Source organism: Megascapheus bottae, chromosome 21 (genome assembly GCF_031878675.1).
Source record: "Megascapheus bottae isolate mThoBot1 chromosome 21, mThoBot2.hap1, whole genome shotgun sequence".
NCBI lineage: Eukaryota > Metazoa > Chordata > Mammalia > Rodentia > Geomyidae > Megascapheus > Megascapheus bottae.
The window spans coordinates 8,867,158-8,939,246 of NC_143529.1; positions in this window are offsets into that span (position 1 = coordinate 8,867,158).

Genomic DNA, 72,089 nt, shown 5'->3' on the forward strand with positions numbered 1-72,089 from the left:
CACTTGGAAACAAGAGATTAATTATAAGTGACTGTTGTTCTTAATGTACTGTGTTTTTTTCTCTTCTTTTTTGTTGCATGCCCTTTAGTTAATCTCATATAGTTACAGTAGCTGACTGTGTTACCTGGTATAATATGTGTGTGTGTGTGTGTGTGTGTGTGTGTGTGTGTTTATTTGTTTATTTGAATAGGAGAGGAAAAAGATAGAGGAGGGGTTGGGGGAGAAAAGTGGGGACAAAAACTTGAGAAGGGATATCAATGTGTGAGAACTAATGCACCTTCTATCTCGTGAATATAAGTGGAAGAGCTCTATATATTAAAATGAAATTTAAAAATAATAGTTACAATAACAACAACAACAACTATGATAAAATGTCTGTGGCAAATACTAAAGGATTAAACAGATCTCCATTGGATACATCACCAGTTCCATCACATACTATCTAACTCATTATAAAAATTAATTAAGCAAGACTGTTTTCAGCCCACTGGTTTTGCTCTTCTAGATGAAAAACCAAAAAGTGGTACTTCATGACTGGCCAGAGACTAAAAAATACAGATCAATTCTTGATCCTGACAAATTTCTTCTCTCCTATTCTTTTTCCCTTCCACACTTCCTTTCTTACAGAGCTGGAGTCTCGGAACTTTGACAAGTCTCTGAACCATGGACAAGTCAGAGCCCTGACTAAATAATGTAGATATAAATGCTTGCCTGGAAGGGTTATACACTTCAGAACTTGGCACCCAAATTCATCCCTCTGTTTTTCATCCATGTCTGTGTGATCACTTAGTCTTCCTGCAAGGCAGACATCACATAATTATGTCTTTAGTAGTGTCTAGTGTGTGAGTACATGTCCTTACTCTGACTGTGATGTCTTCACTGTGATGTCACATCTGTGTCCCCATCACATCCATAAGATGAATAGATATTGTCACAGATGTCAGTCTCTTTATTTCTTGAGGTGAGCCACGTTGGATAGGGGGCATTTTGCTTTGATAGTGGGTACTGATGTTTGATTGTCTACATTCTATTTCTTGTGGTACCCTATCTGTTCAAAAGCTAAGTTACCCGTCATATACAGTTTTGGTGAGAGGTTAGTCCAGATTGTATAATCTCACTTTAAAAATGCCAAAATAGCTCTTTATTAAAAAGCCTTATGCTCTGGAAGAGCCAAATTCGAGGGCAGGAAGATAGTCCAAAATGTCCCTCCAAAGTCTCTCCAGAATTTTGAGATTTTTGGCAAGACATGCAAGAATTAGGAAGGAGCCTTCCTCTGGTTGAAGCGAGTCCTTTTTTCCAGAAGAGGTATCCTGACCGGATGATGTAAATTCTAGGATAATTGCTGTGTTTTCCTCTTAAGAGACATGCAGAATTCCCTTGGTATTGAATTTTCTAAGCAAGACCTTCCAAATTCCTGTCCGTGTTATGACTGTTCAGGATTTCTTCTACCAAACTTATGGTAAGTTTCTGCTGCTTATATCTGCAAGACTCATACAATGTGCTTGATTTATGATATGTTATTATTATAATATGTCACTGACCTTAAAAACAATACCCCAAACACTTTGATGATTAGAGGAAAAGATCATAATTTCAAAAACTCTTGTAGAAACAAGACCATTTCCAGCATGAGAACAATGCACCCAAACTGACAGGCAGACTGTGACCTCCCTTCTTGTTTTCTTAATTAATATTAAGATTTTTTTAAAATCCATATTTTAATTGCAAATAAATGTTGAATCATCAAATCTGTATGTATTACTAATTGATCAAGTCAAATTACATTTTAAGGATTAAGACAATCACAAACAGTATATAGGTCATTATCCTCCATGTCTGTTACTGGTAACCAACACAATTCATTTTGTGTGACTTGTGACATGTGTTTTAAAAATAAAACTTTCTCCATGTCTGTGTCTGTCTGTCTGTCTCTCTGTCCTGGGGCATGAACTCTGGGTGCTGTCCCATAGCTTTTTCATTCAAGGTTGGCACTCTATCACTTGAGCCACATCTCTATTTCCTTGTGATGTTTACTTATGTGTTCGAGAATATTACACACTCTGCAGTAAGAATGTGCATTACCACTTGGAGAGACAAAGGTCTTACAATTCTCTTAAACTGTGAGTGCCTTCATGCTCCTATTGTGTATTGAGCTCTGTTAGGTCACAAGAGTTACAAGGGCCTGAGTAAAAAAGCAGGGGGAAGATGGAGCTCTTTGTGAGGGTTTAGGTCTTCCTTGCTGCACACAACAGTGATGTAGATTATCTCTGAACTCGGGCCTCCTGTTTCCAATATTAGTCTGGTATCTAGTCTCAGGTGTGTCTCCCCTACCCCCATGTGTATAAACCGAAGCTGAGTACTGCTAACATTGTCCAGAAACTCAATGTGACACAGCCGGAGTACTGCAATCTGGAACTCCTAACTTGTGTAAACTAGCAGAGTGGAATGTGCAAGGTTTCCAGGTAATGACTTCTCCATCTTCTCTTAGAGATGCTTCTGCTTCGCCATTCAGGAATAGGATACATATTAGACAACCAACATCTGGTCTGAATATCTATTAGGGCCATATGCTTTCCTTTGCTATATTATCATCTGAGAATAGATTAAGGGAAATCCAAACCAAATGGGGATTTAGGGAAAGTTTTCAAGGGTCACTTACTAAGGTAATTTTGGTACAGCAGACTTTAGAGATGATGGGAAGACTTAACAATAGTCTCCCAGCAGAAAAACTCTAAGGAATAATCATCATAATCATCACCATCTTCCTTATCAGTTTCAAATGGGAAATAGCAACAGTTAATTGTTACAGTTGCAAGTACATGCATTCTGTTAGGCTTTAACATGAATGATGTGGCTGTGTGGAATTGCCTCCTCTCCTAAATGAAAACCAGTAGCTAGCTTTGCCCCTGTTCCAGCCAACCTCCTGGAAGATTACTTTCCTAGTGTTTTGGGACTGACAATGTTCTCCTGTGTGAGTTTGTTGATTTACAATTTTGGCCAGATAACAAAAATATGATTGCCTGATGGCAAGCATTTGCTAAGACCAGGTACTGGAGAAGTTGAATTTGTTTGGTATTGGTTTTATAGTTAGAACCTAAGATACTTGGATTTGAGAACTTATTTCACATCCAAGTTCTGTCAGTAACATCAGTAACATTTGCCTCTGTTTTTCTGAGTGATTTTCCCTACGTTTTCAATAAATGAGATTTACATAGAACTTACAGTTAAAACAATGAACATGAGCTATAAAACTAGAAGTACTGAATTCAACTGTTTCTTGATTGTCAGACTACGTGTTAGGTAAAGGCAGACATAGTTTCATTTATCTATTTTTTTCTTTAGTTCAGATACATATACTAAAATTTCTGTGATCATGTGCTTGACCTCAGGCTGCTATTCCTTCGTTTTTTTGCTATTGGCTGGCATCCATTCATGGCTTTTTGGTGGTTAATTGGAGGCAAGGGTCTCAAGACTTTTCTGCCCTGGTTGATTTTGAGTCACGATCCTTAAATCTTAGCTTACTGAGTAGCTAGATATGAGTCACCAGTGCCCAAAGTACTGAATTTTTCTTGACACAATACAAGCATCAGCACAGGAAGAAGTGAAAAAAATACTTGCTTGCATCCCTACCTTAAGTTTGCTGGTTGAAAACAGGGCTATTTACATTAATAACGATTTACTTTTTCAAGTACTTATATTTGACTTTGTTTTATGATGACAGAGCAACTTGAGAGTTTTAGAACAAAAGGATTTCCTGCTTTTCTTGGTTGGAGCTAGGACCTGCTGATGAATATCCAGTGATTAGTTACTTTAGCCATCTTGTCCAATTTTAAATAAGCATAAGCTGCTGGCAGCTTCTTCTTCTTCTTTCCTATTCCTTCTCCTGTCTTTTCCTTTTTTGTTAAATGACAAAATTCTCTGACACGTGTATGTATGTATGTATGTATGTATGTATGTATGTATGTGTGTGTGAGTGCATGTATGTGTGTGTGTATGTATGTATGTATGTATTGCCAGTCCTGGGGCCTGAACTCAGGGCCTGGGCACTGTCTTTGAGCTTTTCAAGACTAGTGCACTACCACTTGAGCCACAGTACCATTTCCAGTCTTTTCCGTGTATGTGGTGACCAAGGAATTGAACCAGGAACTTTATGCATGCTAGGCAAGCACTCTACTGTTAGGCCAAACTCCCAGTCCCAAATTTATTTTATAATAATTTTAACATTCACTTTACAAATAAAATATGGGCAAAGGGTATGGCTCACATGCTAAAGAACTTGACTAGCAAGTGAGTTCAAGCCCTACCCCCAATAAAACAAAAAATAAATAATTTATATTGGAAAAATTAAAGTATATTTAATCCAGATAGAAAAGAAAAAATGCAGATGTGTTTGATTAATATAGGTCATAATCTGCCAATAAGTTTTATGGCTAATAGGAACAATCTCTGACTATTTAATCAGTTTCCTGGTTAAATAGAGAATGCATTTTCCAAATTATGAAGGGTTTTAAAATCAATTACATTAGCTAGAACCAACTTGTAAAATTTTTAAATGGGATCTAATACAATAATACAGAACAGAATCAAGTTGAATTTCTTTGGATGGATTGTAGTTAAAGAAGATAAGTGCTGGTTTTTAAAACTTCTGTTTCAGAATAGGTTATCTTTAGAAATGTACAAATATATATTATATTTAATCATAAATGAACATCATCTTATCATAAAGATGTTTTGATACCATTTTTTGTTGTTGTTATGGGGTTTGAACTCAAAGCTCTTCAGCTCAAGGCAAGAGCTCTACCATTTTGAGCCACATCACCACTTCTGGTTTTCTGGTGGTTAATTGGACATGTGGGTCTCACAGTCTTTCATGCTTGGGATGGCTTTGAATCTTGATCCTCAGATCCCAGCCTCCTGAGAAGCTAGGATTGTGGTAGTGAGCCACTGGTGCCTGGCTTAGATACTACTTTATAAGGAAGTTAATAAGCTTCGCAACCCCTTTTTAAAGTAAATGAAAGGATCTCTAGGATATAGAAACATAAGCAATATAATGAATAATTGTTGTTCTTAAGGTACTATGTTATCTCTCATCTCTTTTGCAGTCCCTTGGTTATCTCATATTGTTACAGCATCTCACTTTGTTACCTGATATATTGGATATATTTGTATTTGGTTATTTGAAATTGGATAGGGAACGGGGGAAACAAGATGAGGGGTGGGGGTGGGGGGAGGGAAATGGGGACCAAGACATGTGAAAGGGTATCAATGTATGGGAATTAATGCATCACCTATCTGGCAAATATCATGTAACCCTTCTATTAATTACAATAAAAATATATGAAAAAAGTGATTGTAGGTTAAAAGCTGTCATTGAATGATCAAAACTTTTCAAAGCAGATTTGTGAAAAAATACACAGTACTCAAGGAGAATATATATTAGCAATAGCCTTAACAGTAAATTGAGTTTTATTTGTCTACATATGAAAATGGCAATAGATTTCCTTGTCTATGAATATATACATATATGTTATCTAAGCCAAATATAAATCTGTGTTCTATTGTTTTAGCTTAAATCAAAGAAGCTATAGTAGAGGATACATTCTATGTATGATAACTGATAAAGCTAAACTTTCCATGATACTAAGAATATGCTTCAGAAACCTTTACTTGTGGCATGCTCTGAATTCTATTTGTTTTTTTGTTGTTGTTTGTAAAGTATCAGTAAAAGTTCTATTATTTTCAGAAAAAATGAACTAAGGAAAATGTCTATGAAATGTTTTGGTTCCAAGTAAATATAAATGTCAAAATGATAAGAAAACATTATATTTTAAATTCCTATATACATATGTAGCATATATATGCATATGTAGCACATATATTTAAATATTTCTACTATATATACATATTACAAACATATATACATAATATACACATTTCCTCTGTGTATATGAATATGTCAGTTTTAGAACTGTATAAAACTACATTTCTGAGTCAGTATCAAATGTTCAAAAGATAAAAAATAATTTGTAGACAGGCTGAGGATTACAGATACAAAAAGTGCATCATATTATTTTACAATACATTACTTTCAGGTTGGTTCATATAGCTTATGATCCTCAACATTTTCCTTATGTGTTTATGATTTGAATTGAATTGATAATACACATTACTCTACTCCACTGAACATAGCCTTTCTTGTGACATAGTGGTTTAACTGTTTAAATAAAGATTGTCCTAGAAATCTACTACATGTATAAATGAATCAGATTTCACTTTGGGAAAACAGTGAGAGTGAAATATAAAACACTCAGGTTATTTTTATTCTATGAAAAATAGTGTACTTTTCCTTTAGATGTGATGTCTGAAAAAATATGTAGCTCTTAGCTTTATTATTAAAGTTAGTTACATGCTCGATTCTATTTTGGCAATTCATAAAAATGGCATTTATACTAGTAAGGGAGCAGTGTAAGAGTAGAAAGGGATTACAGCTGCCCAGTGGTCTACAACAGCATGCAGTGTCACAGGGAAAGTCACTTTTCCCTTGTATTTTAATTAATAAATTTCGAAATTTATATGCATATGTAGCACATATATTTAACTATTCCTACTATATCTACATATTACAAACATATATACATAATATACACATTTCCACAGATTCCCCAATGTCTACTCTGGTTTTGTTAAGGAGCCCATGCCTTCTATGGTTCACTGTACAAGCTCTCGAGTTATAGTGAGGGTTCAGCTTTCCAATATTAACTTCTATCAATTGTGGTCTATTTTCATTCTGAGATTAGGATCACGTGGAATTTCCACAATGGGCTGTTTTGAAATCTACGTTACAATGATAGGAACAGAATCTTCTCCATGTCAGATGTTCAGTATGTTGGCAAGTAGTATAAATGTAACATTGTATGTCCAATTTGTCAATACATTTTTGTCACCATTTTGTGAATATACATGTGATCCATGCTCTAGAGATAAATGGGTATGATCACAATGCGGACACATACCTATGCTCAACTGGGAATGATCCAGTTATACTGTCTCCATCAACACACGAAATTGAACAGTGACTCTCCACAACATTGGTAGTTAGCAATGTTTGGATGCATGTTGATTGTCCCACCTGGCAAAGGGTACTGCTGGGGTTTAATAAGTAGGGTCCCGAGTGTCCCACATGCACAGGACAGCCACACAACAAAGACTCACTGAATCCTGAGGTTAGAAGTGCAGAATTGAGGCATACTGGCTGGGAGTTTCTGAGAGAAGTAGAAAGTTTAAGTTTGCTTCTCTGCAGTATTGACTAGGCTTTTATATAGATTTGAGAAGAGAGCTCACTAAATATCTTTTAGGAGAGGACATGAGAATAAAATATGCTCCAGGAACTAGATAAATATCCTTCAAGAGGTTACAAAACACTCTCCTCAACCTGTTGTATGCTCCATAGGAGCGCTGTCACTCTAGCCATAAATATTCATCACTATGGAAACCTTCCCACATCCTGTACTCTTATAACCTTAAATGGTGAGCACATGTTTTATAAGCAGGGTGAGAAAAAAAGCAAATAAAATCTTCTATTGGCAATCTATTGAATATTAGTTTATAGATTCTAGACCAGTGCTTTTCATCCTAGGTTATTCATTAAGTTCAACCGAGGAATTGAACAATTCAGCTGTGAAAGTCTACTTACTTGATTATAATCCATCAGAAACTGTGACAATAAGGTAATACTATTTCAACACTTGCACATAATTCTAAGCTATGATAAAGGCTGAGAACTACTGAGGGGATCTGTGAGTCCTCAAACTTTTGTAGTTCTGTCCAAGGTAGACATGAGAACCACTTAATGAGCTCAGTGTTCTAAAGTCACTGGACTGGAAGGAGGTGTTACTTTGCTAGCATCAAGTGGAGCTAGGTGTGATCTCAAAGGTTGCACAAATAGTCTTTTGAAAGTTGGCAAATGGCAAAATGGGTATCTTGTCTGACTCCTGTGCATCCTGTGTCTTACCAGGAACAAAGGCAGGGGAGTTTCTTGTATGGCAAAGGCAATATTAAGTTTGGACAAGAATGGAATCATAAGACATATAATGCAATAAGGAGTAAAATTTGAATTCATCCCTAAAAGTTTCCAGGAGAGGGGGAACTGGTGTAAACAAGCCATCTGTGTTGTGATATGAAACACATTCCCCTGCATGGACCTTGCAGGGTGCCTGCATTATTTTCAAGAAAGGAGGGGAAGGAGCAGCATGACTAGCACTGGGGCATGAATTCTGATCGAATTGTGTTTTAAATATGCACAAAAGCATGCCTGCAAGGATTCGAGTTGTTCAAAAGTCAGGCACTGGATGAATTAATAGAAGTCTGAGCATTAAATAAAATACTGTATTGGCAAAGCAAAGCTTTGATGCTGTTCTACATAAACACAAAGATGAATGGTTAAATTTAGCAGTGAACAGATTCGAAGGCAGTTTGTCCTTTTTCTATCTATAGTCTCAGTCCTTCTGATTGCGTACTGTACATTTGATAGAAGCGTGTGGCTGTGGCAAATGTCCCCCAGGAACAGATCCAAATCAGAAGCTCAATTGGTTTCAAGCTCTTTCAAATGTTCTAGGGGTGCAAAGTGGATTGGGGTCCCCCTAAATTCTTACATTATCTTTTCAAACATGAGCACGCACTGAAAGCAATGATGGAAATATAAGACAGAAGAAATACAAGAAATGTAAACACATTCATTTTATTGTAAACATTTTATCTTGATTTTAATAAGAGCCAATTGTTTTTTTTGTTTGTTTGTTTTTTGTTTGTTTGTTTGTTTTTTGCCAGTCCTGGGCTTGAGCTCAGGGCCTGAGCACTGTCCTTGGACTTTCTCAAGGCTAGAGCTCTACCACTTGAGCCTCAGCACCACTTCCGGCTTTTTTCTATATGTGGTACCTGGGAATCGAACCTGGGTCTTCATGCATGCTAGGTAAGCACTTTAACCACTAGGCAAAACTCCTGGCCGAAGAGCCAATTGTTAATGAATTTTTAAAAAAAAAATCAAATTGCCCCATCTCCTGGAGCTTTAAGTCTTGCTTTTCATACCTCTTTAACAAAACATGTATTACTGTTCCTTGGCTCTGGGGTTTCACAAGCCTACAATTAATCCCAATTTCAGATACTGTTAACCAGTAGCTGAGCCAGGAAGCTGAATAACCTTATGGAGCCTTAGGTCTGTCTTCAGTAACATAGAAAAAAACAAAACATTCTTCCACAGCCCACAGTGATGATTTTAATAATGCCCAAATTGTGGTGCAGTTGTTAAATGGAATACTGTTTAGCACTGAAAAAGGATCCATTCAAAACATGGATAAAACTCCAAAGTGCTTTTGAATAACATTAAATATTTCTTCTAGTGATAGTTCATTCTGGAAATAGAAAGCTGTCATGAGGGAAACAGAGCAGTGACTATGAGTGCTTTAGGGTAGCCTGGAGGGAGATGTCAAGGGAGAATTTTTGGGGCCTGGAACTTTATCATGACTCTGGCAATAGTTAACATGACTTTATACCTTTGTCAGTTCACAGAACAATGAAATGAAATGAATGTACATATGGCAAATTTATTCCATCTCACCAAAACACCCTAAAAGCCTAAAAGTTTTAAAATAAAGACAAAGAAATTAATGCCGCATAGATGTGTCCAGCACAATTGCCACAGTTCCATGCTCTGTCCTCTCTTTTCTGTATCCAGTTTCGCAGCTACGAACTTGATACACAGTCCTTCTCTGTAATTCTGTATCACCAGTTTTCTCATGATTTACTTCTCTTTCACAAAACCCAAAGAGCCCATTTATTGCTAGTCCACATTCTCCAGCATTTAAAATCATCCCTCGCACCCGCGCACGTGTGTGTGTGTGTGTGTGTGTGTGTGTGTGTGTGTGTGTGTGTGTGTGTGTGTGCATGCTGGCTCCAGGCTTGAATTCTGGGCTTGGGTGATGTTCTTCAGCTTTTGGGCTTAAGGCCAGAGCTCTACCACTTGAGGTACAGCTCCATTTCTGATGTTTTAGTGGTTAATTAGAGATAAAAATTCTTTTAGACTTCCCTGTCTGGGCTGGCTTTGAACAGTGATCTTCAGATCTCTGCCTCCAAAGTATTAGGATTGCATGCATAGACCACGAGCGCCTAACCTGAAAACCATTTTTATTTTTTAACATTGTCACCTTCATATTACCTTTTGCTTTCTAGACTGTGGGGATCCCAAGTCTCTTCCTAGGCTTTTTCCCAGCTCCCCTTCCTTTTTTTGTCCATAACTATGGAAATCTCTCAGTTACACAGTCATCTCCTTCTTCCTTAGTCTTTCTGATCATACTTACCTTGCAACAATTTCAGCCAGAAAGAACTTTTAGAATATTTCTCAATGACCCCAGATCACATTACATTCTTCTTTCCATTTTCCTGCTGGGTAGCTCTGGTTCTAAATATAGCCAATTTTTTTTCTCTACTAATAAATGTCCTAGGCTGAGTAGCAGCTTGCCTGGCATGAATGAGTCCCTGCATTAGGTAATGCATTATTTTATTAGCGAATGTATGTATATGCTGTGGTTGTCTTTTATGTTACATTATGGTATGGGTTGGTAAATATCTTGCTTCTAGAATTTCTATTGTGTTCATTTCTATTCAGTCATAATTTGAGCAAATACCACAATGCTTCTCACTATGGTGATCTATACTAGTAGTATAGATTTCCTGCATTACTTGTTTTCATTTTTTTCCCTCAGGTTTAATTTTGCTTCTATGATTTTTTTGGTACACCTTTGATTTTGTGAAGTTACTTGTGAAGGTATCTGCTTATATTACTTTTACAGATTAATTTGGGTACAAATAGCATCTTGAAGCTATTGTCTTTGCAGTAACATTTTTGTCTTTACATTTATTTTTCTCTTCATCAGCAAAGTTTGTGATTCCTAAAAATTCTACTTGCTCTTGACTACATATCTTTATATTTAGGTGTTTATATTTAAGCTTTAGAACTTATAGCATATAAGAACTCATCCAAACATATCTAGAAATTAAATCATTTCTTGTCAACATAGCACATTATGATATTAAGTCATTTAATAATTTTAGACAGGAACTACCAGAAAATAAAAATGTAATGATAAAGAGAAATAGGAAATGTTGTGAAAATTTATGTAACTTCATAAAATTAAGAAAAATAATGAGATGTGATTGCTTGATCATACTCAAATCTGTTGACAAATGAAGGTCTCAGAAATGTTAACCTGTCAGTCTTAGAAGAAACTTTCAAAAGTTTGATGATATTATATACATTTAAGAAATAATACTTTTAAGCCAGTGTGGTGGCTCACGCCTGTAATCTTAGTTACTCAAGAAGCTGAGATGTGAGGATCAAGGTTCAAAGCCAGCCTGGGCACAAAAGCACCCAAGACTCTTATGTCCAATTAACCTCTAGAAAACAGGAAGTGGGGCTTGGCTCAAGGATAGAGTGGTAGCCTTGAGCTGAAGAGCTCAGGGACACTGCCCAGGCCCAGGGGTAGGACAGTAGCCTTGAGCTGAGTTCAAGCCCCATGACCCACAAAAAAGAAAAAAAAAAGTAATGCTTTGACAAGAAGGTCCTTTGAAAATGCATGGAACCATAGAGAAATTTTGGTAGGAGGACATTTTTTTTTTTTTTTTTTTTTGCCAGTCCTGGGCTTCAGCTCAGGGCCTGAGCACTGTCCTTGGACTTTCTCAAGGTTAGATAGAGCTCTACCACTTGAGCCTCAGCACCACTTCTGGCTTTTTTCTATATATGTGGTACCGAGGAATCGAACCCGGGTCTTCGTGCATGCTAGGCAAGCACTTTAACCACTAGGCCAAACTCCCGGCCCAGGAGGACATTTTTTAATTAGAGATTTTATTAACATTGATTTTTACATCATATTTCAAATGCCAGTTTTAGAAAACAAATATTCAAGAAGAGAATATCTATATATAATCACTGGCACATATATTTTAGAAAATAATTGAAATTAAGTTCCTCAACTTAATTTGTATATTATAGATACATATTAATATATGTATTAAAACATTATGTCTATAGAGTATATAGCCCATCATAAATTTTTAAGTCTCTGTAGTTATGTTTATATCTCCAAGACCATATCCATAAGCTTGGGTACCCAAAAATTGAGTCATCGCCATTGTACTATTTGGATCCAATATCCAGATATCAAGGAGACCATATGCCTTTTGTTCCTTTGGTCTTGACTTATCTCACTCAACATGATTCGCTCTAATTTCATCCACTTCCCAGTGAATGTCATTATTTTATCTTGTCTGTTGGCTAAGTAGAATTCCATTATGTGTGTGTGTGTGTGTACATGTGTGTGTACGTGTGTGTGTATGTATATATATATTACATTTTTGTATCCATTCATCTGCAGTAGGGCATCTGGATTGTTTCCATCACCTGTCTATTGTGAATAGTGCAGAGATGAACATGGCTGAGCTGGTGTCCTTACCATATCCTGAGTTATGATGTTCAGGATAAATGCCCAGAAGTGATATGGTGGGATCATAGGGAAGGTCTATTTTTAGTTCCTCAAGAAACCTCCACACTGCTTTTCAGAGTGGCTGAACTTGCTTACAATCCCACCAGAAGTACAGTAGGATTCCTCTTTCTTCACGGCTCCGCCAGCATCTATCATTGTCTGAGTTTAGAATCTTGGCCATTCTCATTGGGGTAAGGTGGTATCTTAGGGTTGTTTTTATTTGCATTTCCTTTATGACCATGGATGATGACCATTTTCTCATATGCTTTTCTGCCATTTTAACCTCTTCTTTTGATGTCTCCCTTTTGTTCCCTTGCCCATTTAGTGATTGGTTTGTTGGGTTTGGGGGGATTAGTTTCTTGAGTTCCCTGTAGATACTGGATATTAAGCATTGGTCTGATGTATTATTGATAAATGTCTTTTCCCAGTTGTTGGCTGTCTTTCTACTTTAGTAGCTATGCTTTTATATGTGTAGAAACTTTTCAATTTTAGGTAGTTCCATTTGACGAGTCTGTCTCCAATCTGTTGTGACCCTGGGACTCTGTTCAGGAAGTTTTTGCCTGTGCCTATCAGTTTCAGTATCTCTCCTACTCTATCATGCAACAGTTTCAAGTTTCAGGTCTGATATAGAGGTCTTTGATCCATTTTGAGTTAATGCTTGTGCATGGTGAAAGGCCAGGGTCAATTTTTAGTTTTCTGCAGGTGGCTGCCCAGTTTGGCCAGCACCAATAATTGAATAGGCTGTGTTTGTTCCACTGTATATCTCTGGTTGCTTTGTCAAATATAAGTTGACATAGGTATGTGGTTTTATTTCTGGATCTTCTCTTCTGTTCCATTGATTTTCTGGCCTATTTTTTGTGCCAATACCATGCTGTTTTTGTTATTGTGGCTCTATAGTAGAGTTTGAAGTCTGGTATTGTAACACCACCTGCATTGCTCTTTTTGCCTAGAATTGTTTTGGCTATTCTAGGTCTTTTCTTGTTCCATATGAACATTTGGATTTCACCTTCTATTTCAGTAAAGAATGTCTTTGGGATTTTGATGGGGATTACACTGAATTTGTATATCAATTTTGGCAGTATGGCCATTTTCACTATATTGGCTCTTCCTACCCATGAGCATGGGATGTTTTTCCTCTTTAATTTCTTTCGTTAGGCTTTTATAGTTTTCATTAAATAATTCCTTTACATCTTTGGTTAAGTTAATTCCTAAGTAATTTATTCTTTGGGGGGCTATTGCAAGTGGGATCGTTTTCTTGATTTTGCCTTCTGTTTGAGTATTGTTGGCATACAGAAAGGCCACTGACTTTTGCAGATTGATTTTGTATCCTGTCCCTTTGCTAAAGTGGTTTATTAATTCTAGGAGTTTGGGAGTGGAGCTTATTGGGTCGTTCAGGTATAGGATCGTGCTATCTGTGAATAGGGATAGTTTAATTTCTTCTTTCCTTATGTGGATCCCTTTGATGTCCTTCTCTTGCCTTATTGCCCTGGCTAAGGGTTCCAGCACTATACTGAAGAGAAGTGGAGAGAGTGGGCATCTCTGCCTTGTTCCTGATTTTAAGGTAAATGGTTTTAGTCTTTCTCCATTTCATATGATACTGGCTGTAGGTTTGTCATATATGGCTTTAATTATTTTAAGTAATGTACCTCCTATTTCTATTTTTTTCTAGTGCTTTCAACATGAATGGATGTTGTATTTTGTCAAATGCCAAATGTATTTTGTCAAGTAATGCTTTGACAAAAAGGTCCTTTGAAAATGCATTGAACTATAGAGAAATTTTGGTAGGAGGACCTTTTTTAAAATAATTATGATAATGTAGTCTTATAATTTTGTTGCAGAAATTCTTTTTCAAAAAGTTCTTGGCACTTGATTCATCTTTATTTATTCTGGAATTTAGCTCATAGTTTCAACTACCAGTCACATTTTGTTAGATAAAAAATAAGTACACTTCACAAATTTCTCTTTATTTTTAGGTTAATTCCCAGTACTTTTTATATTTTTAAAAAATTATTTACCGTGAAAAAATGGTTCTTTTTTTCTGAATGAATTCCTTATAAAAATCCTGATTTCTTGAGGCAAAGAAGACATCATGGACTCCAACTTTTCAATTCTGAGCAATACATTGGTTACAGGGATGAGTCCTGACTGCTCTTGGATTATTATTTTCTTAACGTTGCTCAAAATACTAATGATTAGAATTTTACTTTTAATTGTTATGATATATATTACTTTTAGTATTGGAAAAAGGCATTAAGGAATAAAAAAATAAAGTACTTGGCATTCTTGATAGAAATCTACATTCTATAGTTTTATAATTCAGTTTTTGTACAAATGATATAGGCCTGAGTCTTACTTAGTAACACAAATATTCTGTTGGTGAATGGGATTTCATTGGCTTTGCCAACTGAGAAGCTGCAACTTTTTGCAATATTTGAAAATCACAAAATTATCTTTTTTTCTATGAGACCATGAAATTATTCTGCCATTAAAATCCATAGGATTAAGTTTTGTAAAACAAAACTTTGAGAATGAAATTTTCATGATTGTTAGCTTACTTAAATTCTTGTTTCTCTTAAGTCATTTGAGAAGTTTTATTTTAGTAAAATTTTGAGCTCCACAGACATTGATCCTATTAAATTTAACAAAATATACTTATATACCTATAGTAAATTCCTTAGTGGAAAATTCTGTGTGATTATGCTTTGTCTATTTTACGATATACATAATACTGTGTTATAAGTATACATGTACCTATAATCTATTATTATAATATATACTATAATGTAGTATCTATTTATCTATCTATCTATCTAGTCCTGTGGCTTTAACTCAGGGCCTAGGGCCTGTCCCTGAGCTCTTTTTTTGCTCAACACTAGTGCTCTATAACTTGAGCCATGGCTTGACTTCCAGGTTTTTCTTGTGATTAATTGGAGATAAGAATCTCACAGCCAGGGCCGGGAGTTTGGCCTAGTGGTTAAAGTGTTTGCTTAGCATGCATGAAGACCTGGGTTTGATTCCTTGGTACCACATTCATAGAAAAAAGCCGGAAGTGGTGCTGAGGCTCAAGTGGCAGAGCTCTAGCCTTGAGAAAGTCCAAGGACAGTGCTCAGGCCCTGAGCTCAAGCCCAGGACTGGCAAAAAAAAAAAAAAGAATCTCACAGCCTTTTCTGTCTTAGCTGGCTTCAAACCTGAATCCTGAGATCCCAGCTGCCTGAGTAGGTATGATTACTGTCATAAGCCACCAGTGCCAGGCCAATATTGTGTCTTCTGAGGTTTATGTAAGCTATCGAATGTATGAGGTGCAAAGTTTATCTGTTTTCTACATCATTCAATAACATTAAAGTTATTTTAGAAATACTTAACATTTTTACAAAGATTCATAATAAACTTACAATGTAACTTTTTACTTTTTCCTCCATTTCCAGAGCTCATGGAAACTTTTAAAGAATGCTATATTATTAAACTAAATTTTCCTTACTTCTGAGTCTACTGAAATTGGTTTCTTAAATGAGAAATTATGAGAATTATACTGCCTAAGGATTTCTTTCCTTGAATTATGTTTATATATAGATTAAATGTAGGTTTACAGTACAGATTAAATATCAATTTATAAGGTACTTAACTTGGGTCATCTTTCCCTCTCTCAAAAATCTGTATTTTACCATATAGTTTTATGGAAGACTGAAAACAATTCAGTTATCTTAATAAGCAGCTATGTTTTCTTTTGTGTTGTCATTTTTCTGAATGCTTGTATTGGTTGACATAATCTATAGTTTATAAAACAACAAAATGGTAAGAGTGAGGTGGCTACTCAGTTTTACTGGTTTTGCTGGTTGCTTTTTTAATTTACGAAGAATATTAAAAGCAGGACACTTTTCCTATTGAATTATGGTCTTATTTTCATTTGCTCTTTCACAATAATTAGCCTCTGTGGGTCATCTTTTGTTTTTTCCCTCTTTGTCCCTCATGCTTTTCTTTGGGAATGCCCCAAGAGCTACTGAGAACTTCTGACAAGAAGGCAAGGATAGCTGCTTTGGCCCTGTAGCCTAGAATGCTTCTAAATTCTTGCATTTCACATGCAATTGTCCAGCCACTCTCCTGTTCTCTGGTCCATTTCTGTTCTCTGTTTCATTGTACTTGCCCAGTGGTGAACTTTCCCCACAACATAAGCCATCCATTCAAGTGTTGAGCTGTATATCTGCCTGATTTACAGCCTTGTTCATGCTACCCTCTTTTTTGTTATTACAAGGAAGGGGTCACTTCCTGCTCATGCTCTTGGGTGCAGTGAGTCTTTTGATCTTTCACACCTTGTTCTGTCTTCTTTCCTCATCTCAGACATCACCGGGGCTCATTTACAGTCCCTGTGTTGGAGGTTACAGAAAAAGTGCCACTCAGCTGTCTCTCCAGAGCGCCAGAATTTCATCTTTAGCTACCTATTAGTCATTTTCACTCAAACATCTCAGGGGAAATTTAAATTCAATATATCACAAATTTAACTCATCATCCCCCCCACTTCCCTTCACCACTCATCTGATCTATATTTGTTCCCTCCAGAATGGATGATATCACCACTACTGTGAGGGAAAATATATCTTACTTGTCCTTGATTCATCCACCTTCCTCATCATGTTTGTTATACAGTTACCAAATACTTCTGCTCATCTGCTCTGTCAACAAATCCCGTCCATTTCTCTCCATTTCCTTATTTCTTTAGACACTAATTCAGGGCATTATTATTCCAGTCCTGGCATGGTCATTTCGTTGCCATCTTAACTGCCTCTAAGTAATTCTCCACCCTGTGAAAGAATGATGGTTTGTGGTTCTCCTTAACAAGCATCCATAGCAGCGTATTGCCTTTGGCACAGTCTTCCTTTCTGAGTACTGCATGCTTTCCATATTACTGATCCCATCCTGGTCACTTCCTGACCACAAATCCACAAATGCATAAATGCACAAGGGTATTTCACACCCTTGTCTCCAACCATTATCTTACATATTTATTGTCTTCTGCTAGGTACCAAATGAATTTCAACTTAGTCATTAATTGTTTTTTTCTGTCAGTCTTGGGGTTTGAACACAGGGCCTAAGCACTGACCCTGGGCTCCACCATTTGAACCACAGCACTACTTTCAGCTTTTTCTGTGTATGTGGTTCTGGGGAATCAATCTTGGATCTTCATGCATGGTAGGCAAGTGCTCTGTCACTAGGCCAAACTCCCGGCCAGTCATTAACTTTTACAGGAACTCACCTGAAATCTCTCCAGTTACAGTTATATGCTCCCCCTATATGTTGCTATCACATTCTGTATCTTTCCTATTGTAAAGTTTGCTACAAGACATTTTAAATGCTTATTTGACTTTTATGAAGGCAGGAAATATGTGTAAAATAGTTTTTTTGTGTTTTTTTTTAAATTATATGTCAGACTGGGTGCATTGGCTCATGCCTGGAGTCCTAGCTACTCAGGAGGCTGAGATCTGAGGATCAAGGTTCAAAGCCAACCCAGGCACAAAAGAACATGAGACTCTTATCTCCAATTAACCTGTAGGAAACAGGAAGTGGGATTGGCTCCAGAGTAGCCTTGAGCTGAAGAGCTCAGGGACAATGACCAGGCCAAGTTCAAGCCCCATGACCCACTCACACACACACACAAATTATGTTCACGAGACTACTAGTGCTTGGATCTACCTGGTAAATGATATTTGTTAACTTGACTATACGTTACCTCACTATTTTTCAAATATTCATGCCTTCTTCAAAACTTCAGAAAGCGATTTTGAATACACTCTTCCCCCCTCCCCATTCTACAGGATGATCTCCGACAACCCATTATTTCCTCTATTTATAACTCTGTGTGTGAAGTGAAACATAGCCAGTGGCATCTTAATTCAGAGCATTTAGCTGACCCTTGTTCAATCTACAGCTTACTTGGAGAACCATGTAGAATCTTTTTTGGAAAGAAATCTGCTATATGCTGATCCTAATTCAACTCCAGAATCTTCAGAGCCTTTCTTGATTCTGATTTACTGAGACATTGAGCCAATAGAATACATGAAAAACAACAACAACACAATTTCCCACAAGTGTGATGGTCAGGCCCTTCCTCCTAATTATAGAACTAGGAGGCTACAGATCTCACAGGTGATCTGAAGGAGAATACTAAAGAGAAAATAAATGGTAGACGAATATAAATACTTTCCTTAAGAAGAACATAGTTGTTAAATCAAAAAGCCGGATCATTGGTGAGGATGTTTGTCAGGGATGGACAGTTCAGATAAACTCTTTGTGAAGCAAAGTTAATATATTCTAAAATGAAATGATTCAGGAAATTTCTGCCTCCTTCAATCCAGATGCTTTAATATAATATTTTGTTTTAAAAATCCAGTTCTAATTCTGGTAGGAGCAGAGTTACCTGCTAGCCTGTTTTTTTTTTTTTTTCCTACTCATGCTATTATTTAATTTTGAAGTTGTTAGTTTATACACCGAAAACCTTAAGAGTTCTTTCTTTCCATTGTGTTAGGACAGTATATTTCCTTCAAACACTGAATGTGTTTAATAAACTAGACTTGCTATTAAGGATATGAATAATTTTTATGCCCAAATCACTGCAGGTCCCATGAATTACCTACCACTTCTAGAGCTCTTCTTTCAAAGTTGTTCTACTGTCATAATCCATCCCTCCACATCATAACTGTCCTGATTTAACAGCAAACATAATGATAGCAACTGATGCTGAACTTTTTCAGAATGTGAGTGCTCTGCATAGCGGAGATATCACTGACCTATAACACTTACAAATATAAGTGGCTTTGATTCTCTTTACTGTTATGTCCATCTCAGCTCAGACTTACTGAATGTTTTAAAAATATTCAGATTTACTGAATGTTTTAAAAATATTCAACATGAGACTTTACTAAGCCCCAACATTCTTTTCAGTCTCACCCCATTTGTGAGACAGGTGGATCTTGTTCTATTTAAGTATCCTAGAAGCATTTTGACATAGTGGAAAACTATTCTGGACAATTCTACGTAGTTTCTGGACAAAATTCATCATCGGAATGAATGGAAGTTGCTGTCTGTTCCCAAGTTATAAAAGGGATGGAATCAGAGTGTTATCTCGCAAAACTAAAACTTGCTGTCAATTTCTTTGTATTTCTGGGCTCTGATGTTAAGGAAATTTTTAAAAATATATTTTATTGTAATTAATAAAAGGGTTAAATTATATTCGCCAGGTGGAAGGTGCTTTACTTAACAAACTTTGCTACACCTTCTCATGTTTTTAATCCCCATTTTTCTTCCCTCACCCCCTCCACTCATCTTGTTTCTTCCCTTCCTATCCTATTTCAAATAAACAAATAAACATATATACAATATATCATAGAGAATTTTTTAATTCTCTAAACTAATAATGCTTACTAGGACACATAGAAATAACTGGTCTAATTGACAGTAAATTCTTCGACTTAGCCTTTTTTGGGATCATCATATCAGGAAAAATATAGAAGAGATATGTTAATAACACATAAATATTAATAAAAACAAATGATGCTTCTTTGTACAATCAGATGCTTCGTGATATTTAATAGAATTGTAGATGAACAGGTGCAGCAAGAAGGCTTTTGACAAATAAACATTTGTGAGATCATGACATCAAAAAGAGATTTCCAGGGAAATCAGCGGAAGATGGCGGCGGTTCAGTGTGAGTCTTTCTGAACTCTCGCCAAAATACCAGTTCTAGCCTTGAAGGGGAAAGTTCATACCCAAAGATCGATCTTAAGAAAGCTTTAGCACCACAGAGATCTCAGTCAGAAAGGAAAAAGGCAGAAAACCGGTGCAAGCAGACAGCATGTAGCAGCGCCAACTGATCGGAGCCACCATGGAGACAAAGCCTCCCTCCTGAGCAGACAGTGCTTCTCGGCAGTGCAGACCTGCCGGGGCCAGACAGAGCCAGAAAGAACCTATGCGAGCCCAGAGCTGTCACCAGGCTGTGGCACGGACCTGCCAGCTTCATGGAACCAGAAAATCCAGTAATTTGTGAGTACCTCTATGGATGTTTCCACTTCTGCTTGCAGAATGGCATTGGGAAGGAATCCCCTCCCCCACCAGCTGACAACAGCGCCATCTTGACTGCTGGCAAAGACCTGGCCAAACCAACTGGAGCCTGAGAAGTGGTGCTGGCAGTGCCATCATTCAAAAAGGAAAGGTTTTCCCAGAGGCAGCTTAGCCAGATGTCCACCCATGGTGCTAGCGGAAGTTCCTCCCCCTGGGTGGGTCCACACTCCTGGTAAACAAAGCTGCTGGCAGCTCCACTGGCTTGTATTTTTCTGCCCAATCAAGCAAACTGATCAGAAAAACCGCAAAGCCAAATCGCAGGAGAAAAAGATCCCGAATTTAGTGGAGACACAAGTTTCATACCCCACCCCGTCCGCCCCCCCAAAACACAAACCGAAGAACTGAAGAATACCCCTTTTTCTCTACCTTTTTTCACTTGCATTTTTATGTGTCCTTTTTTATTTTTTATTTTTTTGCCATTTTATCTCCACCTTTTTTTTTAATGTTATGATCCTTTCCAATTTTTTTCTCCACTTTTCTTCTGTCATTGTGGTCGTTCCTAGAAACATAGTGACAGCACTGGGTACAGACTGGGTACAAATGATATTTATATTGATATAGTCACCTGCTTTTTAATCTGTTGGTTCTTAACCCTAGTATTTCTTGTCTAAGAACTCACAATTGTGTGTGATCTCCCCAAATCTTTTTTCTTGTTTTTCTCCTTTTTGTTTATTTTTATTCTTTTTAAATTTTTATCATTGAACTCTCCTATATATACCGTCCTCTTTTCTTTATATATTCTTCTTATTACTCTTCTTATTTTCATAAGTTTTATCCTATTTTTTCTAAATTTTGTACTCAACTATTTTACCTTCTATCACCTTAGGTCAGTTATCCTTTTTCTTCAGTACTATATTAATCTTACACTCCTACATTACACTTTTATTACCTCTGCTCTTGTCTTTAATACTATTTTTCTATCTCTGGGACCTCTGTTCATTCTTCAACCTTTATAATGCACGGATCTACATTTGATGGTGATTGAGCAATACTGTATATGTAGGTGTTCAATTATAATGCAGGTCCAGAGGGACTTAAATACAATAGAAATTGGATTGTGGAGGGTGACTGGTGGTGGTATTAGATTTGTCTGTAAGTGCACAAAAAGCGAGAGAGTGATAATACCAATCTAAAATTGTGAACATCTATTGTCTGGCCAGCTAAAAAGATCTAGGTTGGTTGTATCTTAAAAATTGTAATCTTGCCCCCCAAACAAACATTTTTTGAAAGTGAGAGGTTGGAATGAATTTTATCTAGCTAACAGCCCCTATAAACAGGCTGGAGTTGCCACCCTCATATCAGATAAAATAGACTTCAAACTAAAATTAGTGAGAAAAGACAAAGAAGGTTATTACATACTAATAAAGGGATCTCTCCTCCAGGAGGACATAATCATCCTAAATATCTACAGACCTAATCCTGGACTAGCAAACTTCATCAAGCAAACTTTACTTTCACTAAAACCACACATAGATCGAAACACAGTGATTGTTGGTGACTTTAACTCACCACTCTCACCTTTGGACAGATCAACCAGGCAAAAACTCAACAGAGAAACCTCAGAATTTAACAACTGTATAGACCAACAAGATCTAACACACCTCTGCAGATTATTTCACCCAGCAACATCACAATATACGTTTTTTTTCAGCAGCACATGGAACATTTTCCAAAATAGACCATATTTAGGGCATAAAGCACACCTTTGCAGATTGAGAAACACTGAAACTATTCTCTGCATTCTCTCAGATCACAAGGGCATCAAACTGGAACTGAGCACCATTCTCCAGCAACGAAAACCCTGGAACTCATGGAGATTGAACAACATATTGTTGAATCACCAATGGGTCATCAAGGAGATCAAAACAGAAATTCAACAGTTTATAAAATTTAACAAAAAGGAGCACACAAAATACCAGCTCCTTTGGGACACAGCAAAGGCAGTACTCAGAGGAAATTTACAGCTCTGAGTGCCTACATTAAAAAATTGGAAAAATTGTGAACCAACAATTTAATATGTCACCTTAAGCTCCTGGAAGAAGAGCAACAAACCAACCCTAATCCCAGTGTAAGGAAGCAAATTATTAAAATTAAAGAAGGATTAAATGAATTAGAGTCCAAAAAAATCTATAGAAAGAATCAACAAAACTAGGCATTGGTTCTTTGAAAAAATTAACAAAATTGACAGACCCTTAGCAAATCTTACCAAGAAAAGAAGGGAGCACACCCAAACAAAATCACAGATGACAGTGATAATATTTCGACAGAAATTACCAAGATCCAGAGTATCATGAGGGACTACTTTTCAAACCTTTATGCCAACAAATTTTTGAATCTACAAGAAAGGGATGAATTTCTAGCCAATATTAACATGCCCACACTGAACCAAGAAGACCTAATCCAACTAAACAGACCTATTTCAAGCACTGAAATAGAAATGGCAATAAGAGACCTTCCATCCAAGAAAAGCCCAGGGCCAGAGGGATTCACAGCTGAATTCTATAAGGTCTTCAAAGCAGAGCTCATACCAATACTCCTCAAGCTCTTCCGAGAAATTAAAAAAGAAGTCTCTTTGCCAAACTATTCTACGAAGCCACTATACCCTTATCCCAAAACCAAACAGAGATTCATCAAAGAAAGTGAGCTATAGACCCATTTCTTTGATGAATATTGATGCAAAACTTCTCAACAAAATACTGGCCAACCGTCTTCAGGAACTCATTAAAAAAAATTATACACTTCGATCAAACAGGATTATCACAGGGATGCAAAGCTGTTTCAACATATGCAAGCCAATTAATATAATTCAACACATCAACAGGAGCAAGGACAAAAATCACATGATTGTCTCAATAGATGTAGAAAAGGCATTTGATAAGATCCAACACCCCTGTATGCTAAAAGCTCTGGAGAAACTAGGAATCCATGGAACATTCCTCAGTATAATAAAGGCTGTGTATGACAAACCTACATCTAGCATTTTAGTTAATGGTGAAAAGCTAAAGCCATTTTCTCTAAAATCAGGAATGAGACAAGGATGCCCACTTTCTCCACTAGTCTTTAACATATTATTAGAAGTCCTAGCCAGAGCAATAATTCAAGAAACAAACATAAAGGGGATCCAAATAGGGAAAGAGGAAGTGAAAGTTTTCCTCTTTACAGATGACATGATTCTATATTTAAAGAACTATATAGACACAACTCTGAAGCTGCTTGAGCTGATTCAAAACTTTGGCAAAGTAGCAGGGTATAAAATTAACCCTGAAAAATTGACTGTCTTCCTATATGCCATCAATGAGTGGAACGAGGCAGCAATCAGGAAAGTAACTCCTTTTGCAATAGCCTCAAAGAAAATAAAGTACCTAGGAATTAACTTAAAAGAATGTAAAGGACCTTTTTGATGAAAACTTTAAAACCCTGAAAAAGGAAATTAAAGCAGAAGTGAGGAGATAAAAAACCTTCCATGCTCCTGGATTGGAAGCATTAACATTGTGAAAATGACAATCTTGCTAAGGGTTATCTACAAATTCAATGCAATATCCATCAATATCCCAATATCATTCTTTAAAGAAATAGAAGAGGCAATCCAAAATTTCATATGGAATAATAAAAGACCCCGTATAGCAAAAACACTTCTTAGCAGAAAGAACAGCGCAGGAAGAATTTCATTACCAAACTTTGGACTCCATTAAAGAGCTACAGTGATGAAAACAGTTGGTACTGGCACAAGAACAGGCCTGAAGATCTGATAGAACTGAGGACCCAGATATTAACCCACAGACCTAGGGCCACCTAATCTTTGATAAGGGAGCCAAAAAATATAATGGAAGAAAGACAGCCTCTTCAACAAGTGGTGCTGGCAGAACTGGTTAAGCACCTGCAGAAAACTAAAGTTGGATCTTTGTCACTTTGCAACAGGATTAACTCTAAATGGGTCAAAGACCTGGAGGTAAAACCTGACACACTGAAACCTTTACAAGAAGGAATAGGAGATATATTAGGACTCCTTGGCACAGGTGGAAACTTTCTTCATAAGGACCAAGAGTCACAACAAATCAGAGAATGTCTGGGTAAGTGAGACTGCATTAAACTGCAGAGCTTCTGTATGGCAAAAGACATAGCTAGCAAATTAACTAGAAAGCTTACAGAGTGGGAGAAAATCTTCACTAATCATACAATGGACAAAGGCCTCATGTAAAATATATCACCAGCTTAAAAAATTGAATTACTCTAAAACTAATCTCCAAAGAAATAATCATCCCATTAAATTATGGTCCAAAGATTTAGAGTCTTCTCTGAAGAAGAAATAAGAATGGCCTATAGACACATGAAGAAATGCTCGACATCTGTGGCCATAAAAGAAATGCAAATCAAAACAATTCTAAGATTCCACCTCACTCCAGTTAGAATGGCCAGGATCAAGAAATCTAATAACAACAGATGCTGGAGGGGATGTGGCCAGGAGGGATCACTACTACACTGTTGGTGGGAGTGTAAACTTGTTCAACCACTATGGAAAGCAGTATGGCAGTTTCTCAAAAGACTAAACATAGAACTCCCCTATGACCCAGCAATTCCACTCCTTGACATTTACCCAATGGTCCAGAAACAAGGACATACTAAATCCACTAACACAACAATGTTCATTGCAGCACTATTTACCATAGCAAAGATATGGAACCAACCCAGAAGTCCCTCAGTTGATGAGTGGATCAACAAGATGTGATATTTATATACAATGGAATTCTATGCTGCTGTCAGAAAGAACCATATTGCCCCATTTGTAAGGAAATGGAAAGACTTAGAAAAAAATCATATTAAGTGAAGTAAGACAGACCCAAAGAATAGGCTCAATGGTTTCCCTCATTGGTCATCATCAGTAGAAACCTTGGGCTCTCCTAGCAGAGATTTACAATTGAACAAAACATTGATACATAAGGCCATATAGTATGACACTTAATGTAAGGACCTCCAGGAAATAGAAACAAAAGCCATATAATGAGTGATTTTTGTCCTTAATACACTATGTTATTTCTCATCTCTTTTGCTGTCCCTTGGTTATCTCATATTGTTACAGTATTTCACCTTGTTATGTGATATATTGTATATATGCTTATTTGGTTATTTGAAATAGGAAAGGGAAGGGGGGGAATCAAGATAATGGGCAGTAGTGGGGCAAGGAAAATGATACCAAGACATGAGAGAGGGGATCAATGTTTGTGAAGTAATGCACCTGCTATCTGGTGAATATAATTTAACCCTTCTATTAACTACAATAACAATATATGGAAAACATTTAAAAAAAAGAGATTTTCAGACTGGTGCCTTTGGCTCACACCTGTAATCCTAACTACTCAGGAGGCAAAGATCCGAGGACTGACATTCAAAGCCAGCTCAGACAGAAAAGTCCCCATGAGATTCTTATCTCTAACCTCTAAAAGACCAGAAGTGTTGCTGTGGATACAATGGTGTCCGTGAGCACAAAGAGGCTCGTAGACAGTGCCCATATCCTGAGTTCAAGCTCCACAGTGTGAGTGACAGAGAGAGAGAGAGAGACAGAGAGAGAGAGAGACAGAGAGAGAGAGAGACAGAGAGAGAGAGAGAGAGACAGAGACAGCGCGAGAGAAAGAGAGAGAGAGAGAGAGAGAGAGAGAGAGAGAGAGAGAGAGAGAGAGAGAGAGAGAGAGATATTCCCACCTGCCAACAAACAGGTTGAAGAGGGAAAATGTAGTAATAAAGAATGAAAGCCATAAAAGCTATAGCTACGTCCATAACCAGCTACTGAGACAGTGCTATTACTATGACCAGTTTTTCCCTCCTTGCTATATTTTGTATACATTTCAACTATTTTTCCTTCAGATTTCTATTTTGATCTCCAACTAGTGAATTTCAAGTGAATTAGTATTAGTGAGTTCTATAAATTAATGCAATCAGTACCAGGATATGCACAATATAATGCAATGATCATTGTCCTTTCTACAGTCCCATGCTTAAGCTAAAGACATTATCAGATAAAAATTTTGCCTTGTACATTTAAAAGAGAGGTTGAATTTTAAAAATTATAGTAGTTGCATTGTATTTTTGGAATTGTAAATATTTAAATAAAATATGTAAATACTATACAGCCAAAGAAGTAAAGCTTAGTGGAATTTGTCCATTTGCCAACAATTCCCTTTGTATGGAGAGTTCTAGTGAAAGAGCTACATGCCAATGTGGCAGAGTTGTTTTACTCTTTGTTTTCTGTGAGCATCTGGGGTATGAACATTTGGCTTCAACTTACTCAGATAGAATTTGAATCTTCATGTGATGATAAAAATGACAGTGAATTCCTGGTGCGAGGTCCCACCTTTGCTTTCCTATCTTGGGTTTGCTGTAGGTATGTTCCTGTTATTACTACTTCTTGGCCTCTCTTGATCCTTCACTTTTCTGGTTGATTCTGAAAGCCACCCAGCTTACTTTCATTTAATTATATTTACTCCTCTTTGTTATTATAGTCTTCAATTAGAGGGACAAATAAACCTCAATGTGCATGTGTTCAATGCACCTTGATTATAGTCAAATCTTCCCTCATCCTCCTCTTCCTATCTATATACAAATGCCCGCTACCTGAGGGGAAAACATCAGGACTCTCTTCCTCTTTTCCTCTCTCTCTCCCTCTCTCTCCCTCTCTCTCCCTCTCTCTCTCTCTCTCCTCTCTCTCTCTCGCCCCCTTCTCTCTCCCCGCCTCTCTTTCTCTGTGATTATTGCAAAAGGCATTTTTCAATATCGGAACTTATCCGGAACTCTTTCCAAAGGAGTCACTCTTTGAAGGTCATTGTGAAAGTCATCACAAGCTTCACCTTGACATAGAAATTGTGATTATCATCACAAAGTAAAACTCATTCTTATGGCAAAAATGGTAAACGGTTACAAATTTTGACATTCAAAAAGAAAAAAAAAACGTATTTATTGTTAGTGTAAAATTAAAGCCCGTAGCTAATTACACAATTAGACAATTCATTGCTCATAAATATACTAAAGCAACAGGCATTGTATTTCATAAACAACTTGATTTTTTTCTAAAGTAACTCATAACCTGTCTACTGTGCAACTAGACAGCATAAATCTTTGTGGAAGAATAGCAAGGGAAATTTTCTGTTTATAGTTTTATTTGCTCTGAGAAAGAAATCTATGAAAATCTGTAAGCTGAATTTTATGGATAATACAAAATGCTCTCTTTATGAAATTTTAATAGCAATAATTAGCCATTTAGAAAACTTTCTTTAATCTCCCAACTCATTAGGAGAAATTTCAAAATGACAAGTAAATTTTTTTATCTCTTTGCCTTAAAATGCTCAGTTCAACCAGTTTCCTAATTGCTTATGGAATTTCATTTTATTCCTTTTATATCATCATGCACTGTACAGTCACATTCTTAGTTCCAGAGAAAGGTTAAAAATTGATATCTTATAAACAAAAGTCATCCTGAATATTTCACACTTTTTATCTTCTTCTTAATTATTTATAATGCACTATGCAGAATAAGATGTATATAAATGAAGTTTTACTAAATATTCACAGGTTGGGAATATTTGGGCTCATTTGCCCATGCTTTTCAAAAATTTAAACGCAAAAATACTCTTCATTACAATGAAAGGGCCTCAGAGCCCACAGGCTGTTTCTTAAGGTTACTCTGTGATGAGTTGGTGAGTAAAGCCTATGGGTCTTCTCCGAACATAATATTCATGCCATGGAAGAGGCCATACAGACACAATGAAAGGAGAAGATTGAAGACTAAGCAATCTGGTTAAGGGGATGTTTCTCTGTACAAATTTCACTTTGAACAATCATGAATCAGACAAATTGCATACCCAGATTTTTCAGAAATGATGAGCACAGAACCCTTTTGTTATCCCATGAGAAACAGTGGGGGAGGAGAGAGAATCCAAAAGACTGAAAACAGATGAGTACAGTTCCCAAGCAGAGAACCATGGCAAAGCTCTAGAACCAACCAGTGTGTGAGATATCAATCCATATCAGAAAATGTAAACAACTTAGCCCTCGAATGTGTTTGGGAACATTCAGAAGTGGCTTAACAATGAATATGAATGGAAATGTCAGGATGATCGCCTGAAGTCTCATTTTGTCAGGCCACACTGCCTGCATGCACTGCTTTGTATCTCCAAGCCAGGTCAGGAAGGGAAGGATGAACTTCCCAACGAAGCTTTGCAGCACCTACTCACAGAGGCATTTCTCAGTGTTCTGGGTCATCACGCAACCCCATATTTCTCTATCCACTACCAAAGCTTTATTGACCTTCATAGCAGTTCTCACTGTGTTTCTGTAGTGAGGCCACAGGGATGAACTCATGTCTGTCACCCTTCTATAGGCTATGAATCTATTGGATCCTTCTAATCATACCCAGGGAAAGACTAGCACTGTCTTGATTTTTGCCTTGACTTTGTCATAGAGGAGAGCAAGCTGTTGAGTTGAACACAAGAAGCCATCTTAATTTATAATTATATCTTTCTGCTATGTTATCACCTTCACCAATCTCATGTTTCTTACATATCCTGTATTGTCTCCTTTTAATGCCATTCCACAAAAGTACAAGCTCTGTAGTGGCGAGGTTGTGTTCTTTCTCTATTTACCCCATTTCTTAAATCTGGTATGGCAAATAACAAATAATGAATATATTGAGAAATGAATACAATATAAATATTGAAGGAGCTGGAAAGATAAGACTTCACTTTGAGGGTAAAACTCTTGTTTAGAAAAGGATCACCAATGATGAATCTTTGGATTGCCTGGTTTGTATAGTGAGGAAATCGTGGTGGGGGGGAAGAGCTGGGGAACAAGCTGGAGGTATGAAGGGCCTGGCAAAAACCTCAGCTAAAATAGCTCAGCATCCAAAAACCCTGAGTGCTAGGGTTTGAATAAAAAAGTGTTCCACTGTTCTAAGTAAATATAAAAAATGTTACTGACTTTTGAAGCCAAATGCTTAGTTTCTCCATCACTAATAAAACAGTGTGTCATCAAACAAGATAGACATATCATGGCAAAATAATTTACCAAGCATCACCCATCATTGTCATACTATGACAAGTAATAGGAGGCCTATTGAGAGAAGTAAGAAAAATCTCCATTCTGGAAAGGCTGGCAATTCCATAAGGGAGGATTCCATAGTAGAAAAATTACCAAGAAAAATAAAAACAAGTAACAATAAAATAGACGGAAATATAAGCAGTAATATCCAAGTCTTATGTGACTAATGTCAAAAGGGTCATTGCAATCATATTAGGATGGCAAAATTCACTTCTTGAGCGCTGTGTCTTTTGGTTGCATGAATGTGTGTCTGCCATGATGACAATTAACTTTAGCCAATCAACAAAGGACAGAATTATCACTAAATTAAATGAGGGTAAGAAAACTATTAATAACTACATAGGCGGTAGATGCCAACACAATCTTACCTAATGCTGATAGCATTCAAAAAATCATTCAGATTCCTAATCTATTGGGGAATATTAACATAATGTGCTTTGAAAATTTTAAAAAGACCTCATAATTAATTTAATCACCATTTTGCACAGCATTCCCACTTGTAATCTGCATTTTTGCTTTAAAACTCTTACTATATAGCTGTCATTCTGATCTAATGACATGCTTTTACTTAGGAAGAGAAGAAATTTCCAAATGTGGAGGCTACACCGAAATGAAGAATGAAACATGTGTCTGTTAGTGCAATTTCACCATGGTAGACTAATTGCTGAGGCCTGTGGGTATGGATTGATGTTGCTGAGTAGTCAGCCTTTACTGCCGTCGCTTTCAGGGCAATTTGCATAGCATGGCTCATAGTGTTTTATGATTTTTCTTTTAAAAATAATTCTACTTGTTAGTCACTAAATCTGTTTAACTCTTCCAGTGCTGACTAGCATATAGGACATATCTATAGAACAAGTGTGCATATCTCATTTGGCAAGCAAGTGCTGAAAAATGGGGGAAAGGAGTTTACCAAGGATATCCAGGCTGGTATATATGGTATCCATGTTTGTTTCTTCTGGGAAGATTATTAAATTTTTTGACTGAAGATGGTTAATGTTATGTGTCAACATGACTGAACTACAGGATACCTGGTTAGCTGATAAAAATAGCATTTCTAGGTGTATTTAGAAGGGCACTTCTAGAAGAAATTGGTTTTAGAAACATAGACTGAGTAAAGAAGGTGACTCCAATAAATTTGTGGGGATAGCTCAATCTGTTGAGGGCCTGCATGTAATGCCAAGGTGGAGAAAGGTTCACTTTCCTTCTCTATTGGAGCTGTAACTTCTGTCATTCCCATTTTCCAGTATGAAGGCTGTAAGTCCTCATGTCTTCAGTTTGAATCTGAATCCTTCATGTTGGGAGTGGAACATACATTAGTAACTTTCCTTGGTTTTCCAGTGGTAAATTGTGGAACTTCTTAGCCCCCACAATCGGATGAGGCAATTCCATAGAGTATCTCTGTATATTCCTATAAATCCTGTGGATTCTATTTATCTGCGGAACTCTAACTAATACAAAGATCCCAAGGCAGAAATGAATCCAGGTGATGTATTGAGAAAGGTTCACAAGATCACTACCTATAGAAGAGAAGACAGGGCAAAACAGAGGGAGAAACCGGACTATACAACAATCAAGATGGAAGCCAGAAAGTGGGATGGTATATCAGCATCAATCCAAGCTGAAGAGAGAGTAATTGGGTGCAGCACGAACTATCAAAGAGGCATGACCTTGTGTAATGTACTTAGAGGAAGTATGGTGGCTGGTGACCACTGTCTACCAGAGACATTCCCCATAGCTGAGAGTTTCCTATATTTTGTTTCTGAAGGAAGATGTGGGTATGGCATCATGGTCAGCATATTTTTCCTCATGCCAGCACCACAGACAATAATTGCCATGAATGGAATAAGCAACTGCATTTGGTGAATTTTCTATAGAATATGATCCTTAAGAGTCTGTTTTCCCTTGTGTATTAATGTAACATTAATCTTCCTAACAAATTCTAGAATTACACGCATTTTAAGAGAGGGGCTTTGGAAAGTTCAGTCATTTGTTTAAAAGCTAGGAGAGAGAGAAAAAGTTCAGTTGATTAGACTATCGTAAGCTCATGTGTGTATACATTTATTTATATATAATATATTGATTTTTCTTTTTATCAAATTTACATCTTGAAGCATAGTTTATAAATTTTTTTGTATTGGAGATGTATGATTTTTCTCAAAATAGTTCAAGTTTTCCTAGTTCAAATGCTCATAAACATTTCCTCTTTACAATTTCATAACTTATTTGAAAGTCAATAAAATTACAGTATAGGAAATTTCTGAAGAAAATAAAAGTTTATAAATGTCACATAAGTCATAGAGACATTGAACCTGTGGCCTGGCACGATGTGCAAATTGACTTTGCTCATCTCATAGAATATTTGCCTTTAAGTCAAGGGGAAACATCTAAAGCTTCACTGTCAATGGCTCTTAGAACATGGCTCAGATTTAAACACAAACAAAGGGTAATCTGGCCTGGCACAGTCTGGCCACTGCAGCAGTGTATCTGAAGGTTATGTTTTATGTTTATTAGCTCCATCCAGATGGCGTTTTATGTCCTTAATAACTTTGTCCCTGACTAAGCCATGAACCTACCATTCAAAAAACACAGTAGGAAATGTCTATCAGCATAAAAAGTTATTTTATAATCAGAAACATTGCTAAAAACATCCTCCTACAACATTTTGAATGAGTTTGATTTCTTTATTTCAAAGGGTGTAGTTATTGCTTAGCAAAGATAGCTTATGCAAACTGAACCTAAATTCGTGAGCCCCTATAAATGCCTTTTAAAAACAGAGCTCATTTTTTGTTAATATTTCATATGACTAATAGCTTTTATTGTAGAAGATCAAATGGTGTCAATGCATATTTATTTTTAAATTTCCATAAAAATTAGTATTTAATGCGTTATTAATATTCCACTGTTACAAACTGAAAGAATGAAATGTCTGAGGTCCAGTGACTTTCCTGTGATCCTCATTTCTCTTCGTTCTTTCAGTTCAGATGTCTAGAGCAGCCTACATACTGAATATAATGCTTCTCTTTGGGAACTTTATAAGTAGAGTTTTATTTTTCTTGTGGTCAGTTATGACGAAACTCTGCTTTCAAATTTTAATCTCCTCAAGGAAAGCCTTTCTATTTTGTAAATCTGAGCTTTCTTCAGAGATCTAGTTATACTCAGAATACAGTTGCTAAAATAGTTATTTGATTTACTAAAATAAAAAACTCTTGTCTATAACTTTCTAGTAGAAAGTGAAGACATTATTTCTAACCTAGCAGACTAACAGTTCTGCATAACAGGTTTCTCAGTGTTAGCAAAGTCTCTCTTATCTGGAATTGACATGTAGACAAAATGTTAGTAAAAACAGTGTTATTAATATCATTTTAATATTATTTAAAATATTTAAGATAATCCATAATAAACACCATTAACTTTTAAATTTCAAGTCCCATTCTTTCTACCCTCCCTTCCTCTTTTTTCCTTACTTCCTTTTAGCTTTCTGCATAACCTTCCATCTCTCCTTTCATCCTTTAGTCTCCTTTCCCTTCTTCCAGAGCTTTTTATTCTTTCTTCCTTTTCCCTTCCCTTCTTCAATCCTTCTATCCTTCCTGATTTCAGTTTTTGATTAAACAGTTAGTACTAGGTCTTTGAGGTGCCAAGATCTTATCCAGGCATGTTATTGTTTAAAATTGTTGTGTTTGCATTTTTTTAAAAAACACTTGTAAACACACACACACATTTATTACAAAGTACAAATATCTCTATGCCATGCTGGGCACTATCTCTGTTTCTCTGTTTTCTTGCACTGTGCTTCAACACCATGTGAGTCTTAGCAAGGTCTTTTCTTGTATTATCAGATTTCATCAAGCTAATGCAAAACCTGATCAAATACTATTATCACAATAGAAGCTAGTCTCCAAATTATACAAACATATATATTTTATAATTGTAATCATTATTGTCTTTAAATTGCTTAATATTTATAAGAACATTTGAAGACTTTGCCTAGACTGAAGGACACAGAATCAAAAAAAAATGAATAAGTCACTCTCCTTAGAGAATTACTTTCAAGTGTAATTGTCAATACTCATCACATGTGCTTTATGTCTGAGTTTCCTTTTGTACATTTTATTACCTTTATGTAGTTGTACAAAGGATTTACCTTTTGTGATTTTCAAAACTCAGAAGGATGTGATTTGTGTGTATGTTTTAAAAATGTTGATTAATTTTGAATAGTTGTACAAAGGGGTTGCCATTTAACAAAACACTTTATGAAAACACTGCATCTTGATTAATGTTCTCCTTTCCAACATTCTCACTCATCCCTTCCAACTCACCCCTTCCATTACTTTTCTTAATTTTGTAGGATATATATTGAATTATTGACTGTATCCTTCCCCTTTCTCTCCACTTATCTGTCCCTTCTCCCAGACCCAACCCCATCCCGTTTATTTAACCATTTTCTGGTGTCTATTTTATTAAACTTCAACTTTGCCTTTCTAGGAAATTATACTGATTTTTTAAAGATGTTCAATTCTAGGTGAGAAACTATTAAAAGTTAAATATGAGAACATAGTTAAAATTTAAATTTAAAATTTCTTTTATTAGCAATTGTCAAGAAAAAATAACTATGTTTTCCTTACAATGTTTGTACAGTTACAATGTAAAAGAGCATGTCCTTCCATACTGCTCTGTAACCTTATTTATGATATAAGCATTGATTGATGTTTAAGAACTTGTTGGTAGCTGCTGTTTACCAATGTTTAGGAAACTAAACAACTTGAAAATGTTTAGTGAGGGTGATATAAAATAAATACCAACCCCTTTTCCTTCAGTGAATGGTGTAGGAAGCAGAAGGACAGAGTGGGAGAAGAGCACGTATGATTTCACACAAAGCACTGGGATTTAGCAAAGCCACGTAGCCCCATTGATCATAAGGCCTGGCAAATATTAAAAGAGATTCAGTCTGTTAGATATCTTCTCGACACTCAGCACTGAATGAAAGTACAACAAATGTCAGTGCTTTCTTTTACCTTTGAATAGCTCTAGTCCTCCTCCATGTCACATGCCCCTGTTCAGATGGCAGAGATGGCAATGGTAAGTCATATCAACTCTAAAAGCACATTTAGAGAATGAAGTTCATGATGTAATGTAAAAAAGTACATGGGATGTAAGAAAGCATCACCGTTGAGCTACATTTGTAACAATAAAACAATAAAAGTAAAAAAAGTCACATTAACAATAACAAAATAACATCAAAGAAAATTATAAAGGTCTTAAATGGACAGTGTGTGTAAGTATGGAAGGGGGTGGAGGTATCAAAATGGTAATTGTTTATCATATGCCACTTTCCAAGCGACCTTTTCTTGCACTTGTGATTAAGATGAACATTCACACACACACACACACACACACACACACACACACACACACACACACACACAGAGGCAAACACAGATGGGTTGTGAGCTAAGCATCAAGTAGCTGTAGAAGTGTTTGTTAGCTTGGATGATAGAAATGTCTAATAGAAAGAAACAAATTGAGGGTAGGCAAAGCTGCCTGAAATTTCTTCTGCCTGAAGAAATTGTAAAGACGGCCCTCATCACCATCTACATTGCAGGTGACAATGAAATGGCAGCATACATAAACCAATATTCAACTCCTTACACAGAAGAATGAAAAATCTACTGGGCTTAGTTTGGAATGTTGATTATTTTCTGAAGGATATTTTGAGAGAGATAGAGAAATAGTGGTAGAGGGAACGAGAGAGAGAGGTGGTTCTTAGAAAGAGGGCTCTTTTCTTTATAAACGAAAGAGGTGGTAGCAGAAGTCCCTGTGTGGGAGGCAGTGGAACAGAAACTCCCTCTCCTCTTGCTACTGGACCAATGGGGATTAGAGGTGGTGTGAGTTTCTGAGTGTTGTGGGTAACCCCTGCCATCCATATGATACTTCAACACCTGGGAAATGTAAAACAACCATTTTCAGTAAGAATGGGGAAATGGCCTGGGACTTTTGCCTTTTAAGTCTCTTTAGCTGAAGGGTTGGGGGTAAAAAAAAGACGACAAAGTTTAATTTCTTGATGAAATGAAGTCTACTGTGATTTTCAATGTGGAATAACCTAGTGTGCCATTGTGCTGTGTTTAGAAATGCTCTGTTGGCCATTTTGTTTTCATTTCATGTCAATATAGTATGAAAGTGAGTTTCCCCAAGGAATCTCTTCCTTTTAGACTTCCCTTCTCAGTTGTTGTCAGGTAGACTGTGATCCTCACAGCTGTGTCCATGTAGTAGGTTGTATGTTGCATTCTTTTTAAATCAGGTTGTTGTAATTGTCTACTTTTCTGTTAAAACAAGATACATATTATCATTACTCAGCATGTCCATTGAATTATAGTTTATTTTTGATATGAAAATCATCAAGAAAAAAGAGGCTCAAGCCATTGCCAAATAAGGTAACTATATGGCTTTTCCTAATAAGAGGGAACTAATTATGAACCTGCAATCCTCTTGCACAATAAATGCCATTCTCTTGAAGGCTGCTGTATGATAAAACTGATAACATTGCTTGCAGACTTTCTACTTATAACCGGCACAAATATCTAAGGAATGTCTTGCATTTCCTAGAAAACATTCATTTATTCATGCTAACACAATGTATACTTCTGCATAGGCCATTTAGTATTGCTAGAAAAATAAATCCACACTGGGAATAAGATGTATGTACTTCAATATGTTCATGTTAAATATTAAAAGTGAAATATTACTTATAAATGTATTGAGATTGCCAGCCATGCTTAAGTGTTTTTGTTTTTAAGAAAGACAATCTGATCGTGAAATTCTAATTTTAAGAGGTGGACAAACTGTTATATTATATAATTACATCAGTATATTACTTATATGATGATATAGAGTATATGGACACAGCATTATATAAAATATAATAATTTCGTGCATTTGGCATAGTGTGTAGCATATGATAAAATATGGTATGGTATATGTTAATTAGGGATAATTTATCATCTAATTAGTGTCATATAATAACATTACAATTGAAATATTCAGGAAAATGTGTTATAGAACTAATCTATTTCAATAGCTTATCACTTCAACGATAATAGAAAAAAGTGTAAAATGCTCTTTAAATGGTATCACTCACCAAAAGAATAAGAAATGTATACAAACTAATTGAAATATTGGTATTTTGTATTAGTTCTTAGCTTTTATATATAATTTTGTATTTAATATTTTAGAATATCAGGATCTCTTCATTTTGTGATAAACATTTATAATGACAGAATGGAAAATAACTCTTAAACTATCCTTTTATTTCTCATGTAAAATACCAAAAAAGGTAAACAAGCTAAACTTATTAATCTTGCCAGAATCTACCTTTTGTTGTGGCTTGGGAAGGAATGAGGTCTAAAACCAAGTTCCTGCCCTACCAGTGTTTCTCCTTTACCTTTAAAAAAATGAAGTAATGATGACCAAAATGTTGATGCTTGAACTGTTTGCTGCCTAAAAGTAATAAGCTTTATGCTTGTTGTTTCCTAGGAATGTGAAATACATCTGATATTAAATGCATCATACCACATCCAGAAAGTGAACAAGGTAGGAATTAGCTGAACAATTCCACAGATTCCAAGTCATGTTGCTTTGAGTCATATTATCCCCAATCATGGGTTACAAAAAAATGGGCACCTTAATTAATTGCTCCAGAACAGCACCCCACTCCCCCAAAGATGCTTTGTGACATAAAGACACCAGAAAGTTCATCTGCATCTCAGCTCTGCAGAGCTTGCGATGTGGCATGTCACAGAGTTTCTTTTAGCTTATGTGATTGCTCGCTCCACATGCTGCCATTTACAGTACATGGTATACAGCAAATCTATTTTTTGTCAAGATGGGCTGGGTTTTCACAGCTCTGCACATGACATCCAGTCACTCTTCTTGGCTCTTAATGCTTAACATGGTGGAGTCTTGATTTTTGGCTGATTGCCTCCAATATGTTCAATTTTGGATGATTTTTAAAGTAGGTTTGTGAAATGAGGCCCTAGACATGTGAAAAATGTATAGGTTTCCTTAAAGGGCTTTGTTAGGAACCAGTCTGCTTCATAAGCATCATTTTGAAATTATAATATTTCTCAAGCATTTGTGACATGACTTCAGTGGGCACTGGAGAAAATTCAGATGGCAAATCAAAGGAGGAGACTGAAGGGTAGAAAGAGATTAAATTGGATGGAGACATACCTTGCATTTTGCAGTTTATTTCTTGGCATTAGTTTTGTTTATTTATTTGTTTATTTGGAACACATCCCATTTTTTCAATTTAAAAGTTCAAGTATAAGACATAACATTTGAAATGTGATTGTAATTTTAAAAACTGCCTTCTGCCAATCATATTTTCATAACATAGACATCTCCTAAATGCAAACTTGAGCCACTTACAATGAATCTTTCCATCAACTTTACTTTAGCAAATTCATTTCTAAATGTTTTGTCTATTTCTGTATAGATACTGTTTTTAATTCTTACCGTCCATCCATATTGCCTCTTTAAGGCTCGGGACTACTTTTTCATGTAAATTTTTCTATTTATTATTGACACCGTTTTGAGGTCTTTTAACTGTCCAGGATAACATTTCAGGAGACTCTTCAACTGTAAACTTCTAGAAGTTACTTGACAGAGCTGGGGAGGGTTGGATATGAATCATCCATATCCAGACTACCACGACATTAAAGTAAAGTAACCAATAATTTAGTCAAAAGTGAAATACAAGAGGAAACCCATCTAAATATAGTAAGTTTGACATTTTCATTGTTTAAAATTTTTGAAACTATCACACAAAAATAGTCTGAAAACAACAGACTAGACATATGAAAAATACAGAATTTCATACTCAAATATTTTTCACTTTGTTTTTTTATTTTCATATAATTCATATTTGAATATATGTAGTTTATACAAATGTACTTTGTATTTTTGTTTTTTCTTAAGTAGTTGTACAAAGAGATTACAATTCCTTAAGTCATTTTATGAGAACAGGGCATCTTGACCACTGTCATCTCTTCTGTTATTCTCCCCATCCCCCCCTCCAAGCTGTACTCACAAGCTGTGTAGTTCTGTTTTTACATAAGGTATAAGTTAGCTTGTACTTCTGCCTAGAGCACTCTCTATAGATTTTATAGAGGGCAACATACTTGATAAGTCATCACAAAGTGTGTGTGTGTGTGTGTGTGTGTGTGTGTGTGTGTGTGTGTGTGTATGGGTGTCTGTGGAAATTAGTATTTTCATTTTGACAGTTTCAAATAATAAGAAAAAATATGACAGCACCCAGCTGAATAGAGAACTGGAGGGACTCTATAGGTTCCATTTCTGCGTTAATTTCCTGGAGTAATTCATTAAACTCTCACCTGAGCATTTAAAGAGTTAGACAAAATGGTCTTTAATGGTTTTGCTAACACTAAATACTATAATAAAATCAGAATCTCACCAGGGACTCTCTGGACAGTGTCATGACACAGTCTCTGGCAGAGTAGCGGTTAATAGATATGCTTAGGATTTTAAAAAAGGAATAAGATAACAGATAAGATGATGAGCCTTGCCTATGAGCTTTCAATTTTAAATAATGAGTCCACAGGGCTATGAAATCTTCATTCAAGGTTAAACAAAAATCCAAAATATCAAGCTCAGGTACAATTACATGAGACACACACACACACACACACACACACACACACACACACACACACCATGATGACTCTTCAAGCATTTTGCCCTCTATAAAATTTGTGGAAAGTGCTATAGGCAAAAGTACAAGCTGACTTGGAGATTTCATTAAAAATCTGTGAAACTCACAAAACTCTTCAGACCAATACATTTGTCAATCACTCAGTAATTGAGAAGGAGGAACTGTGGTTGTGGGATATTATATATGCAGCCATTCAATTAGCCAAGTTCCCTGAGTCCAAGAAGAATTGAGAATGAGACAAGTGAAAATGCTCCTTCTTGGATCATCTGGATAATTAATTTAGACTTCTAATTTGAAAAGCTATTCTAGTAATCATAGCAATAAACATTTTTGTGTATTTACCAATATGTGCCAGGCACCATGCTTAGTGTTTCACATATATTTTCACCTAAGAAGTATGCACTAAGATTTAGATCCATTTTATAGAGGCTTCATTGTATTTTATTGAGTAAGTACTATGTCCACAAATTCTACTGGGCATGGAATTAATCAAACAGGTTCAGATGTCCTTTGGTCCCCTCACATGCCAAATCATGAAATAGGTAAGTCAGCACCCAGGTTCCTAAACTGGCCAGTATTAGGTCACTACACTGTTGTTCAGCATGCATGAAGGCTAATGGTTGTTAAATGAGTTCTGAATAACATACTACACAGGGAAATCCTATCTGAAATATGAAGCACAAGAGATTAAATGTAAGTACATGGAAGTTATCTTTTCAGGTGATGTGGGAGGAAAGTACAGAAATGCTGGTATGTTTAGCAGAACCACAAAAAATATGTCTCCTGAAGGAAATGAGAATGATTTGAGAATCACTCCCAAAGAATATTACTTCCTGTCCTTGTTTCTTTGAAGCTTGGTACTTTAAAGTATAATTTCCATGGAATCTCTGTGTGTGAGTTGCCTCTTCTCACTTCTCAAATCGAGTCTTTTATTGATGAAACCAAGGAGCTTTGGATCCTTTTGTGGACACAGAATAGAGTTCAAAAATGTGAAGAAAATAAAGAGTTCTGGAAAAGGAAAAACTATAATAGGAAACAAAGGGAGGGAATCGACTGCAGATGTGTACAAGAAAATTCAAGTGATGGAAATGGCACAAACTCTAATGGTTGGATTGGTCATGAGACTCTCCAAGGTGTGTTAAAAATTGTCAGCCTGCACACATAAATTGTTAAATTTCATGCTGTCTACATATTATTCCAGTAAAAGCTGGCAGAAACAACTTGCTCTACACTTGTAGCTTAAAAAATACTTAAGATAACTTTAATTCATTACAAATGACAAATACATAAGAGTGTATTTACATAAACATAATTATATACAAATTAAATCATAAGTAAAATACATATGTGTCTTATTGCACTACATGATGATACTAACAATAATGTATATTTGAAAGTAGCTAGAAGGAAAGATTCTGAATGCCCTCATTACACATACATAAGAGGTGATATGTTAATGACACATATACTATGTTATATACATAATACACAAAATACATAAATATTATATACATAATTCATATAGTATATCTGTATAAAAGGTTGCACATTGAAACATGTAGATGTCACAATATATAGCTTCACCTTCAAATGTTTATAATTTAAAAAATTTATTTATGTACATGGATGTCATATTTTATAACAGTGAAATATAAGGTGAGCATTAAAAAGGGCTTGAACTAAATCATGCAAATGATACATCCACAATAAATCATCCTGGAATATAACTGAAACTTATTTAAACTTTTCTGCTCTGAGAACTAAAACTACCTAAAACAGATTTATTAGACTGATTTCCCAGACTGAAGAGTCAGGTGTCCTAATCCCAAGGACTTTAAAAACTATTTACACATAATGAAGAAAAAGCAAAATGGACAAACTTCAGCATAATTAGTAAGAGCTTTGAAAGGGAATTACCTTAATGCTGTGAGGGAATTATGCATGCTTATACCTAATAATAAGCATGCTTATCATTAATGTTGGTGTAACTAGTTTTCAATAAGTTCTATTAACAAAATTGCACAGTTATATAGTAAAGATTTAGAAGCAATCAGTTTAGTTTTCCTGTGGAAACTTCAGAGCATTTTGAAATCTGCTTAGAGTTGATTTTTCCATAAAGATGCTACTTAGATGTTTCCTTTTCCTTTTAGATCCCTTCTTTTTCTCTAACTAGATCTTTTTAATTCTGTGCCTCTAGACCACCTGCACATATGTAGTGATGCTACTATGGATATATCAATCAGAAACATTTCTCATCAGTACCTTTGTTTCTTTTTAGAAAAAAACATCCTATACAGCATTACATTTACCTGGGAAGTGCTTTCGTGTTTCCCATAATGTGCTAATAATGATCACACACTTGCCTGGAAAATGGTTATAACATGGATGCTGGCTCATTAGACAGTGGCTATTACCATGAAAGGACACAAGTGCCAATGTCTCATAAAAGGGTGACATACTGTGAAACAGAACAAGGTACTACTGTGTCATTTTACAAAGAAAAACATGATAGGGCAAAACCCTGACATGTTCAGTTAAAAATAATCCTTCAAAAGGCCAAAGTTAACACTTAAAACCATTTTTTTATCTAGAAATTGGCAAAAGATTTATCTAAAATGTTTATATTTTTGCCACCCCATAAATCAAAATTAGTTTTCCATTAAAAAAATTGGATCAGAGATGATAATCTTCTTGCCAATTTTAGCTAAATGCAAATGGAAACATCTGAGATTTTAAACTGAAAACTGAAGTTTATAGATACAGTAAAACTACTGCCTGTGAGTGTTACATTGTGAGATTGGAATAGCATATGAGGTTATGAATTAATAGTGATTTCAAATACATAAAGAATTTAATTTACTTTTACCAAACCCATAAACCCAAAACTAAAGCTTACCGTCATTATGGATGTGTGCACCTTATTATAGTATTATACTTTTTGCTGTGGAAGGAATGAGTTTGTAAGTTGTACTTACTTTTCCAGTCTCATACTAAACTATTTCATGATTCCTAGAAGAGGTCAAATTCTTATTATTGCCTATGGCACCTTGTCACACTTCCTTTATAGCAGAAAAATATATTTTTAAATTTTACAACAATTAATTAACATACTATTGACTATGATCAAAGGCTTACAATGTAACTATTCACTCTACATATACACTGTGTAATAATTAGCACAAATTAACATTTCTAACAGCAGCCAAGTAATAATCTGATAACCTAGAATGTTCACATTTTATAATGGGAAGTTTGTACACTGTAGTTGAATTACTATTTGATTAACACCTGTCTCATTTATAAATCCATACCATGTGAAAATACTGTGCCTTCGTTTATTATTTAATTAATAGAGACTGTAGGACACTGAATATCACTAGTGACATGAATAAGATATGATTACCATAAACTAGTTTCTGTAAGATTTATATTGTGACTACTGAATTATTAAATCCTCTACTAACACTTGAGTTTCTCTACTTTAAAATCATTTTTATTTCCCCAAACCAACAAAACATGTCCTAGTCTTCAGAGTGGGTGAGTTCTATTCCTCTTTCTTCTATCATCTTTCCTCAGCCCATGAATGGAAGTAGTAGTAGCACCATTGTATCGGAAGAGTTGAGGTCTTTCTTAACTCTTCTAGGGAAAATCTAAAATTTTCTACAAGAGGGAACACAGCTCCATATTCCCCAACAGACTTTCAAGATATGAAAACCCTAATGGAACTTAAGGAATATAGTAAATTTAAAAAATTCCTCTAAAATCTCTATACATTTTAAGTGGAATAGCATCAGATCACACCAATAAGATTCACTAAGATGTATGGAAGGTATGTGTTTTCAGATCATAGACGGTGTTGCAGCTTTAAAGAGTTGGTGTCAGGATTCTAGTAGTATCCTTTCCCTGAAAACCATTAACTCAGCAGATGCAGTGGTATATTTACATGACAGGGTGTGCCAGGCTGAGGATGGATAAAATGAATCACCAGATACTAGTGTCTTAATGGCCAAACCACATTTTATGAGGTGGAAAGTCAATGAACAGAGATTATTGGCATCAGTGTAACAATAAGATTCTCCTCTCTCTCTACCCCAGGGACAGAATCATTACACTAACCTGGAAACAAAAATACAACTTTACCGTAGGCTACACTGACAAAACCTCTCCCCCCCCTCCACACACACACACACATGCACACATATACACACACCTCTCTATATAGATATATGTGGATATGTATAAAAATGTGTATATATGCACACATATACATATATTCTTTAAATTTTAAGGGAGAAGCCAGGTGGTTAGAGACTAATACATTTTAAAAGGACTGGTGGTATCTGGCCAGCTCCCCTTGTCACACAGCTCTGAGTGACTAGGGGAAGTGGCTGCCAAATATGTTTAAAAACTCATTTGAAATGAAGAAAAGACTCAGAAACAAAAAAGTGAAAGGAAAGGAAAAGGAAGGCATTTTTATGTTTTATTCTTGCTTTATTTTAAAAAATAAGAAGTAAAACAATTATTTTTACCAGTGACAAAAGTTATGCACAGGTAGACTGATAATACATGGTTCAACATTGAAGGATTATTTTCCCCTTTATGTCCTTTCTCTTTGTGTGTGTGTGTGTGTGTGTGTGTGTGTGTGTGTGTGTTCACGCATGCACACGCACATGGGCACACAGACACCAGTAATAAAGCTTGGATTCAAGGCCTTGGAGATAAGCCTTAGATTTTCCTGCTGAAGGCTAACATTAGAGACACAGTTCCATTTCTGAGTTTTTGGTGGTTAATTGGGGTCTCTTGGACTTTGGGGATTTTATCTCTTTAGATACACAGTCTTAAAATCAGCAAGAGAATGATGTGATTTTTAACAAGAGTGCTGAAAAACTGATGTCTGCATTTTAAGATATTCACCCAGAGGTCTGTAAAAGCAATAGTTGTTATTATTTTGTGTATGGTACACTAACTTACCAAGAAATCAATGCATTTATATGTATAAATATAACATTTGCATGTTTCACATAAGCATCTACTACAAAACAAATGTGCCATGGTGAAAGGATAGTCACCCAATTATACAAAATCTAAAAAAATCACTCTAGGTATATATAAGTATATACTTTAAAAACCCCTATTTTCAATAATTTAACCCTACATAGCAAAAGAACTGACTCTCAAGCCCACTAAAATAAGTTATTTTTGAAGACAAATTAGAAATATTTAATGGACAGAATTCTGAGTTTTTCAATAAGGAAGAAGAAATGCTATTTCTGTAACATCTACTTGAGTATCCACAATAGTGTAAGCAAAGGGAGAGAAATGGCATGGACTGAGGGCAAGAATGTTACTAGATCTTTCAATGCATAGGGCAAAAATCTGTCATGACTGATTTGGACTGTGGCACTTCTTTAAAAAAATAACATACTCTGCAATTACCAATCTGCTTGGGCATGTACATAAAGAGAGCTGACAAATGATAAAGGAAATTGGAAAGGTTGAGAGGATGAAGTCAATAATAGATTTATCTCCAGACATTTAGCACTTGAAGTGCATCTGTTATGCAATATGTAGACATATTTTACAGCAAATTTGGAGATACTGTGAGCCCACTGGGCAGGGACAATATCTAATTTTATATTCTATATAATTCAGAGCATAACTTTGGTGCTTAATCAGAAGGAGGAGGAGAGACCCCTTGTAGATGCATACTTGCAATGGGAAAATGTATTATGAGACCCTGGGAACGTGGTGAGTCTACGCTGAGGGGCCATGAGCCAGAGCGTTGTAGGACAGCAGTGCACGACATTGCCCAGAATGATTTCACATTCTAGTCAGAAAGTTCTTCTCATTTGTAATAGTCAAGGTTTCTATTTTCCCCTGAATACAAGAAAAGTTAGTGTCAATTTTATTCTAAAAGCACAAAGATTCTGAAATAAATTTGAAAAAGTAAGTTAATCACTTCATTTGAAAAATACGTTTGTTTTTTTTTGCCAGTTTGTGCAGTATTTCCTCCCCTGAAAAAAGAATTTTATTTTATGAATACATTAAATGCTACTAAGTCATAAAATCGTAAATTTTAACAATTATATTATATAAGAAATACAGCTTTATAATAAGCATATAAAAAGCAAATTATGCCTATATTTTTATGTGTAATACAAAAGTTGGTTTCATTGAGAAATTGCATTTTGCAGTTGTTATTTCTTCTCTTCGCCTCTTTGCTTTTCATCTTCACTTCTCAGGACAGGAAGGCACACACATCTTAATGATTAATTTTGTGTAAATTTGTTTGGGATACTTAAAAATATAAAAACAGAAACAACAATTATTTTAAATATTCTTGCATTATAGCTTATTACCTTTGGAAATAGGAAATTATTCACTTCAGTCCTGTTGTTACTTGCTCTATGGTACAGCAGCTAAAACAGCCAATTCAGCTAATTTTTTTTAACTCAGAGCTGTTATTTAAGTTTCTTTACTGAAACAATTGTTTGACTTTTACCTATTTCCACATGCACTTGACTTTGTGTGAATTTCTACAAATCTGTATTTTAGCTTTCAATTAAAAGCAGTTTGTTCCGTCAGTGTTGGAGCAAATTATTTGACCAGCGTGAATAGAGCTGGTAGGAAAAACAAAATTCTTGCTGTAGGAAAATGTAATACTTTCACTGTAGTATCAGTTGCTTTTATTAGGTATGGGATACCATTCTTGTCCTCAAATCACAGGATTCTGCCCTGTCTTCCAGTTTATGAGTACACAGTTTTCAAGTCACTTCATATGATAATGATCTTAGGTGGGGGACTCTCGAGACTGCACATGAATAGACATAGCTTACTGCCTTTTCACTTCTCCTTTTGCTTCATGTAATTGGTCTTTCTTACCAAAATCTAGAGCATATATTTAAAAAGATATCAGCTTGTTCTACTTGATATCTTTGTTAGATGTGCTTTAAAACAGTTTCTATCATTTCATTTACTTCTTCATACTCTCTTCTTCTGAAAAAAATAAAATGAGCACTAATTGCACTTACAGCAATAAAAAGCTTAATTTTACTATCTACAGATTATATTCTGAATAAAATTAGATTTTGTTCTGATTTTAAGGTGGGTCTCATAGTCCAACCAAGTCCAGATGTTTGTTAAAATAACACATTATCTTAAGGTAAAGCTTTGTTTTAATCATTTAAATGAATGTGGGAGTGGGGGTTAAATTCTGGTATTGTCTCAGCAACGCTTAATCTAACATCCAGAAGAATATAGAAAACAGGAAGCATAGTTTTTCCTTATTGTCTTCACATTTGGGCATTCCATTAGGGAATTTCACATTATTCAAACCAGCTATATTTCTGTTGTCTGAAAGAGGAGATGGACAAAGTGTATGAATGTAGTATTCTCTGTTGGAGTCTTTTCTGAATTGTAAAATTCAGGACAACAATTCTCCTATGGCTTAACTATGTTTTATTCCCACTTTCCTTCGTTGTGTGGATCAAAGAATCTTTAGGACTCAACTGTAAACTCTGACGACTCTGATTGGGTCCTTCTAATCAAGAAAAATACTAGTTCCTAAATTCCCCAGCAAATCAAGCTTTGAAAGCAAATACAAAAATAAATAAATAAATAAATAAGGCAAGAAGAAAAGAATAACATAGTCAAATGATCAAGTGTACTGTACAAAAAGCAAAAAAAGTATAATAGTCAACAAAACTATTCTTTATATCTTTTAAGACATAGCCTCTAATCTTTCTTTTAGCAAAGTATATATGATTTCATGTGATTTAAGAGACTAGACACCAAGAAATGTGCAGTTAACTCAGAAAGATAAAGCATTTAATTGCAGACTAGATACTAGCTCTATCTTGCAGCTGTATACTATTACTTTTAAATAAAACATGAAATGATAGAGCCAAACACCACTTTTCAGTAAAAATAGTGAAAGGAATAGAAGTTCAGTAAGCTGAGATTTTAGTGTATCTGCCATAAAATAAAAATTCGCAACTATGATTTGGAGAGTAGATGAAGAATTATTATGTGCTCCTGTGTACCCAAAAGATCTGTTTTCTGGGATAGGTCCCTATTGTCTGGTGTGTGCCGTCTCACATGAGCATGAAGAATTTTGAACTAGAATTGGCAATTATTTTATCAACAATATTTCAGGCAGAAAAAGAAGCAAACATAAATTCTTGTCTTGGAATAATGTGAAGTGGATAAAGAAGGAGCTAAAATAGTCACTTCCAGCCCTTTTCATTGATCAACTTAAGGTTGCAAAGTAAAAATCCTCTTTTAAAGTTTCAAAATGGAAAAAAATGAACGTGTGTATATTTGTTCTGCTTGTATCTCATACTAGTGTTTGCAAAATTATTTTAACCTTTCCTTCATTCAAGATTGACTCTACTCCTATGAATAAATATAGGTTTGTAGGAATTTTCTCCAACCTTTAGAAAAATGCCACTGCAGATTATATTACAGCATTTTATTCTCTTATATACAATGTGAAGGTCACTTTTGCTCTATAATGAGCGAAGGCTCTATTTCACTAATGTTTTCCGTATCACATTTCTGACTTGATCTCCATCTTTATCCTTGCAGTCTGGAAGTCATTGAGCAGACCAATTTATTGTCTAGGGTTAAACGAAAAACAATTCTAAGAAGTTGCAATGGAGGTAAACAAGGATCTAAAGAATGATTTCAAGTTAACATTTTTTTTTTAAGTGATCAGTTGCATTTTCTAATTTTAACTTGAATTTGACTAGGTGAACATTTCATAATTGCTTTCCAATGTCTACATCAAGAAGGCTTTTGTCTTTGCTATTGTAGTCACCAATATTCTGTACTACATTTTTCTATATTAACAAGGCCTTTTGTTCTTCCAAGAAATCAGTGCCAGCACTCATTCCTTCTCTTCTGTGTATTTCCTTCACTGTTTCCTTCATTAAGAAACTCTCTTTGATTCTTTGGTGTCTGGATGAGTGAAAGAATACCTTTGGGAGTGTTTGATTCTCCCAAACCCAGATGCGCTGATACAACTTGAATTCCTCAGCAGAGAAGGTTATATTTTTGCACATAATTTTTTGCATAACTTGGAGAAAGAAATCAAAATAGAAAACTTTAAAGAAGATCAAAACATTATACACATTAAATAAAAATATATAAGATATATTTTTCTTATGAGAATAGCAAAGTTATTCCAGTGAAGATTTTCTCATAGGTTCTATGGGCAAACAATAAAGTGAAAATTATTGCTCTCAGTATTTATTTTTTTCAATGACAGTGAACTCCTATGGCTTGGGCTGAAGAAAAGTAGATATCTTGAGAAAACCATGGGAATAATGAATGATATAAAATTCATCTATGTTTTAGATTTTTGTATCAATTTTTTAAAAAAAATTGATCAAATTTCAAGGAAACTCCCTGTCTTCTTTTTCTTCTTCTTTCCCCTCCTCATCTCCTTCCTAGTGGGTAACAGTGTTCAAAAAGAAATTTATTCATTACCTTATTTATGTAACTGTAACCCTTCTGGACATCATCTTTACAATACAATTTAAATGAACACAAACCAAAAAAATTTAGTCACTCTAGGGGCCCGGAGTTTGGCCTAGTGGTTAAAGTGCTTGCCTACCATGCACGAATACCCAGGTTCGATTCCTCGGTACCACATTCATAGAAAAAAGCTGGAAGTGGTGTTGAAGCTGAAGTGGTAGAGCTCTAGCCCTGACAAAAGTCCAAGGACAGTGCTCAGGCCCTGAGCTCAAGTCCAGGACTGGCAAAAAAAAAAAAAAAAAATTAGTCACTCTTTAATGAAAAGCAAAGAATGACAAAAGCATATAGTCAAGAGTATGATGGGGTAGCAATCTTATTAACCATTCACATGCTCAAATATGCATAAGATGGTATTAATATACATATCATGCAATTATACAACTTTCTTAGCCAGAAAAAGATTGAATAATTAGGAAAGAGGCTGCAGAAAAAAAGGTTGGCCTTAGGAGCCCAAGACAGTTGCCACCAGGGGGTGATTATTATAATAAAGATTAATTCTGAACCATTAATTACAGTTGCCTTAAAAACAAAATAAAACAAAATAAAATAATCTCCATTGTTAAATGACCACTGTTTTGTATAACTACTTAAAAATAATTTAAAAGAAATATCGAGGAAACAAAACTTGACCAGTTATCAACTAAATGTAACAGACTTTCAATGGAACTGTATGCTTCATGTAGGATAATTCTGGCTGTGGGTCCCTTTTTCAACTTCAAAATGGAAGCAACTATGTTAGGCCTTAAAGAAAGCAGAGGGGAAATTAAATTGTTAGATTTTCTGATAGAAGTTTATATGATAAATTACAAGAATAAAATGGTACTTTAGTAACTTTTATAATTCCCCCCCAAGGAATATATTTGTTTTTGTTTTGTTTTGTTTTAATCTTGGTTTCTTGTAGGGGTGACAGCAAGAAGATATCAATTGCTACTACCTTTTGAAATCATTAATCTTTAAAGGACCTTTTTCTTCTCCTTGCCAAGAGGCCCTTTAGTGAGTTATTTTGGATTTGATCCTAAACACCCTGCATTGTAGTTTTTTCTACATCTACATTTTTATTTCCATCTAAACATCAGACTACATAAGCAGTAGGACGATACATTTACTAGCATGAAATGCAACATAATGCAAGCTTTAATACCTGGAATACAGCAAGTGAGTAGCTTTCAATTATATTACCCATCGTAAACTTTTTTAACCTGTGGCTCATTTTCAAAATAATAAACGTAACTATTCCATAAAAATATCTCAACACAGAAGAGCCAGGAAAGTGAAGGACATGAACAGATGGTACATCAATCTTCTGCATTTATACAATTTGTTTTTTAATGCAAATAGTGTGGGTTGCCTGCTCATGCCTTGGATATTTGTTCCAAAGATGAGCACATTTTCTTATCTTTCTGGATCAATGTGACATTTGCAGTTATCATAAAGTGGGAGCCCATTTAATGATGTTAATGTTTCCTTAATGTAAAAAAAAATCACCTTCTTTATAAAAGCAAACAGATTAAAAGTCCCAGAGAGACCATTGAAATATGTGACATTTGCTGTTTCTGGTAACTAGATGGTTTGATTATACACAGGTTAAAAAAAAATCTTAAAAGCATTGTTTATGCTCATTAATCAGCATATTAAATATGAACTCTAGATTTTCTGGTAGGAGAGTAAATAATATATTTGTATAAGCAAGCAAGTAAATTAAAGATTTTTAAGGAATGATTGCAGTTAAGTGTTAAATTGACAAGCATCTCAACTTTTCTGAGACCTGGAATGTTTTTACTCTTTGTAGATCCTCAAAATAAGTCATAGTATTTCTGAGATGTAGTGTTGTTCAGAAACAAAAAATATATATATGCTTAAAATAGTAAACAGTTTAAAAAATATAATACTGATTCTTAAAAAAAAATCTTACTTCATAGAATGCAAAGTATTCCTTCTTCCTCCTCCATATATTTCAACTTTCCTAGAGAAGTTATTTATAGAGAAGAGTGAGATTCCTATGGCTTTCTCAGTTCTGTGGGTTGAACTTACTTGGCTACTTCATGAGAAGCCAGCTCTGGGAAGCTAGTTCCTTTTCTGGTGTATTGTTGTATCTGTTTTCGATGTTTCATACACATGCCCAGAGGCCTTCTGGCAGCAGATACATTTTTCAAAGCCAATTGGAGAAAGCAAATCATTTTTCTTCTTGCTAGGACAACTGGCTGTTGTATACAGCTTTTTCTACAAGAAATGAGTTATGGTCAAAGAGTTGACATTTTAAGAGATAAAAATTGACATCAAGTTGACATCTTGCCTAAAATGGGTTAACTTATGAAATACAGGGTATAAGAATGTTGTGTGAGTAGCATAAGCCTCTATGTTACAGGTTCTGAAAAGGCTTCTAGAGATAAGACCAAAAACACCACCACCACACTATCTCAGGAATGTGGTCTAAAACAGGTGAAGATTAGTCTTAAGTATTTGTCATATTCAATATCCCTCCTTTTTTTGGTGGAGTCTCATCATGAACCATTCATTGATGGGTGAGGCTATATTAGTAAATGCTATCTATCTTGCGCACATAACAAGCCTAAAGGGTTCAGCTGTTAGAATAAAGTAGATTTTAGACCTGAAAAATAGGATCTTTATTGCACTATCAAAGTATCCAGGATTAAAAAAAAATAAGCACGTCCACTTAAAATAGCATAATTGTATTTTGAGAAAATAAACACACAAGCATGCTCAAAGAGACTTCAGTCTGAGAGATTTTTTTTCGTCTATTGAACTTATTCAATTATCTACTTATGAAAAAAGTCACACTTTAGTAGGCCCGAGGATGAAACGGTTAATAACATAGGCATAATCTCTATCACCATTGATCTTTTAGTTTATTGAGAAAATGCATTAGTACTTATAATTCTAACTAGTAATAATCACAATAGAAGAGATACAAGTCTCTATGGGGCTGAAGGGATGAGGATATATGTAGCCTAAAAACCAAAGAGGCGAGGAAGGGGAGTGCTGCAGGGAAGGAAGGGGATAAGTGGAAAAGCTCTGGGATGAGTGGGAAATGGGTTTCAGGAAACTCAAATAGTTGAGAAGACCCAGGCATCACGGGAAATAGTGATAGGCAATGGGAATGGAGGACTTCTGAGGTCCAAATAGCAGAGGATGGTGAGACGAGAAGCTGATAGAGGATTTTATGGAAATACAAGCCGAAGAAATGGAAAATGGATCCGTAGGACTTTTCTGGAAAGATCTGAGGTAAAGGAGAGATTATATGATGCTTGTCCAGTCTACAGCAGAAGTTTAGGATTTACACTCAGTAGTTGTGTGATAGCCTAGAACTGCATGTTTTCCAGAAGTGGGTAAAATCCTCTTCACTTTCACTAACTTACAAACTTCTTTCCAGTTTCAATTCAGTAAGATGTGATTAAATAGATCTAAAATACACTGGAATATTATAAGTTATACCGGATTCTAGATATTCATACATGCAGAGATGACAGAGGGTTTCTCTCTTAGGAGAGAAACACAAAGGCCCAATGCCTACATGCCTCTTCATATGTACATAAAGTAACATATATCAAAACGATATCTCTCTTTAAAAAGGGGGGGAGAGGAAAAGATAATTCTCTTTTTTATCTTGCTTTTCCTAAAATTTCTGTTTTTTCGTTGACTGCCTTTTTTGTTTATGTGTGGTGTATTCAGATGCATATCTTTGGGAGGGAAGAAGGAGTGTACAGTACTTAAGGGGAAAAGACTGAAAAAGTGCAGCAGTGGAGCTCAGGAGACACTGATGAAAGTGAACTATGTAACTCATGAGTGGAGATGGGAGGGAGGGACTGAGAATGAGTGAGGAAACAGAAGACACTGAATGAAAGGAAATACACTCATTACCTGACTCACGAAATTGTAATCCCTCTGTACATCCCCGCTATAATAATGATAAAATAAATTAATTATAAGAAAGAAGTTATCTTGCAAAAAATGTTCAGTGGGCCGGGAGTTTGGCCCAGTGGTAGAGTGCTTGCATAGCATGCACGAAGACCCAGGTTGATTCCTGGGTACCTCATACATAGAAAAAAGCCAGAAATGGTGCTGTGGCTCAAGTGGTAGAGCTCTAGACTTGAGAAAAGTCCAAGGACAGTGCTTAGGCCCTGAGTTCAAGGCCCAGGAGTGGCCAAAAATGTTTCAGTATGACTTAAGGTAGCACTTTAAAATCTGATTACTAGGACCATGTGTTACGTAGTTAATAGAGATCAGAGGATGTATTAGTATTTATATTATTAACCCTTCATTGAAGTGCTAAACTTACCATGCATTTAGAACTTCAATCAACAGTAATATTTTCTCTCATAAGTATGGAAGCCAGAAAAATAAGTATAATTACAGGACCATAAAATAAGCATCTTGGGACCATAATCACAGTCTGGTAGGGATGAACTTGCTTCACAACTCCTGAGAGAGAACTCACTCTTGCCTTCTTCCAACATCTGGTGTCTGCTGGCATTTCCTGTTTGTAGTGGCACACTGGCACATTCTATGCCTGTCTTGACATCACCTTCTTCTATATGGATCTATCTAACCTTTTGTTTTTTTTGCTTGAGTATTATCAGGCAACTGGTATTGATATTAAAATCCCATGCTAATATCCAGTATACCATTCCCAACTCATGATCCTTAACTTAATCACATGTCCACAGACGTTGCTATATAAAGTAACATATTCCAAAGATGAGGACCTGGTAACTTTAGGGGGAGGAAGAATCATTTTCAGTCTACTCTAGTCTTTTCTGACAAGTTCTTCACAACTTCAGTATTGAAGGAAAAGTTAGAATAGTCTACACGCAGGATTATAGGATTAATACTCCAGTATAGAATGAACTATTCAGCTTTGTCTAAGGTACCATTATTGAGCATTGCTAATTCTGTGGTCTAAGTGCTATAGTGGGCAAAAGACTTCCTAGGAACCTATTATCAAAAGGATGCTTTGAATAATTTAGGGATAACTTGCAGTGCTAACATGGGTTAAGAGAAACTTGAGGACAAAGGCAATGTCATTTCATAGATCCCACAGGGATTGAGTCCAAAGGTATTTTTCTCTGTGTTCTTTGAAAGGGACTAACTTACAGCAGGTTATTTAGAGTTCTAGTAAGGTAGAGTAAAACTTCCACAGCTTATGATTCAAAAGTATGTAGTTCATTTGAATCATATGCCAAATTCAGAGAATTTTCTTTAAAATATACAAGTAACATATATAGCATTTTATGCATGTAATTTATATACCCTGTATATACACATGTCTTCCATATATACACCAACTACTATATTTGAATATATATTCTATATATTCTTGTATGTGCATGCATACACGCATGCATACACACACACACACACACACACACACACACACACACACATATGTGTGTTCATGGCATACATCTGCTATCAGCCAGGCAGTAATCTAAATTCATGTTAACATTCAGTTGGCCTCCTTGGGAAGTTCCATGGCAGAAATTAAAAAATGAATTTCAGCTAGTTCTAGGTGTACTTTGGTTCAGCTCTATATCCTACCCCACATTACATTATTAATATCAGAATTAAATCAAGCTCAAGACATGGTAGAAAGAAATTGAAATGTTTTTCTAGATACTTTAAATGTGACTCTGCTCTCACCACTTGCGAAGGTAGTATTATTACCCCATTTAAAAATAATGAGCCATAACTCCAGAAGTTCAATACATGTTATCAAATCAGTATGAACAGCAATCAAAGCGACGAAGTTCCTGAATCCAATTCAAGTCAGTCTGACTCACCTGCTGGCATTTATTTCATAATATCAACCTCAGAACTAGAAGTTAGATATCTTTTGATATTGTGTTGAGTTTTGTGATTATGCCACACCATTGAATTAATCTTGGACAGGGGCCACATCAAGACAAATAGGTAAACATGTCACAAGCATGCCATTTTACAACATTTGAGGAGTTACATAATTTTTGTTAACATGCAAAAGAAACCAAAACTATAAATTTGAGGAAAGTTTAGCTACATGAATGTAAAACAACATCGTAAGCATAAAAAATGTTCCCAAAATGGTGCCCACTTTTACAGCTGCCATCAAAGAGAATTGTCCTTACCAAATATCCTTGGAGATATTAACAGTGGCAAGTATCTTTATAATTTTATGTCTGATGAGAGGTGAGGACTTGGGCCATTTTTGTCTCTGTTATGTTTAATTATGGCTTATTAATATTAGCAAGGCTTGAGAACATATTTTTTTTCTGATTTTTCTGTCCTTTCCATGGGTAAGAAGCTCAACTACAAATAGTAAAATTTCTTATTAAGTCATGGCAGAGTTAGCGTTCTGAGCATGCCAAGGGCATGGCTACTGTCTCCTCTTCTCCAACAATCTTTGGCTTCCTGAGGATGTCATACGATTTTTTTCCACAGTGAAGGACAGATTCATGCTGTTACTCCCCACTCCCCTCCACCCTTTGAGAAATCTTGGTTGAAAGCACCAACATGATACAACTTGGTTCATTTTGTCATTTTTTTTACTCCCTTGAATTACTACATAAATATTAATAGCTAAACACATTGCAAACAGGTGGAGCTCATTCTGTCTCTGGAGCGCTGCCACCGTTATGTGATATCTCAGATGGGTAACGAGCTTTTCCATGTGGGGAGGGCGGTCTGTCATTCCATGCCAACCCCATTGGACACACCCTTGGCTTGGAGTTCTTTATTTCCTGTGATATCTCTATGACAGCCTTCTTGGTCTTTTAACAGTTCATTCAGCTGAGTGGGAAGGAGTAACACATTCCATTTAAGAACCACATTCACTTTACTCTGTAGCTGCTTACTTTTCCTCAGGCAATGGCTGTTGAACATGGAAGAGAGGCCCCAGTATTTAAAGGTGCATCTCAGCTGGGCATGTGATATTTGCTACCCCTCCAAATTTGGTTGTGCTTGATGAACTTTAAAAGTGGAGGAAGTAACAGAGTTTTTATTGAGAGAGCATATTATGATAGAGCCAGCTTCTGTCTCATGATTTGTAAAGGCAAACCTTGAATCGTGATGCACTCAAGAAGTTATTACAATTCATTAACTTCTACATGACATCATTATATTCTAAGTTTTAGGTATGCCTGCATTTTATAGTGATTTTATTTATATATAGTTAGGTTTTATGTACCAAACATATTTTAAAATAAAATTCAGAAATCTATCTTCCTTTTATTTTGCTGGGTATCAAGGCTTGAGACAATCAAGTGATTCATTTACATTTAGTCATATCCCCTCCCCCCACCCAGGGAGCAAGCCCAGGTAACACTGTCATTGAGTGTATTGAGTATATGTGATTCTATGTGATATGATGTGATGTGATGGGGTGGGGGGGGGAGTGTGCTATTTCCTAGGACATAAGCTCAGAGCTTGGGTCCTGTTCTGGAACTGTTTTGTTCAAGGTTACTATTCTACCACTTGAGTCACAGTTCCACTTCTGGCTTTATGGTTTTTAATTGGAGGTAAGAGTTTCACAGACTTTCCTGCCTCGGCTGGTTTTAAATGACTATCTTCAAATCTCAGCCTGTTGAGTAGCTAGGATTACAGACGCAAGTCATCACTGCCTGGCTCTTTGTGATTCATTAATGCTAGAAAATGTTTGAGGCCAAAATTCCTGCTTTATCATAGACCCACCAATGAATTTTAGTATGAAACTTATAAGCTTGATCTATAAACCCAAATGACTCTTCATTCAAACCTTATACATTAGTGGAATTTGAATTTGAAATTTCATGGAAAAGTTTTGATTAAGTCCAAATCAGAATCAAAATTATACTTCTATCATCAGCTTTTGGCCAGTTGCCTTATATTCATGAAAATAATTGAGATAAAATCATGAACATAAGACAATTGAGGTAAAATCACACCTCTTATGATGTTCAGGGTTAGGGTTAATACATTTTTTGACATGAACACTTTAAGTGCCTATTTTAGAGTTTGCATTAAAATATTTTTCTGTTAAATTTGAAGCAACTTAAATGAATTTTGTGTACTTTGATGTCTTTATTTTTTTTTTAATTGTGCCAGTCCTATGGTTTGAACTCAGTGCCTGGATAGGGTCCCTGGGCACTTTTATGCTAATACTCTACTACTTGAGCCACAGCTCTACTTCCAGCTTTTTTGGTTCTTAACTGAAGATAAGAATCTCAGAGACTTTACTTCTAGGGCTGGCTTTCTGCATAGCTAGGATTACAGGAATGAGCCTCTGGCAACTGACTCCTTCTTTGGTTTTTGATTCTACTCATTGCCTCCCCATATTTTCTCCCTGTGCACTTCCATTAGCACCGAGACTGTCTTCAGAGTGCTTTCCCTACATTCTGCATTTGGAAAGCAGCCACCACATTCGGCCTTTTCTGCAGGAATCTTTAACAACTGTAGGAATGCATACACTTAAATGATTCAAACCAAGGTAGAGAGATCCAGAGAGAAGAAAAACAACCAGTTATGTAAAGAGAAAACAGACATAGCTTCCCTTTCCATCATACTTCGTGTAGATAGACGGCTTCGTCACAGGGTAAATGAGGATTATTAATATAATTTAGCGCAACATTAAACCAGATCCCTTGCAGATCATATAGACCTCACATACCACAGAAATCCAGATATTGCGTTATTTACTGATGTCTCTTGAAGATTGACTTTGATGCTTAAATTCAAGAACTTGAGTTGAAATAATTATACGTGAACTGAACAACTGTGTGATAACAGAACTATCTTTAATGGAGATATTTAGGGAATTTTAATCTACTTTTTCCTTAATTGTGAGGGAAAAGAAAGCTAGTAGGGAAGAACTGCTATGGGAATTTTAATTTCCTTCCAAGGTTTTCCAATTCAAATATTAAAATACTAAACACAATTTACATAAGTAATAAGAATAAATTTTCCCTTCTTAATAGAGGCAACAATCATTTGTAAGATTTTTTTTCTCTTAGTCAGTTGTGGGGCTTGAACTCAGAGCCTAGGTGCTGGCCCTGATCCTCTGTGTACTCGAGACTAGCACTCTACTACTTGAGCCACAGCACCACTTTCAATTTTTGAATAGAAAATTGAAGCTAAGAGTGTCAGAGTGACTTTTCTGTCTGGGGTAGCTTCAAACCCCAATCCTCAGACCTCAGCTTCCTTATAGCTAGGCTTATAGGCTTGAGCTACCAGCTCCTGGTAATTTTTTTGTTTTTGAAGAAAAGTTGTATGCTTATATTTGATCATGGGAGGGGTCATAGAATATTGTGGTAGTGTTATAATTACTTTTAAAATAATTCTAGTTCAGGACAAGTCATAAATGATGGAAACTTTCAAGTAATTGCTGAATGAATACATGTGCATATTGTCACGATGACTTTGTGTATTGTGTGATAGTCAATGAATATCTCATTGTAGTTCTTTTTTTTTTTTTTTTGTGGGTCAGGGGCCTTGAATTCAGCCTGGGCGCTGTTCTTGAGCTCTTCAGCTCAAGGCTACACCCTACCCTTGAGCCAAGACCTACTTCCCTGTTTTCAGAGGTTAACGGGAGATAAGAGTCTTGGGTCCTTTTGTGCCGGGCTGGCTTTGAACCTTGATCCTCAGATCTGAGCCTTCTGAGTAGCTAGGATTACTGGCATGAGCCATCAGGCCGGCTTTCATTATAATTCTTTCAGAGTTCGTAAATTTTATTTTGTATTTGATAATATAGTGGAAATATATCCACTGTTAAACATTAAGAACCCCTAAGCAGAATATACAGGTGTTGCCATCCCATTAGTTAAAGAAAATGCTAATTCTTATAATTAGACAACTGATTCTAAACTTTTTAGAAAACTAGTTAGACAGTGCTCCATTTAAACACATACCCTACATTCTGTGTAAGAGAAGTGCTGGGAACTGAGGAAGCATGGCTTTCTCACCATTTTCCACTGACCTAGGCACATTAGTCATGATGCAACAGAATCAATAATCCAGAAAGTCTTTTGCCATGTGACTTTTTGATAGCTTCAGGGAGTAAATCTGAGCATCCATATGTCAGAAGATAGGGTATACCAGATGGCTACATGCACAAATAGGATCAGAAGTCATCCACTCTCATTTCACAGCTTCCTTTACAGGGCTCTGTTACAATCCCCAGAGTGAAAGCACAAAAACATTTTATTCTCATCTATTTTAAAAACTTTGTGGGGGGTGTGGTGGCTCATGCCTGTAATCCTAGCTACTCATGAGGCTGAGATTTGAGGATTAAGGTTCAAAGCCAGCCCGGCATAAAAGGACCTGAGACTCTTTTATCTCCAATTAATCACTAGAAAATGGGAAGTAGGTCTTGGCTCAAGGGTAGGGTGGTAGCCTTGAGCTGAAGAGCTCAGGGACAATGCCCAGGACCAGAGATAGGGAAGTAGCCTTGAGCTGAAGAGCTCAGTGACAGTGCCCAGGCCGAGTTCAAGCACCATGAACCACATAAAACAGAACAAAACACACTTTGCCAGTACCAAAGGTACTGGCTTGCTTTGCTGGTGCTCTGTCACTTGAATTATTCCTCCAGCCCTGCTCTTTGCTGGTTATTTTGGAGATAGGATTTCCTGGATTTTTCTGTTGGCTCAGCTTTAAATAAATATCTTCTGGAATTAATAACAAGTAGATAACATTACAGACATCAGCCACTGGCACCTGGCTTAGTATTCTCTTTCAGACTAAATTATTTGGCAAGGATGAGCCTCAAGAAAAAAATCTGTGATCATTCATGCGATGCCTTTACTAACGCCATCGAATGTCTTATTGTATTTTTCTATGATGGAACTGTGAGTGCCACATTTTTTTCCTCTTAGCAACATCTATCCTACAGCATTTGTCATTTAACAAACATTTCTTCAAGGTTTATAATGAACCAGGAACCTTTCTGTGATCTGATAAAGTTTTATATATTAACAAGACAAAAAAAACAAGACAGAGAGAGAAATGGGAAGAAGAACAAAAGGAAGAAACAATGACATCTTGATAAATTTTGAAATGATCTCTCTAAATTGACAGCTGTTGTTTCTGTCCTCACTGCTCTCTCTACCACCATAAAAAAAGGATTTTGGAGATCTGCAAAATGTCTTCAGAGTTGCTAGAAATACTCATAATATTTCTATGCATTGGCAGGCCTTTTTGAAGATAATAAAAGTACAACCACAAGAGGCATATTAAGATCTCTGCAAGAGAGATCTTGTAAAGAGTCACTTGTGGAGGGTAGGAAACATTGGGCAAATCTACTTCACTGAATTTCATCAGCATTAATAAAGTATCAGAATTCCATAAATACTTCATCAGATTTTCAGAAGCATTTTGCATTTCTTTAGTCTCATAAACACTATTGAATCTGTTCACTCCTCAGCACAAGTTGAACAAATTTGAAGACCTATACTTCTTAACAGATGCCTGTGGCCCCTGAAGCATAGATACAATGATTAGAAGTATGTCCATTAATTAGAAGACCCAGTACATTGTTGATTAGTTGATATTTGTGAATAATCCACCTATGAGGCCTTAGTATTTATTTCTCTATTATGATGGAGATACTGGGTGGAAATTGATGTATCTATATTAAGATTTTTCAGGCTGTCTCTCATAACTGTAAATCTTATGCTCTTGCAGTTTAGTTGAACTGTTGATGAGTATGCACATGCTGAGATTATTTTGAGGGTCCATAGCACAGAATAAGTACTGGATTAGTCACCACAATGACTTATTCAATATCTCTTAAGAATTAAAGTTTTGTGTTCCAGTATCTTAGTTATCATTGTTTTATTTTCTTATGAGCTCAAAGGGGTTTGATATTATATCTTTCTCTTTTACACAACTATCTTGCTTATACTGCTCCCAGGGAGGGTTTTTTTTTTTTTTTTTGCCAGTTCTGGGTCTTAAACTCAGGGCCTGAGCACTGTCCTTGAGCTTTCTCAAGACTAACACTCTACCTCTTGAGCCACTGTACCACTTCTTGCTTTTTCTATGTATGTGGTACCAAGGAATAGAACATGGATCTTCATGCATGCTAGACAAACCCTCTACCACTAGGCCAAACTCCTAGCCCTGCAAAGAGAACTTTCTAAATAAAAATAGGACACAGTCAGAAAAATTTGGGTGAAGAGAAACCATGTAAAAAGATCAAACAACTCATTGGTATGCCTGGAGATGTCAGAAAGGACAGGGAATTGGAGCAAACATGAAATAGTCATTACTGTTTAAAAGTAATTCCATGAAAGTTTCTGCATGTGTTTCCATGATACTTCAGTAAGTGCTGGAGTGAGTGAAAGCAAGAGGAAAGAATTTGTGTCTTGATGAGTTAAAATCACCTTTAATATCATAGCATATCTAAAAATGTAACAGTCTATTCCCAGACCATCAATTCAGGGTACACTAATTTTAAATAGTGATAAATTTCAGATTGACACACAAGCCATACAAAAATAAATAAATTTGTGATTGCAGAAAATTTGCCCTATCTGTGAACCCAAACCTGTCTTTTTATATAACGTGTGCTTCACATTAGATTATTCACATAAGTATCCTAAAGTAACCAGTCCATTGACCGTTGGTTGTGGTATTAATGATGAGTTTTTATTTCCTGAATCCAGTAACAAATCTTTGCCTTCACATGACTGGTTTTCAGTACTGAATGTTACAGTTTTGAACTTATAACATTGTTATAATTGACTTCTTTAACCTCAAAATTCTTTCTTTGATTTTTACAAATGCATTTGAGAAATCTACAATTCAAAAATTTTATCCATTCTTTTGTGATGCTTTTTTTTCCCCATGGCTCCTCTTTCTTTTATCCTGAAATACAGAAGAACACAGTTCTTAGCTCTTTCCTCTCCTCTGTGGGTAAAAATCAACTCATTTCTTCCAAGGTTCTTCGTGAAAATGATGCCTTATTGGTATAAGTGAATTAACTCCTGCACCAACAGAAACACCTCATACTTGAGACAGGTGAAATGATCACTCATCATTTTCTGTGAATTGTAATTGGTTCTCTTAAGAATTTGGGTTGAAGAAGCCAGACGGTAATCCTTTGTAGTCTCAACTAGGCAGTAGGCATGTTTCTAACAGCTTACTAGTCACAACCTGCACCTAACCTCAAATCCATCTCTTCCTTTTCTCAACTAATAATACACAAGTTTCCAGTCACCTGCTTCAAAACTCATGAAGAACTCTGATCTTTCATCACTGTGCCTGGCAGGCATAATGTACTGATAATCTCTTGCCTCGTTTTCCTTCTTTTCTGACTCCATGGCTAAGTTTAACCCATCATTCTATCGTATATGTGTACTGTATGCTATGATAACTGTAAATTCAGGTTAGGTATTCTTTACTTGAATAACTTCCTTATAGAAGTACTGACTACCACCAATATCAATCCACCCCTCAAAAGCAATAAAATTATTTCTTACAATAGAAATTAAACTCTGTTCAACACACTAAATCTTGATGTGAATAGCCCTTTCCATTGGCATGTATACAAGGATTTAAAATAATTCCAGCCAAGGTTACTTTTTCAAGCCCCATTTATACTATATTTTCTTCCTTTAGACTACTTAAAAATCTGTGAAGGTCTATGCAAGATTTTTTTGAAGTATTTTCATAAATGCTATTTCCTCTTTATCTACCTACTGAATTTTATCTTACTCTTCTTTATTCAAGTAAAATTCATTGGTCTCATAAATTCTTACATAAATGAATTAATGAGAAGTATACATGTGTATAAATGTGTTAATATACTTATATACATATATTTATATAAATATATGTATATATGTGTGTGTATGTGCCTGTACTGGACTCTTGTTTGATTTTCATACTTCTGGCTGGTGCTCTTATCACTTGAGCCAAACCTCCACTTCTGTTTCTTTCTGATTTATTAGGGATAAGAGTCTCTTGTATTTTTCTGCTTGGGCTGGCTCTGAACTATGTCGTTAAATCTCAGCCTCCTGAGTAGCTTGGATTATAAAAGTGAGCCAGTGGTGCCTACCTTCATCAAAACTCCTTCTTTTCCCCATTAAAACTTTTACCACACATTGAATAACAGCTGTTAAAGTGAAATTATTACTACTAATAATATGATGCTTATAAAGACAAAATGTACTTTGAGTATATTTCTTCTAACTGTAACAATATGTATATCTGTAATTTACTCTCATCTATTTAAAAACCTCTAGTAGTAATTTTGCTTCTGTGTTAATATAATGCTACCATGCTAGTATTTCCACAATATTTTCAGCTGACTAGTCCTGAATTCTGGAATTAATTCATATTGCAATCAAGCTGATGCAACCTCATATCATTACAATAAATATATCTTCTGAGTTCACTGGCACTTCAGCAGGATTCTTCATATATTTTTGCTCAGTATAAAGCAGATTTTATAGATTTTAATGCATTCTACTATTTCCCTCACCTACTCCTGGATCTATTTTAAGTTTCAACAAATCCCAGGCACTTAAGTTCCTACCTTGCCATGAAAATAGCCTGAAAAAGAAAATTCCTAATTATCTCAGCAAAAGAAGCCTTTGAGTCTTTCTCTCTCGCTATCATGGTACTCTCTATACTTGTACTTTCCTTTTTCCTTCTCCCTCTCTGCTGACATTAGCATAAAAATGTGCTACCCTAACTAAGCAGTCTGTTAACTGATAAGCTATCAAAAATCATCTGTTATTTTTATAGCTCAAAGGCAGATGCCATTTCAAGAAACAGAGTTGAATGGAGAGGATTTGTTAGTGCATTTAGATTCATCATTGTAAACTTGAGGTATTTTAAAATGGAATGATTGGAAGCTTGAAATATTATCCCATGAGCAATCAAGCTTTAGAATTGTACTAGCCTTAAATTCTGGTTTGCATAAAATCCTTTTGTATCATATTTTATCATAAAATAACTTGGCTGTTGTCTAATGCTTATATCAAAAACATTTCCTACATTAAACTCAGACCAATATAATTTTCAAAGAATAACTTATATGAGAACATCCCCTGCTATTCCAGCAGGGGCCCCCTTTGCCATAAGATACTGTTCTAAGGGTCCTTGAAGCAGCCAGCATAAGTTTTTTAAGCAATTATTTTCTCAGGTTGCAATTCTGAATGATTTGGGGCCCAATAAGGTGACACAGAGGCTAGAAATGGGTCTGTTCCAAATCCCAGACCTGGAATACTTGAATTAGAAATCAACTGGCATAAAAGAACTAATAAAAAAAAAACCTGAGGACTCATGTTGCCAAGATTTTTCACTGTGATAGACTGCTTGAATATCAGAGAAACAAGTCACCCATTTAAACAGGATAGAAAAAGAAGCTTCAAATGCTAGGAATAAAGATGGGCACACAAATATCAAAACAGTAAACATGGTAGTGAGTCAAGATGTATATAGCGTTATGTTTACATATTTTATTAACATTATAACTGTATACATATATATCTTATATGTGTTTATTATGTACTCATCCAATGTGACCTGGCAGGTTAATATTTTAACTCTAGTCTATATATCACTAGTTCTTAAATTCCTGTTATAGTTAGAGTAACCAAAATATCTTTTATTCACAAATGAACACCAATAGGCTACAACAATAAACTGAATAAATATATAGGAGTGTGTTTATTATAAAATTTTATTTAGAAATATTATTTGTGGGGGTACTGGGGATTGAACTTGTGGCTTAGGCACTATCTCTTAGCTGTTTCACTCAAAGCTGTTTCTCTACAACTTAAGCCACGCCTCCACTTCTGGCATGTGTGTGGAGGGGGGTGGTAAATTAGAGACAAGAGTTTCATAGAGTTTCTTTCCCAGGTTTGCTTTGAAGGGTTATCCTCAGATCTTAGTTTCCTGAGCAACTAGGATTACAGATCATGAGCCACTTCCTTCTAGCTTAGGATCCTTTTAAGTTAAATAAGTATTTTAATTGATACAGTATTAAGTAATTTTGTTATAAATTTAAATACAAAAACATTAAGAAGTAAATGGGGACAAAAATATGAAAAGGAGTATCAATGTGTGAGAAGTATCTGATGAATGTAATCGTAATCCCTCTGTATATTATCCTGACCAAAAAGAAATATTGGGGAGGAGTCTTTAATTCCCATTTTCTGCATGGGAAGCAGGAAATGTTTCTTTTTCCCTTCTTATCACTACTTTACTAAAATAATTCTTAACTAAAACTTACTATATATTGAATAAAAGGATAGTCTTTTTCTTTGCACACCTTAGTACAACATCACTGTACTCAATATTGCACTCAATGAATATTTTGATACCTTTATCATTCCTGCATATTATATGCATTTGTGTATTATACACGTCCAAATACACCCTTAGAATTTTAGGACTATGAAACCAATTTCATACACATAACCATTGGATATAATTTAATATCACATGTAGTGCAGCTTTAATCCCCAAATTAGGTACAGATTTATTAGTGAGATTTGGTTTTTGTTTCAATTTGACAATGGAGTCCTCTTGTTGAGCTTGGTAATTGGTATCTTCTAGAAAATAAAATGATGGAAAAAGAAGCTTGTTTTTTTACTCTGTCTTGTAAAGAATAATGGAATGCTGTACTCATTTATCAAACATTTATTGAACACAAATGGAAACTATGTTTATTGTAGCATATGGACAACTTGAATGTGAGATATGATTGCAAATTGGTAGTTTTGTGACTAATGCAGCTTTTAAAAATTCTGTATTGAAAATCATTATGATATTTACATGGGAATTTGTTGATTTTATATTTTAAAAGTAATATCTTGTTTTTTGACACAATGATGAGTAAAATTAGGTACTTTGAAAAAAGTATCTATGGCCTATATGAGGAGAGAAATGTACCTGACTTTTCCTCTTCTTTTTTCTCTCGTCTTTATTTCTGTTTCTGTTTCTGAGTTTTAATTTCCTTGAGGACATTTTTCTATTTTAATCTGATGGAAACTTAAAACAAAAATGATTTTCCTTGAAAGAAAAAAAGCAAAGGTCAGGTCCAGGAGTATGGCCTAGTGGGAGAGTGTTTGCTTAGCATGCACGAAGGCCCAGGTTCAATTCCTCAGTACCACATACATAGAAAAAAATCTGGAAGTGGTGCTGTGGCTCAAGTGATAGAGCTCTGTCCTTGAGAAAAAGTCCAAGGACAGTGCTCAGGCCCTGAGTTCAAGCCCCACAAAATAAAAAATATAAAGAATAAAGAAAATAAAAATAAAAAAGCAAAGGGCAGTGAATGATAACTTCAAGATGAGAAAATAGCAAGACTCAGATTCTTTTCCCAAATGGAGTCACTACAATACTCAGGTCAATATACTACACCAGTCATTTTCCTTTGTGAGCCATCTATTGCAAAGTTTTAAGAGGCTCCTACACCCTCAGCTAGAGTGAACCCAGCTCCAGTGAATTTGGCAGGAAAACCCATGATACTGACTCCCCATAATCCCTCTTACTGTCTCAAAGATGTGTAACAGTGAAAGAGTTTCCAGCTCCAGCCTCTTCCTGGGAAGGAAAAAGACACAGAGTTTCTGTGAACTTCCCTTCAAGGACCTGCTTTCTTGGTTGCCTCAGTCTAAGTACTAACAGGAAAGAGTACCGGTTGCCTGCTGTTGAAAACAAAGGGAAATATTTGAAGTTGGGCACATTAGCCAATCCTGCTAATTTAGCATGGGAGAAGTGGGAGAAAATTTCAACTTCCATTTCTTTTTTTAAACAATTTCTTTCTTTAAACAATTTAAACATCCATCCATCCATCCATCCACCCATCCATCCATCCATCCATCCATCCATCCATCCATCCATCCATCCATCATTCTGGCTTTTCAGGGAGCTGCCTAAGGGACTGGCTTCCATCAGTGCTGTCATGAAACACCAATAGAACCTAGAACAATCCAAATGCTTGGAGGGCACTGTGAACTAGATAACCCATAGTATACCAGAGAGGGGCCAATGCAGTTTTCCTTCTTAGCGAGGAAAAGAAAGGGTATAACTTGTGCTAGTGTTCTGACTCTTCAAAAAACTTCTCAATGACAAGGGCTCTATCCTTCCCACTTCAGAACACTAACAAATGAGAACCCAAACTGTACAAATGAGAACAGAAGAAAATTAGATGACTCCTGGAAGTGCTAAAGAATCATCAGTGCTGCAGACATGTTAGGACACAAAATATTACAGGCTCCCAAAGAGGCAACTGGAAACCCCCCTCTAATCCAGGATATGTGTGCATAACAGAGGCAGTATAGACACAGGAAAACTTAAGGAACTTCCAGAATTTTTAGGTTTGATGATCACTGAAGTTCTTTCTCTGTGCAAAAACTGTGTGTGTGTGTGTGTGTGTGTGTGTGTGTGTGTGTGTGTGTGTGTGTGTGTGTTTAAAAAAGGAAGAGATGCAGATTCTAATACAAAGCCAAGAAGAAACAGGGGACACAGTCCAATAAAAGGATCAAAAGTAACAATAAATCAATACCAAAAAAAGCCAAATGAACTAGCTGCCTTGTCTCAAGTCTATAATTCTAGTTATTTTGGAGGCAAAAACTAGAAGATCACAATTTGAGGCAAGTAATTAGTGCAAGAGGGACTAGAACAGTGACTCAAATGGTTGAGGGCAGGTCTAGAAAAGCTGATGGCTTGTGCTCAAACTCCAGTATTGGAAAAATAAAAATAGAGACAAATGAGTTTCCTGACAAGGAATAATTTAAACTATTAAGATAAAATTTCAAAAAAACATAAGAAGGGGTATCAATGTCTGAGAAGTAATGTAACTGTAACCCCTCTATACATTACTTTGGTATTAAAAATAAAATGAAAAAGATAAAATTTCAAGAAAATGATGCATATCAAAATGATACCAACAAATGAATACAAGCTATTAAAACACTACCTGGAGCCAGAGGCTCACATCTGTAATCCTAGCTATTCAGGAGACTGAGATCTGAGGATTCTGGTTTGAAGCCCTCTTAGGTAGAAAAGTCCATGAAAATCTTATTTACAGTGAACCAGGAAAAAGCTGGAAGTGGAGGTGTTGCTCATGTGAGAAAAAAGCTAAACACATCACCATGCCTTAATTTAATGCCTTAGTTTAAGCCTTAATACTGGCACACACACATATACCACACAGATCACACACATACACACACACACACAGGTAGGCAGGCAGGCAGGGAAGACAGGAGAGAGAGAGAGAGAGAGAGAGAGAGAGAGAGAGAGAGAGAGAGAGAGAGAGAGAGAGAGAGAGAGAGAGAGAGAGAGAGGAAAAAGAATGAGAGATAAAAATAGAGAAAGAACAGCATGGAATAAAATCTATTTGAGGTGACATGGTATTATTGATGGAAAACCCCCAAATGACACACATATGTACACACACACACACACACACACACACACTATTAGAACTAGTAGGCAAATTCTGCAAGATGGCTTGATATAGTAAATCAACATATAAAAAATGAAACTTTGATTCTGTATACTAATGAAAAAGAAATTGGTAATACAATTCCATTTGGAATGCCATTAAGAAGAAAAACCCACATTGGTGAAAGATTTTTGCACTAAAACTTACACAGAATGTCGCTGAACTGAAAGAACACTCAAATATGCAGAAAACCAGTGTTTATGAATTAGAAATTTAACATTGTTACCATGTCCATACTTCTCAAAGAAATCTGCAAATTTAACACTAGCAAAGGTCCAATGAAATTTTATGTAGCAATAGAAAAATTAACTCTAAAAATCTCATAGAAGGACAGAGGAATTCAAATAGCTCAAACAGTCCTAAAGAACAAAACTAAACATCTTAGATTTACTGACTCTAGCACACATGATAAAGCAACCATGCCATGACTAGTGTAGTTCTAGCATAGGAACCAGCCACTGAGACAGAGAGAGCCCCAAAATAAACCAGGGCATATATGGTGGTTGGTTGATAAAATTGCCAAGACTACACATTAAGAAAATGATAACTTCAACATGTGATGTAGGGAAAAGAGGGTATCCATATGGAATTGAATGGAATTAGAAGAAACTGGACGTTTATGTAATACCATATCGCAGACAGGAACTGAACAGACATGAATACAAACATGCAAATGGGAATGGTCAATTAAGTATAATCAGTGTTGATCAATATCACTAATCACTAGAGAAACACAAACTAAAACAGAATAAAACAGCATTTGATAGCAGTTCATTTGGCCTTTACTGAATGAAGGGTGGAAAAAGGAAAAGGAAAAAATAAGAGGTATACCTTTCTCATGTCTTGGTCCCCATTTCCCTCCACCTCCACCCCTCTTCTTGTTTTCCCCCTTCCCTATCCTATTTCATATAACCAAATAAACATATAGACAAAATATCAGATAACTAGGTAAAATACTGTAGCAATATGAGGGACAAAGGGACAGCAAAAAAGATGAGAGATGGCATTGTACATTAAGAACAACAATCAATCATTCTAATTTTTTGGATACAGATAGTTTTATAAATGTTCCCACATATTTATCTACTATGACTTGGACATAGTCTTATTAAGTAAATAATAGTGTCTTTTTCCAGGTAAAGTAAGTCTGGAGACCAGAGTAGCATTCAAATGATTGGGACTTATGACATTATTACATTTTAGTCCTCATAGCAATAGTATCAAATATGTAATATGATTATTCCTGTTTTATAAATCAATAAATTAATGCATGGGAAAAAATAAGAGGTATACAAACTGATGCAACTACTATTGAAACAGTAAGGAACTTTCTCAACTAATAAAAATTATAATGATTATATGTTTCAAGAACTCCACTTCTGTCTTTTTCTTCTCAACAGAATACACAATTTCAATAGATGTTTTCATTCCAGTGTTCACCGTAGCATTATTCAAAATAGCCAAGTTATGGAACCAAGTTAAATATCTGTCAATTGATTAAACATAAGAGAAAATGTACCATATATACAATAGAATATTATTCAGCCTTGAAAAGCAAATCCTTCAAATACTAAAACTGTATTAAGAGGATAGAGTTTGCATACAGTATATTTGGCACATTTAAAACAAACAAGAAAATCAAATGCTTGCACTGTCTGGCTGCTTCACTGTCTCTCTCTTATAACTATAGCAGAATTGTCTGATTTTAGTAGTTCCTTGATCAGTGATTGTTAAACAACTACCTATGGAGCCAATCTTGCTTGTCATCTATTTTTTAATAATTATTGGAACACATGTTTGTCAATTAATTTACATATCATCTATGGCCATTTTTTTTGTCGATCATGGGACTTGAACTCTGGGCCTGGGCCATGGGACTTGAACTCTGGGTCTGGGTGCTGTCCCTGAGCTCTTCAGCTCAAGACTACCATCCTATCCCTTGAGCTACAACCCCACTTCTGGTTAATTGGAGATAAGAGTCTCACAGACTTTAGTGCCCAGGCTGGCTTTGAACGGTGATCCTCAGATCTCAGCCTCCTGAGTAGCTAGGATTACAGGCGTGAGCCACCATGCCCGCCATCTACGGCCATTTATGAGTTATAGTGTCAGTACTGTACAGGTTGAAGAGAGTCCATGTGCCCCACAAAATTTAAGCATTTTATTATCTGGCTCCTTACAGAAAAGGTTAACCCTGCTCTTTTAAGTGACAATTTGTGTAAAGAACTTTGCTTAGTCCCATTTAAAGCCTGTGTCTGTGAGCTATAATCATAGCAGTGTTCCAGATAATAATATGGAAGCATAAACTCTGTAATTCTTTGAGCATATAAAATTAATATAAAGACTTAGGATCTTTTCTCTCTCTCCCTCTTTTTTCTTTTATTACTTTTTCTCTCTTTCTCCCTTCCTCCCTCTCTGTCTCTCTGTCTCTGTTTCTATCTGCATCTCTGTGTCTCTGTGTCTCCCCACCATCTCTCTCTGTCTCTCTGTCTCTCTCTCTGTCTCTCTCTTTCTCTCTTTCACCAGTCCTGGGGCTTGAACTCAGGGCCTGGGCACTGGTCCTGAGCCATTCTGTGTTCAAGGCTAGCAATCTACCACTTAAGCCACAACACCACTTCTGTTGTTTTTTTTTTTCCTGAGTAGTTTATTGGAGATATGATTCGAATAGTTTCCTACCAGACCCGGCTTTGAAATACGATCCTCAGATCTCAGCCAACCACTGGTGCTTGCTTACCTGGAATTTTAAAACTACACTAAGCTTCAATTTCATTTATCCCTGTAGACAGGAGTAATGAGACACACAAAGTGGCAAATGTCAAGTCATTTTGCAAACCTGCAACCCTTTACTATTTCTCCCAAGTTCATGGGGTTGACTTACCGGCTCTTCTCTGAAGCTGGGCTCTGATAATATCAACAGGGTTTGCAGATGCATTTCCAAGAATGGTGGAATCAGTGAGAAGCTGGCTAGTCTGGGTTGACACCAGTTTGAATGAATTCAATTTGTTTCAAATACCTGTGCCAGTCCTTTGGCCCACCAGCCTAGACACAGTATCTCGGTTACAGAGGCAGATCTTTATTTCCATATGCTTGGCTAATGTCCACTGACCAAAGTAAGTCATATGCCCAGCTCTGCAGTTTTTGTATCTGGGCATGTGCCTATGGGAAGTGGGAGGCATGAAAACTTGGGCTATTAGCAACTGCAGCTTGCCTAAGACACAGACGTGTGCAATAGCAGAATATTTTCATACCTGTCACATCCTAAATAATTATTTACTGATTAGTATTCTTCATGAGTTAGGTGAGAGGAAAAATTTCAGGTATGAGAAATCTTAAACTAGGCACCAGTAGCTCATGCCTGTAATCCCACCTGCTCAGTAGGCTGAGATCTGAGGATCACGGTTCAAAGCCAGCTAGGGCACAAAAGTTGCAGAGACTAATCTCGAATTAACCACTAGAAAGTGGAAGTGGTGTGGGGAGCCCGGCCCCTCCCACGCGGTGGCTGGACCTGGAGGCAGTGTCCCCTTTCACTCTGGGGCCGCCTGCCATGTTGGTGGCTGCGTGACTCAGGGATATCCGCCGCATGACCGGATGAAGGCCCGCATCCATGAAGGCCGCTGCCATTGTTAGTGGAAGCCTGGTCTCTGCATGGCCAGATGCATGAAGGGTGCATGACTGGGGCGTG